Source organism: Gymnogyps californianus, chromosome 1, assembly GCF_018139145.2.
Source record: "Gymnogyps californianus isolate 813 chromosome 1, ASM1813914v2, whole genome shotgun sequence".
NCBI lineage: Eukaryota > Metazoa > Chordata > Aves > Accipitriformes > Cathartidae > Gymnogyps > Gymnogyps californianus.
Genome location: NC_059471.1, coordinates 24,229,213 through 24,290,216, shown reverse-complemented (window position 1 = coordinate 24,290,216; position 61,004 = coordinate 24,229,213). Strand labels below are relative to the sequence as shown.

Here is a 61,004-nt window from a genome sequence, read left to right as displayed (position 1 = left end):
ATACATCATCTTCTGGACATGATTTAGTATCACTGCAGCCAGTCCAGTCTGATCCATTTTATCTTTTCTTTCGAGTAGGGAGATAATATAAAAGATTACTATTTAAAAGATCTAGCTCTGACTTAGAGTATCTCTTGTTAGGATTTCCAAGGCTGAAGTGTTTGTTGATTGGTCATTCACTGATAAAATGTACAGGGGAATGTTCTCTGCTGCCATCAGGCTCATAATAACCTTAAAAAACTTCCCTGCATTGCACAGAATTGAACTGCACTTGGGATTTTCACTATTTGCTTTCAGTTCCTGCTCCTGTGTTTCATTTGTCGTTGATCACATACTAGCTCTAGAGGGACAAGAAATTATTTTATTCCTCATTGTGTTCTGTCAAAAAATTATGTTGTAAAGCCAGCTGTTAGTTTTTTCTTGTTAAACAGATCCCAGTAAAAACAGAGTAAAAATGTTTAAAGCAGTACTCTCCTTTTTGTTCTTCATGGTGGGTGATTATATGAGCAATATTTGTTCAGGCACAGCTGTTTGTTCTGACCTTATTCTTTTTTTTTAAATTAAAAATTAGGCAAATAGCCATGGAAATGTTTCTAAAGAATTACAATCATAAGAGGGAAAAAAAAATTGCACAAATCTCTTTAATCTTTTGTCATGGTTTAACCCCAGCCAGCAACTAAGCACCACGCAGCCGCTCACTCACTCCCCCCACCCAGTGGGATGGGGGAGCGAATCGAAAAAACCCAACTCGTGGGTTGAGATAAAGACAGTTTAATAGGACAGAAAGGAAGACAATAATAACAACAATAACAATAATAATAATAAAAATAAAAGAATTAGAACAAAGAAAACAAGTGATGCACAATGCAATCACTCATCACTTGCCGACCAATGTCCAGTTAGTTCCCAAGCAGCGATCCGCCCCCCCTGGCCAACTCCCCCCTGTTTATATACTGGGCATGACGTCATATGGTATGGAACAGCTCTTTGGCCAGTTTGGGTCAGCTGTCCTGGTGGTGTCCCCTCCCAGCTTCTTGTGCCCCTCCAGCCTTCTTGCTGGCTGGGCACGAGAAGCTGAAAAATCCTTGACTTAGTATAAACACTACTTGGCAAGAACTCAAAACATCAGTGTGTTATCAACATTATTTTCCTATTAAATCCAAAACACTGCACTATACCAGCTACTAGGAAGAAAATTAACTCTATCCCAGCTGAAAACAGGACACCTCCCCAATATTGTATATGCTAAGAAACTGTGTAAGGTCATATAAGGGGATGTTCCTGAGGACTGGAAGAAAGAAAATGTCACTCCTATATTCAGGAAGGTCAAGAAAGAGGATCCAGGGAACCACAGGTCAGTCAGCTTCACTTTGATCCTTGGGAAGGTGATGGAGCAAATAATCCTGGAAACCATTTCCAAACGTATGTGAAGGACAAATAGATGATTGGGAGCAGTCAGCATGTTTGTATGAAAGGGAAGTCATACTTGACCAACTTGATAGCCTTCTACAATGAGATGACTGCCTTGGTGGATGAAGGGAGAGCCGTGGATGCTGTTTATCTCAACTTTATTAAGTCTTTTGACACTGTCTCCCATAACGTCCCATAGACAAACTGATGAAATGTGAACTAGATAAATGGACAGTAAAGTGGATAGAAAAGTGAGCTGCCAGGCTGAGAGGCACACAGTCCAGCTGGAGGCCAGTCACTAGTGAAGTACTCCAGGGGTCGATACTGGAGCCAACACTGTTTAACAACTTCATTAATGACCTGGACAATGGGACAGAGTTTGCAGAGGATACAAAACAGGGAGGAGGGGTTGATGCACCAGCTGGTTGTGCTGCCATTCAGAGGGACCTCAACAGGCTGGAGAGATGGGCTGACAGGGATTTCACAAGGTTCAACAAAGGGAAAAGCCAAGCCCTGCCCGTGGAGAGGAATCGCCCCGTGCACCAGTACACACTGGGGACCCACCAGCTGGAAGGCAGCTCTGAAGGACTTGGGAGTCCTGGTGGAGAACAAGTGGATCATGAGCCAGCAGTGTGCCTTTGTAGTAAAAAAGACCAAAGCCTCCTGGGCTGCATTACGAAGAGTGTTTCCAGCAGGTCAAGGGAGGTGACCATTCCTCTCTGTGCAGCCCTGGTGAGACACATCTGGAGTGCTGGGTCCACATCTGGGTTCCCCAGCAGAAGAGAGACATGTACATACTGAATTGTGACCAAGGAAGATGTCCATGAAGATCATTCAGGGACTGGAGCATCTGACATATCAGAAGAGGCTGAGAGAGCTGGGACTGTTCAGCCTGGAGAAGAGAAGGCTCAGGGAGGATCTTACCAACACGTGTAAATACCTGTTGGGAGGGAGTAAAGAAGACAGAGCCAGACTTTTATCTGTGGTGCCCGATGACAGGACAGGAGACCATGGGCACAAATTTAAATACAGAAAATTCTGTTTAAATGTAAGAAAAAAAAATCTTTACTGTACAGTGATCGAACACTGGAAGAGGCAACCCAGATGTTGTGGAGTCTGCATCTTTGGGAGATATTCAAAATCAAGATGGACATGATCCTGGAAGACCTGCTCTAGCTGATCCAGTTTGAGCTCGGATGTTGGACTAGATGATCTCCAGAGATGCCTTCCAACCTCAATTTTTCTGTGGTTCTGTGATTCTGTAATCTCTGATTCTGTGTATAATTCCTCCTTTTTTGCTTTTTAACAATTTATCTGTCATTTTTTTACATCTTATCAGAGGAGGACAGGGCCATCAAGGTTTACAACTTATAGAAAAAAGAGTAGCAGTGTTGCAAAAAGCAAATAGCTTTTAAGGATTAACAATGAGACTTAGATGTTTGAGACATTTTAGTCAGAATAAGCAAAGCTTTTTTCTTCTTTCATATTCTTAGTCAATTCAAGTACTGCAAGTGGAAACCCAGAAAAGACAAATTTGAATTCATTTGTTTATTTTAATAAATTATATACTTTAAATAATAATGTGTTGGAACAGATTACCAATGAATGTGGAAAAGTATCCTGTCTTTTTAAATCTGTCCTGGTTTTGGCTAGGACAGAGTTAATTTTCTTCCTAGTAGCTGGTATAGTGCTGTGTTTTGGATTTAATAGGAAAATAATGTTGATAACACACTGATGTTTTGAGTTCTTGCCAAGTAGTGTTTATACTAAGTCAAGGATTTTTCAGCTTCTCATGGCCAGCCAGCAAGAAGGCTGGAGGGGCACAAGAAGCTGGGAGGGGACACCACCAGGACAGCTGACCCAAACTGGCCAAAGAGCTGTTCCATACCATATGACATCATGCCCAGTATATAAACTGGGGGAGCTGGCTGGGAGGGCGGATCGCTGCTCAGGAACTAACTGGGCATCGGTCAACAAGTGGTGAGCAATTGCATTGTGCACCACTTGCTTTGTATAGTTTAATTCTTTTAGTATTACTATTGTCACATTATTATTATCATTATCATTGTTTTTCCTTCCTTTCTGTCCTATTAAACTGTCTTTATCTCAACTCACGAGGTTTTTTTCCTGATTCTCTCCCCCATCCCAGGGGTGGGGGGGCAGTGAGCGAGCGGCTGCGTGGTGCTTAGCTGCCGGCTGGGGTTAAACCACGACAAAATCAAATTTGGGTGGACAGTCAAGGCTGGATGAGGATCAAGTTCTACTTCATCCCAAAGTTCAAGAGGAACAACCACTTCAAGTAAAGATTTTGTCAAGGAGAGGAAAACATGACAAATTGTGTCTACATTATCCTAGGGAAGTGCCCAGAGAGGTGTATTCAAGACCAATTTCCCTTCCCATCCCCACTATTTAGCTGGTGCAGTGCACATTGGTTGCTACAGGGATGCAGCAGTTGGTATGTCAGGAGAGAGTGCAGGGGAGGAAATTGCCTCTCCAGGGCTCTCCAGGGCAGCCACATGAAATCTGGACTGTGGGTAGCTGGCAGCACCTCTGTTTGCAGAGGCAACATGTATTTTAGGTGACAGAGCAGCCTCACTGGGGTGCTGCCCTCTGACTTCTGCCCCAGCATGCGACTGCCCCTTCTGCAGTACCAACAGTGGGGCTGCTTTGCTCCTTCCCTGGCATCCCCATCCATCATAATAGCCTGGGTGTATCCGAAGTCCTGCTGTGTCTGAGGATGGGCACTTCCTGTAGCACCTACAACAGCCAGAACCTACTTCACCTCCACAACTACGAGCAGAGAAAACACCGATATGAACCAGCAAGCTGCTATAGCTCCTCTGCCCCTGGACTCTTGCTCTGCCGTCACCAGGCACATGCTGAACCCAGGAGGCTCCAGGCACCATTCAGGCCAAGCAGGACAGTGTCTATCAAATTAAGGCACCCAGTGGGTTGGTCAGTACTGGAAAGTAGGTTGACTGAGTCACTAACTGAGAGCATCTTCTGATACCTAAATGGCAGTTTAGATTTCTTCAGACAGAATCCCATGCTGAAGTGTGTGCTGTGTGAATACTTGGGTCAAAACCTCACAGCTGGGCTCATTGCCACAGTACAATGACCGTATTTTTGGACTTGACTTCCTGCCTTCATGGTGGTTCAAATATATCCATCATATTTCACAGTCTGGGTGGGCCTGAAGCACATACTCAGTCTCGTCATCTCAGCTGAGAAATGTTAACTCTTCAGGCTCCTCCTTATTTTCAGTGGTGTGCCCATACACTTGGAGGTTTTCCTCCCTTTCCGGATCTTCCTCATTGCTCCAAACTCCTTTCATTTGATGGCACTTCAGAACGATTTATGAACTGGAGCTTCTGAAACATTTTCTGGAGCTTTCTTTATTAAATATTAAAAAAAAGTAAAAGTTTGCTAAAAGTTGTACTTTTTTTCTAAGAGCTTGATTCTTCTATTTATAACAGGTAGGCAGCTCATATGCAATAAAGTCAAAATATAGCTAAGGTGGTTATGAAAACATAACTAATAACGGGGACTTGTTCTTCCTTGCAAGTGCCTCAGTCCCATAAATGCTCCCCCAAGCATGTGCTTACCCATGCTGCCCAGATGCCTATGCTTCATAAAAACTGATGCAATGAAAACTGAATTGACTGCTTTCAAGGGTCGTTCTGAGAGCTTCATTATTTAATTTTTATTTCGGTCTGGGCTCTGTTGCTTACACAGGAAGTTTCACTTGACTTTTAGTACCTTAAAAATACCATAATAACACTGCTCGGGTCTTGCAGTTCTGAGTAGTGACTTCATGTGCACAAAGAGACATTCACCATTCTGCAGAGCTCACATATTACTTAAATCTTAGATTTATATAGATTAATATAGATTTACATGTTGCACAGAATGTTCTGGCCTTCTCCCACCAAGGACTTCCAACCCTGGGAGAAACACCTCTCTACAAGGATATATCCTGAAATTGGTAGCACAGACCAAATGAGACAAAGCTCCTTTCCCTTAATCTATATATATTATATGAAGACTATAGCTAGCAAGTACAGACACACTGACTCTCTGGGGAAGGGGGATGAATAGTAGAAAAGTATTGCTGTTTTTAGCCCCAGTGCACAGTCTGCCTGTGTTTCAATCTGCAATACAAATCTCCCCTGATGAATGCAACAGTTGTGGTTTTGTTTTTCAGGAAGATAAATACAGAGATGGTAATGGCCAAAAAGAGTCTGCATATGAATCTCAAATAGATTAATGCAGCTGTAAGGCAGTTAAGTCCTGTTTCTGTTGTCTTGCTGAGAAACAACCACTTGTGGATTGGTAAATAAAAGTTAGTACTGTCCTCAGGAGTAATTTTTTAAAAATTCAAGCCTAAATGAAGAGCTATGGGTGAGGGGATCGTCTGTCCACATGATTGAAGTGGCTGAAGTTTTTTCATCATTTTTTGAAAATTGCCCTCCTTCAATGACTGTCCAGTGACTGCTTCAACTTCTCCTTAAAGACACTAGTTGTGAGAGTATAGAGAATGGGGTTCAAGGCACTGTGTATTGGCAGAACAGATATCACTATCCAGGAAGGGACAGTGTCTAGGAAAAAAGGTAAGATACTTCATACGCTCTGTTGTGGGAATGCTAAAGAAGCAAACATGTCTTTATGTCATTTTTACTTTATGTATGTCCTTTATTTTACTTTATGTCACGCCACTTTATATAATTTTTTGCGGAACGCTACCATAGTATTGTTTTTACAAGAACGGGATTTGAATTCAACATTGCTCATTGTGGTTTTCATTGAGTTCACCATGGGTTTTCATGAGAAGGGGGGAAAAAAGAGCTTTTCACCAGAGAGTGTCTTTCTCTCTATCTACTGGACTTTAATAAAAGCACTAAACATGAGCTAAAGTCCATCTCTCTTTAGGATAGTATTTAATATAAATCCAAATCCCATACCTATTTTTTACATGGCAATTTTCATCAGTAGGTTTCAAAATGCCTTACAAAAGCTATCATCATTATTGTTTTACAGGGGGAACCTGGAGTACAGAGGGGTGAAGTGACTTGCTCAGAGGGCCATTAGCTGGGCTGTGTATAGAGCCTCACCATCATGAACTCCATGCCAGCCACAGTCGTACATCTTCTGAACACCCTCATGATGGCCATGTTTTATTTTTAACAACCTACATGTAATCACTTTTCTCCTGGTTTTGCAAATGGAATTCAGTGCTCCCAATGAGGCTAAATAAGTTTTATGATAAAACCATTGACCATTTACTACATTTCTTTAATACCTTTCATATTATGGAGAATAATTTACCCAATTTTCTACAAACATGAAGTATCAATTTTCTAGAATTATAATGGGAAAGCAGGATGCCTTTATTACCCTGTTATCTGTTAGCAGCTGCAAGGTCAGCAGGGGTGCATATAACCGGTGCGGTGACGGAGAACTGTGATATTGTACAGCTCCTCCGCGGGCTGGCAGGGGAGAGTGTGTGCTGCCCTGCGGGAGCAGGGACGGCCTGTAGCCTCCTCAGGACCCCCTGGAAATCAATGCCTGCACTTATAAATGTGGTGTCTGGGTTGCTTAGAGACTCTCCTGTTGTAGTTTTGTTTTCCCGATGATCAAACTAATGGACCTACTCATACATATTACCATGGGGTTTTGCAGGTGTAGCAGAGGAGAACCTCTTCACTGGATAGCCTGTTCTGGTTCTCACCTACATACGTGGATTGAAGTTTGTATGTATGTACTTTAAAGCTCAATTTCTGAATGTAGAAAAAGTCAAATATTTTGGGCAATACTTACTCTTCACCAATGGTTAACTAGAATTCCCCTGGCAGAATTGGTTTGGTTTAAATTGCATCTTTAACAAAAGAAATCACACACACACAGCATTACCTGGAATTTCGACCTGGAATAAGGAGAGGATTTCAATGACAAAGACAGGAATCCAGCGGATGGCATCAGTGAATACTATTAAAAAATACTGATTGGCAACAGCAACATCCCTGTGTATGTGACTCCTTACCTCTGATGTCTGAAGGGCAGTTTTTTGCATGGAACACAACATGCTGACCTATGAAGACTCGATGATGATGGAGGCTAGTGGGTTCACACCTGTGGAGAAACAAGATTGGAAACAAATGGCATTGAAATGGTCTTTCCTCTCTTCCCTTTCTCCCAACCTCTCTCTGTCCTCTCTGTTTCATTCTCTTCCATTACTTTGTTATAATTTTTACATTAATGTATCTGTAGTACATAGATACCAATTTTATGTTAGAAACAGCTCCTCAATATTGTCTAGTGTCAAACAGCCTGCTCACATATCACGTGTTCCCATCTGTTACACAGCGAAATGTGAATAAGTTGTAAGAAGTTACTATAGAAACAGAGTTAATGCACAATATGGGTGGGCTCGTGATTCCACAGAGATCTGGTCTCCTGACTAGAAATGCTGCAGTAAATCTGAAGCAGAAACCACCTGCAGGACTCTCACATAGTATGGAAAGAACGACATATTCCCCAGAAAAGTGACAAACCAATCTGAGGTGTATGTTCATTTCAGACTGGCTTCCTCGGTTCTGTATAAATATCCATCCCAAATTACTGATGGAAGAACAGTGCAGAGCAGGCTGTGCAACTTGGATTTTAATCGCACTGCGCTGTGTTGCAGAGCAAGGCTTTTAACAGTTCATCAGATGGCAACTCCATGGACTGGAGTACTCCAATAAGTAGCTGAGAGCCATTGAAGGAGCCATTTATGTCAAGATCCCAGCACCTGTGTATTGGGTTTGTGTGGCAAGGTTTTGGGGGGGGGGGGGGGCTACAGGGGTGGCTTCTGTGAGAAGCTGCTAGAAGCTTCCCCTATGTCCGTTAGAGCCAATGCCAGACAGCTCCAAGACAGACCCGCGGCTGGCCAAGGCCGAGCCCATCAGCGACGGTGGTAGCGCCTCTGGGATAACATAGTTAGGAAGGAGAAAAAAAAAAACTGCGCAAGACCAGCAGCAGTCAGAAGAAAGGAGTGAGAAGATGTGAGAGAAACAACTTTGCAGACACCAAGGTCAGGGAAGAAGGAGGGGGAGGAGGTGCTCCAGGCACCGGAGCAGAGATTCCCCTGCAGCCCGTGGTGAAGACCATGGTGAGGCAGGCTGTCCCCCTGCAGCCCATGGAGGTCCACGGTGGAGCAGATATCCACCTGCAGCCCGTGGAGGACCCCACGTCAGAGCAGGGGGATGCCTGAAGGAGGCTGTGACCCCATGGGAAGCCCGCGCTGGAGCAGGCTCCTGGCATGACCTGTGGACCCATGGAGAGAGAGGAGCCCACGCTGGAGCAGGTTTGCTGGCAGGATTTGTCTCATGGTTTAACACCAGCTGACAACTAAGCACCACACAGCCACTTGCTCACTCTCCCCACGTCGGGATGGGGGAGAGAATCGGAAGAGTAAAAGTGAGAAAACTCATGGGTTGAGATAAAGACAGTTTAATAGGTAAAGCAAAAGCCACGCACGCAAGCAAAGCAAAACCAGGAATTCATTCACCACTTCCCATCGGCTTGCAGATGTTCAGCCATCTCCAGGAAAGCAGGGCTCCATCACGCATAACAGTTACTTGGGAAGACAAACACCACCACTCCAAATGTCCCCCGCTTCCTTCTTCTTCCTCCAGCTTTATATGCTGAGCATGACGTCATATGGTATGGAATATCCCTTTGATCAGTTGGGGTCAGCTGTCCTGGCTGTGTCCCCTCCCAACTTCTTGTGCACCCCCAGCCTACTCACTGGTGGGGTGGGGTGAGAAGCAATAACGAAAACATCTGTATTATCACTGTGCTGATAATACACAGCATTGTGTATTATCTGTGTGAAACAGAAAAACACTGTTTTCAGCGCGAAGCCAAAACATAGCCCCATACCAGCTACTATGAAGAAAGTTAACTCTATCCCAGCCAAACCCAGCACATTCTCCACCCCTTATTCCATACCATTTACATCATGTGCAGGTACTATACTATCCAAGACATCCTCATTAACCACTACCACCCTTCCCATCCTTTGATATAATACACAGATATCATTCCCTTAGTCTGTGGACCACCCCTATAAAATGTCTTTAAAATGTCCACAAATGTCCACAAAACATCCATTGAGTTAATTTAGTCCATGACTTTGGACTCCATCTGTTATGGTGGTCACTCAGGACAGGAGAGGGAGTGTGTTCTGTGGAGTTATTGGGCACCAAAGCCAGCTCAGGTCAGGTCAACGCTGCACCTGCACTGCTTCTTATAAGGCTTGTCCTCCATTGGTTCAGGTGGTTCCTGCTATAGCAATTCCTATAACATGCAACTCAAATCATGGGTTACAACAGTTTAAAGGTATTTCCATTACAATCCCTACCCCTGTCCCTTTGGACCAGACCATCGGGTTTAACATTGCAATGAACTCCTCCCCTTGCTCATAGCCTGGCTAGCAACAAGGGGTTCCTGCTGTAGTAATTTCTGTAACATGCAAACCAAATCCCGGGTTACAACAATTTAAAGATATTTCCATTACAATCTCCACCCCTGGTCCCTTTGGACTAGACCATGTGGTTTAACATTGCAGTGAACTCCTCTCCTTGCCCCTTCTCCGGCTTGGACTTATCCACAGACTGCAGTCCATTAGGGTTGTACCTGCTCCAAGTGGAGCCTTATCTATGCGCCCCTGTCTCATCAGGGGTATACCTGCTGCAGCATAGACTTATCCACAGCCACAGTCGCTTTGAGGTGCACCTGTTCCAGCATGGCCTTCTCCATGGGCCACAATGCCTTCAGAGATATACCCGCTCCAGCGTGGCCTTACCCACAGCCACAGTCCCTTCAGAAGTAAACCTGCTCCAACATGGCCTTACCTATGGCTGCAGTCCCTCCAGGGGTGTACCTGCTCTGTCGCAGGCTTATCCATGGCCACACGCTTTGAGATGCTCCATCATGACCTCATGCACAGCCACTGATGCTTCGAGGTGTACCTTCTCCAGTGTGGACTTATTCTTGGGCCACAATCCTTTCAGAGGTATACCTGCTGCAGCACAGACATAGCCACGGCCACAGATGCTTCGAGATGTACCTGCTTTGGTGTGGACTTATTCACGGCCACAGACACTTTGGGGTATCCTGCTCCCACAGGGACTCAGCCACAGGTCACAGTCCCTTCGACGAGTTCACACTGGAGTTCCAACCTGTCCAGTACAGCAGCACAGAAGCAGCAGCAATGCCCTGGCCATCTGCCAGCCCAGGCACATAGCCATTGCTGTTATCAAAATGTTCCCAGGCACAGTAGAGTAAGATGATAAGCAGTACAGCACTACAGCAAGCAACGAAATCAAAAAGCAGCCACTAAAGAGCACTAGACTAATATACAGTAAGGCCAGCAAGCCCCATGGCAAGCACAGAAGCCTGTCAATTAATAGCTAAACAGCAATAACAGCTATAAATTTGATCTGCCACATTCCAATCAAATCTGTCGTTATCTTGAACCCTTCGAGCCCCACGTTATGTGCCAAAAAGGACTGTCGTGGTTTAACACCAGCTGACAGCTAAGCACCACACAGCCACTTGCTCACTCTCCCCACGTCGGGATGGGGGAGAGAATCGGAAGAGTAAAAGTGAGAATGCTCATGGGTTGAGATAAAGACAGTTTAATAGGTAAAGCAAAAGCCACGCACGCAAGCAAAGCAAAACCAGGAATTCATTCACCACTTCCCATTGGCAGGCAGGTGCTCAGCCATCTCCAGGAAAGCAGGGCTCCATCACGTGTAATGGTTACTTGGGAAGACAAACACCATCACTCCAAACATCCCCCTCTTCCTTCTTCTTCCCCCAGCTTTCTATGCTGAGCATGACGTCATATGGTATGGAATGTCCCTTTGGTCAGTTGGGGTCAGCTGTCCCAGCTGTGTCCCCTCCCAACTTCTTGTGCACCCCCAGCCTGCTCAGTGGTGGGGTGGGGTGAGAAGCAGAAAAGGCCTTGACTCTGTGTAAGCACTGCTCAGCAGTAACTAAAACATCCCGGTATTATCAACGCTGTTTTCAGCACAAATCCAAAAGATAGCCCCATAGTAGCTATTATGAAGAAAATCAACTCTATCCCAGCCAAAACCAGCACAACTTGTGACCCCACGGGGGACCCACGCTGGAGCAGTCTGTTCCTGAAGGACTGCACCCCATGGATGGGACCCACGCTGGAGCAGTTTGTGAAGAACTGCAGCCCGTGGGAAGGACTCACGTTGGAGAAGTTCGTGGAGGACTGTCTCCTGTGGGAGGGACCCCACGCTGGAGCAGGGGAAGAGTGTGAGGAGTCCTCCCCCTGAGGAGGAAGGAGCGGCAGAAACAACGTGTGATGAACTGACCCAAACCCCCATTCCCCATCCCCCTGCGCCGCTGGAGGGAGGAGGTAGAGAAAATCAGGAGTAAAGTTAAGCCCGGGAGGAAGGGAGGGTGGGGGGAAGGTGTTTTTAAGATTTGGTTTTATTTCTCATTACCTTATTCTGATTTGGTTGGTAATAAATTAAATTAATTTTCCCCAAGTCAAGTCTGTTTTGCCCGTGACGGTAATTGGTGAGTGATCTCCCTGTCCTTATCTCGACCCACGAGCCTTTCATTTTATTTTCTCTCCCCTGTCTAATTGAGGAGGGGGAGTGACAGAGCGGCTTTGGTGGGCACCTGGCATCCAGCCAGGGTCAACCCACCACAACCTGAAAACAGGCTCTTGCTCAGAAACATGGGTTGAAACAAACTAAAAGAATTGGAAAGCATAACATAATAATTTTATTGATGGAAAGTCACTACATGAATCTGATTTGACATGTGTATTGCCTTTTTTACTTTCTACTCAGTATAATTTTAAAAAACTAGCTTTGTCTTTTGATATGTAGCTTTTTCATCTTTTTGATATCAAGATATAAAATGAGGAATAACTGTTAAATGTATATGTACTGGCAAAATAATCCTCATGGCTCTGCAAATGCAGGTCAGGGAGAAGATCGTTTGGTAGCAGTTTGAATAATTCTCAGTCTTTGCTGTGAGTGAGTGCTCTGAGGATGAGCATGACCATCTCATACATATTTCAGGCTGAAGTTTCTGGGTTTTATTCTGTTAATTTCCAGTTTATTTTATATGTATATGTTTAATCATTATTCCCTGCCAGTATAATGCACATAAAGCTACACGTTTTAAAGTTTCATCCCATATTATTTATATTATCACCGTTTTATGCAATCCAGACTACACTGAGTAGTAGTGGAAGGTTTATGATTTTACTGATTTATAAAAACGAAAAGGTTTCAAACCATTCAGTTGTACACACAGTATAGCTAAGTAATTGCATTATCTCATTGTTATTCAAATTACTATTTCCTTCTACGTCTTCTCCTCTTCTTTTTTACACTCACTTGTGTTTTGTTAAAATTAGATGCTAAACTCTTCAGGTGACACAAAGAAAAAATATAGAAAAAGCCCAGAAAGCCGACCATATCCTGGGCTGCATGAAAAGAAGCGTGGCCAGCAGGTCGAGGGAGGTGATTCTGCCCCTCTGCTCTGCTCTGGTGGGACCCCACCTGGAGTACTGCATCCAGCTCTGGAGTCCTCAGCACAGGAACGACATGGATCTGTTGGAGCGAGTCCAGAGGAGGGCCACAAAAATGATCAGAGGGATGGAACACCTCTCCCATGAGGAAAGGCTGAGAGAGTTGGGGCTGTTCAGCCTGGAGAAGAGAAGGCTCCGAGGAGACCTTATTGTGGCCTTCCAATACTTAAAGGGGGCTTATAAGGAAGATGGGGACAGACTTTTTAGCAGGGCCTGTAGCGATAGGACAAGGGGTAATGGTTTTAAATGAAAAGAGGGTAGATTCAGACTAAATAGAAGGAAGAAATTTTTTACGATGAGGGTGGTGCAACACTGGAACAGGTTGCCCAGAGTGGTGGTAGATGCCCCATCCCTGGAAACATTCAAGGTCAGGGTGGATGGGGCTCTGAGCAACCTGATCTAGTGGAATATGTCCCTGCTTATTGCAGGGGGGTTGGACTAGATCACCTTTAAAGGTCCCTTCCAACCCAAACCATTCTATGAGTCTATGATTCTATGATTCTGTGAGTCTATGATTCTATGATTCTATAAGTGTGCAGCCAGCACACAGCACATGAGGCTCTGGTCCTTTTGTGGGCCTTTGGGAAGTATTACAACATGAACATTAATATTGTAGTGAAAAGTGCATCTATCAGTGAATGTTCTGTAGACTGTCAGTTTTTCTAGTGAAATAATAATAATCAGTAATTGTAACAGTAAAAATTAAACTTACCAAGAAATATATCAAGAGAATACATGTTGCCTCCAATTTCTTCTATTTGATCAGAATTCAATGGGACACAAACTCCATTTTCCCTGTTATAATTTCCAAGAAAATCCTCATCCCAGAATAGGATTATTGCTATGGCAAATCCAGCAATCTATACGGATGTAAGAATCACTACTGTCTGCTGCTTTCCAGGACGGATATTACTGAAGGGAAAGACAATCACTAAATACTTTTCCAAGGTCAGATATGTCAACAACAGGACTGACACCTCTGTAGATAGCATGGCAATGAACCCCATGATATGGCATGGTAAACTTTCCATCCACAGCACAGCATATTTTTTATGCTGTCCACAGTATTTAAAATCAAAAGCTCCAATGAAGAACAAATACACCGCCATTAGACAATCAGCACCTATGTAAGAAATAGATTTTATGGTTTACTGAAAAATAGCAATGAAATGCTTTATATATAGTATACTTACATGTTTGGGCAAACCCTGGCTGGCATTCAAAAATAATTTAACCTTATGTTTGTGACATCAGAATTCATGTGCTATGGGGCTATGAGCCCCCTGGTCACCAATGGGAGAGTGGAAGCTGGTGTCAGGATGTAAGAATGGAGGTGTTGCCAAACAGGGCTCCCGTGAGCATGCAACGATCCGGGGTTGAGCTCCCTGGCTGTGGCCAGCATGGTGGCTTTTGCAGACAGCAGAATATTGAATCACTGCAATATTTGGTACACAGGCAGCCAGCCCTGGAGAGAGGCTCCAGCAGTGTCTGGGCACTGCTCGGGGTACAGATACTGCAGTGGCAGAGTTTCAGCCAGGAGCAAGCTGAAAGAATCTCAGGCAGAGTGTGTGAGACTTGGCAGGGCTATGGCACTATGTAGTATATACATGGCACTACATCCACTAAATACACAGAAGATCTCTGATATCTTGCCTGGGATTCACCTCTTCTAATTTTACACATCCACAATATGTATCTATTAACAAGGTAAATTCATTTTACCTAACTTCAGCCATTTACAAAGCTGAAGTACTGAGAAAGTTGTGCCTTGGCTGTCTTTACAGTCAATGAAGTCAACAGATACTTTTGGGATATGATTCATTAGGCCTACTTTGGATGTCTTTTTTAGAATTAGGTAAATTTCACAATTCCTTGACTATAAAGAGAGCGCAAAGTGACTAGTTCATAGACATCTGCACTGTAAGCGTCTGAAGTCATGCAAGATAAAATCTTTCCTGTCTGAAGTTGACAGGCGCTGAGAAAGCAGAGTTTGTAGGTTTGGCTAACTTGAACAAAGAGAGGGGAAGTAATAATAGGTCTCATGTTTTTAAAGGGTTGATCACCCGAAAACAGTGTCACCGTATTGTACCATAAGCTTGCAAGGAAGTAGGATTTGGCCACAGCAAGTATGAATTTGGTCCCACATTTCTATTGGCTCGAGGATTCTTAATTTGGGAACAAATGCTGGACAGGATATGGTGCGATCATTTGGAAGTATGCACATTTTGAAATACACAATTCAAAAATAGCAGAAGCACTTACTAGTTCCTGTGCCAAAAAAAGGAGATAGAACAGAACAGAACAGAACAGAATAGAATAGAATAGAATAATTTCAGTTGGAAGGGACCTACAATGATCATCTAGTCCAACTGCCTGACCACTTCAGGTGATGATGATTTGACACATCACAGAATAAATTCAGACAGCAAATAGTCTAACACTATCTAGCTTGTCCATAATCTTTAATGCAGAATGAACAGTAGTAATTAATAAAGTAAAATGTTTAAGTTTCATAGGTTCTTTCTACACATCTTGACTACCTAAAGTCAAGGAATTGAAGGACCTTGGTTATTTTTTTACACTCACTTTCATTTAGAATATCAGAAAATAGTGCAAAAATAGATAATGCATGATATTTTTAAGTGTTTTGAAACTAGCATGTGTCTAGAATGCAAACTGAGATTATTGGAACATACATAATGTTATGTATTATATATAGTATAATGTCATAATGTAGTATACAATACTATATTAATATATTAATTTTACTAATGTACTAATCAAATCAATGTATTATGAATACCTTTAATATGTACTTATAAAATTTTTATAGACATGGTGTGCGTCTCATTTTCTGCTTTGATAAATGATCTCATTCTGATGACAAGATTTCCGAAATGCGTAACACAAGCTATGACCCACACGAATACTCTCAGAACATTGTTAGCCAAGAGATCTTCAAATGATGAAATCCCGTCTGTTAATGATGTGCATATTCACACGTGGAGTGCATAGAAGCAATAAGTGAAACTTTTTGAAGTAGCTGAAAGTAAAGAAATGAACATGTAATGCTGCTGGTTAAACACAAGCCAATGTCACAGTTATGTACTAGTTATGCAATTACGTGCAAGGAGCTGAAAGAGAAGAAATTTTAACAAAATAATTCCTAGTGCATATAAGGGGCATGTTGTGAGAGGTATTAAATCAAGGGAGGATTTACTTAGAAGGTTGGTAGCAGCTCATATCCTTTTGGTTCCCAGTAACAATGCTGGTGGCAGTGGCTGCAATCACCTGTGATTTCCTTCAAGTCACTGTAATGTGCAATTAGGGCATCGCCCTTTCTTCATGTATGACTTGAGAGGAATGGTCAGAGCTGGTATATTTCTTGTTTTCACAAACCTTGTAAGGACCTTGCTTTGCTACTTCTAGTTTGTTGTCAGTGTGCAGGTGGATGTTCCTCATGCTAAGGTGCTTCAAAAGCAGATCTTTTATTGTCCTTGGCAGAAGGATTTTGCCTGCCTTAACAGATTGTGGAATGTCTGTGGAATGACTTAAATTTGGTAATGAATATTATCACATATTAAATGTTTCAATTCTTTGACCATTATTCAAATAAATAGTTCTCTGTTTCAGTGGCAGTGATCTCTGTATTGGGTTTGCGTGGCAAGGTTTTGGTAGTGGGGGGGCTACAGGGGTGGCTTCTGTGAGAAGCTGCTAGAAGCTTCCCCTGTGTCCGACAAAGTTAATGCCAGCGGGTTCCAGGATGGACCCGCCGCTGGCCAAGGCCGAGCCCATCAGCAACAGTGGTAGCACCTCTGGGATAGCATATTTAAGAAAGGGAAAAGAAGTTACAGGGGAGTAGCAGTTGCAGCCAGAGACAGAGGAGTGAGAATATGTGAGAGGAACAACTCTGCAGACACCAAGGTCAGTGAACAAGGAGGGGCAGGAGGTGCTCCAGGCGCCGGAGCAGAGATTCCCCTGCAGCCCGTGGTGAAGACCATGGTGAGGCAGGCTGTCCCCCTGCAGCCCATGGAGGTGAATGGTGGAGCAGATATCCACCTGCAGCCCATGGAGGACCCCACGCTGGAGCCGGTGGATGCCCGAAGGATGCTGTGACCCCATGGGAAGCCCGCGCTGGAGCAGGCTCCTGACAGGAACTGTGGACCCGTGGAGAGAGGAGGAGCCCACGCTGGAGCAGGTTTGCTGGCAGGACTTGTGACCCCACGGGGGACCCACGCTGGAGCAGTCTGTTCCTGAGGGACTGCACCCCGTGGAAGAAGGGACCCACGCTGGAGCAGTTCGTGAAGAACTGCAGCCCGTGGGAAGGACTCACATTGGAGAAGTTCGTGGAGGACTGTCTCCCATGGGAGGGACCCCACGCTGGAGCAGGGGAAGAGTGTGAGGAGTCCTCCCCCTGAGGAGGAAGGAGCGGCAGAAACAACGTGTGATGAACTGACCCAAACCCCCATTCCCCGTCCCCCTGCGCCGCTCAGGGGGGAGGAGGTAGAGAAAATCGGGAGTACAGTTAAGCCCAGGAAGAAGGGAGGGGTGGGGGGAAGGTGTTTTAAGATTTGGTTTTATTTCTCATTATCCTGCTCTGATTTGACTAGCAATAAATTAAACTAATTTTTCCCCAAGTCGAGTCTGTTTTGCCCGTGACGGTAATTGGTGAGTGATCTCCCTGTCCTTATCTCAACCCATGAGCCTTTAGTTTTATTTTCTCTCCCCTGTCTAATTGAGGAGGGGAGTGATAGAGCGGCTTTGGTGGGCGCCTGGCATCCAGCCAGGGTCAACCCACCACAATCTCATAAAGAAGGCTTGTGGGACAGGTCATGAAGGCTCTAATACAGTAAGGCCTGCAAAAGCAGGGTTGTTTTGAAATGTATCCTTACTTCCCATTGACTTCTACAAGATTTAAAAATATGTTCTGGTATATAAAAAAAATAAAACATGAAGGACAGATCTGCAAATAAAATTCTGATGTGATATAATTATAGCTGTGAAATATATGAACAATAATACATCAGATTTTGCATGTTGATGTGGTCCTATTGATTGCATCCACCATCTGCTGGTAAGTAAGTGGACAGTAGCTGATTTGAGTTTTATTTTTCAAGAAGTAGTAAAGAGTGGAGGAAAAAATATAATATGAGCTCTTTAGAAACAAAGTCAGAAAGAACATTGCACAGCTGAAGAAGATGCTTCCATTCATGGCACAGAATAAACAAATATAGATATTTGGGAGCGATTCTAGACTGAAAAACCAAAATCAGAAGGAAAAAATAAGTCTGAAGATTTCTCATCAAGAATGACATTTTAATTATTTAGAGAGGCAAGAGACATTTGAGTATATATCCTGGCTGGCATTAAGTGTGAAAGTGTGACACTCCTAAAGCCCTTTGCCTTGGCTCAGGGATTGTAGTTCAGAGGCACCTGGTGTTACCGGCATGTAGCTGTGACATACTGTGAAGGAAAAAGGTGTGCTTTATGACAGTGAATTAAGATGTCTATACAGCACACGTTCTGTCTTCTCTATGAATATATATGGCTTTTATTCATGTCCAAAATATAATTACTTTTCTGTTTCTTAACTCACTTCCCAATTTTGGTGCACATGAATGAGGTATTCTACTTCTGCCTGTGAAGCTTAAGGCTACAGTAACTCCCAAGTAAGCAAACAATTTTTTTTATTCCGCTTCAGCCAGGAAAAGAAGTGTGAAGGGCAGAAAAAGGAGTGATGTGATATAATCTAGAAATGAGGGAACAAAATGAGGAGCGTGTTTCCTTTCTCTGTTTAAAATAGTGAAACATTTAATCTATTTTTGCAGAAATTGGGCTACCAGTGGAATTAATATGGAAAAGCAACACCCTGGGATGGTTTTGGACATTTTTATATGGACCTCCCACCCCCTTAATTATCCCTTCTTTTATTTTGCATACATACATGTGGGAGAGGTTCCTCATATGTTCAAACATTCTTCCGTTTATATTTAGAATCTCAATCCTTTCCAGGTATCTGTAAAATATGTAAATGTTATGATCTGTAAATAAATCATATGAAATAGGGCTTTCTGTAGTTATCAAATTTTGAATTACACAAACAAGCCTTTTCTTAAATCATAGGTCTTAAAGAAACTATGTTATGGAAAAATCCTGACTATAGTCAGTAGGAATGTTCCTACGACTGTTCATCACATCGAGCTTTTTACTGGAAGATTGTGTCGTAGGGATGTGCATTTAGCCTGAACTCCTTGTGTAGTTACGCCATTCGACAACCGATGCAATATCCATTAAGGGAAGCACAAGAAGTGATTGCACAGGTTTTTGTCTCTTTCCCTGAGTGCCGAGCTCAGCTGCTCACAGTGGTGTGATTTAAAATATTATTATTATAAACCTTGGCCAGAGGGCCTTCGGACTAACAAAGGAGTCACAGAACTGAAAGCACTAATAAGCCCAGAACAGGCAGAGATAAAAGACGGCTTCTGCTATGAGAATCAGAAGAAGAGAGGAAGAAATAAGACAAGAAGGCAAAATGTATAATTCTCTTAGCTTTTCCTTGGGGAAGCGAGAATTCCCCTCCGTTGTTCAAGGTCAGATTGACCTGCAAGCTTTTGATGAGAAATCCAAAGTACTGGGAGGTAGCTGCGGGCCAGCTGAGGAGTGACAAGGACACTGAAGATCTTTTGGGTTTGAATTACTGGAAGCAGATGCTATGGACAATACAGACAGACCTCCCTTTGGAAGGACAGACAAACATACAGACAGTCTAGTAGGCTGAGGGAGGCTGAATATTTTGCCACGTTTCTGGAGTCTGCACAAACCATAGGTACTAGCTGCCCAGCAGCAGAAGCTGCAGCAGTGAATGATTCAGCAGTGGCGTGTACAACTAGAAGTACAAATCACTGAAGAGTGTGTGTTTGCAGGTGAGGACCTGGGCCTTCCTCCATTAGCCACCCAAAGCACTAAGATGATTTTTTTTTTTAATTTTATTTTTTAATTTTGTAGATTCAGGCATCTGCGTTGGGTTTTGTTTCACCTGACATCAGACCTCCTCACTGCAGTTGAGTTTCCTGCAGTCAGTGGAGAGAAGCATCTCCTTGGACACGGCTTGGTCAGATGACTCTTATCCTCCAAGGTTTCTTGTTGCCTGCTGACTGTAGAGGGAGCCTCACAGAGAAGAAATCTTTAGAAAAGTAGACTAAAATATATCAGAAAATTTAACATGAGAAAATATTAGTTTGAATAACCAGACCACAAAACATTCAGTAAGAGTTATATTTACTAGCATAAATGGAGCCTAGGGACCAAAGACACCTACTAGGACCAGGCATGACATGCACATGATGAGACAGAGGGATGTTTAGTATGCAGGTAGGTTCCTCCCTCCCACTCCAAGAGTGACAGAGGAGCACAGAACTGAAGGAGAAGGGTATAGGCGAGGGCAGATACGGTGTGCTTGCAGCAGATGTAGACTGCCTTACACGAGGCAAGAGAGATGCAGAGCATTGAAAAATGTTCATATGGAGTGCCATGGGGCAACCCGCTTTGCTCACGTCACGTGCCAAGAAGAAAGCACAAAGTGTAGAGGTATGAGGCAGGCAACTGGGGACACCTGTAAGCAGAAACATTGTACAAAATTTTGACTTCTGTTCTGCTGTAATACAAACAAGAACACAACAACAATGGGTGTATGTGACTATCCAAAGAGATCCTGAGGAAATGCCAATAACAATTAAAATGAACCCTGAAAACAAACTAATGGAGAAATATAGTCCTTCCCCTGTCCGTAACATGGCATGATTCAATGGGACTTGCTGGCTGGACAGGACATATACTCCACACATCAGGAAAATGTGATATTAAATATCAGTAAAAGGAAAAGGTATGTATAATATTACATGCATGCCAGCAAAACCAGTACTGGCACTGAGAGCCTTAGAAGCATTCAACTTGATAAAAATCCTAATGGTGATAGAGCCATGAAAGGACACTTTGTGTACTGAATATATTCAGTAAGCATTTCCTGAAGTGTCTGAAAGCAGAGCTTCATTCTGCAGCATCCCAATAGACCTTCAGTCTACAAATTCAGTGTCAGAAGTGCATGTGCTGGAGGATTAGCAAACCCAATAAGGCCAGAAACAGTGACAGAACTTCATTATTTTGCACATTTGGCTATAATGCAAAAAGAAAAGAAGCCACGGGAATAGGTTTTCTTAGCTGTGACCCAAACAGGAGGAGAAGCTCCTGGCATAATCAAAGCCAACTGTAGCCACCTGACAGAGGCAAAAACGCTAACAGAAACCAGTGATATTGAGTGAGCCCATTGCAGTAGACACTCAGGGCAGGTACTGGCATACTTGGACTGCAGTGTGTTGTTTTCACCTCAGCCGTTGGGCAATAGCATTTCAAGGGATTTGATACAATATCTGCACAGATGATGTTTTAGGGTAAGGTGCGTGAAATACTGGAAGAGTGACAGGAACTGAAATCTTGTCAATGATGCTCTAGTAACATGAAAAACAAACCCCATTCTATTCATATAATGCAGCTGGCATAACCTGAAACTGGTTCACAGCAATGGCAAGACAGTGTACAAAAGATATATTTTGATGATGTTTTAGAAAAGGGAAACATCACAACTGAACCAAAAAGAAAAATAACAAAAGTACCAAGTCAGGTGATCTGCTTAGATAAAAGGCACTTGGGTTGTTGTTTCCCTTTGAAAGGACTTCGATGAAAGGAGAAAAATAACTGGTCCCAAGGATTCAAAATATGGTTTAGGAAGAACATATTAATCTGGTAAGATGGGAAAGGAAGAGGTGCATAATGACTTCTGCATTTGTGAAGAGTACCAGAAACAGAACTGCAGGAAACCTCTGACAGATGTGACAATGTGTGTGCAGCATCTACCCAGGCCTTACGACCAACACAAACAGTGTTATCGCTATGGCTGTATCAAGATTGCCCAGAGGTGGTGGATGCCCCATCCCTGGAAACATTCAAGGTCAGGGTGGATGGGGCTCTGAGCAACCTGATCTAGTTGAAGATGTCCCTGCTTATTGCAGGGGGGTTGGACTAGATGACCTTTAAAGGTCCCTTCCAACCCAAACCATTCTATGATTCTATGATTCTATGAATAAGGCTATGACAGTGCTCATGTCCGTTATAGGAAAAGATTAAATCCCAAATTGTAAACTCCAGAGCTTTGGTCCTAGGGCAGACATGCCTTTGAATCCTAATCCGGGATCAGGGATTCCTGTATTTTGAAAGAACCTAGTAGATGTTCCTGCCTCAGCTATTCCCAGCTGTATTGTCTGTTTCACTTCTAGGAAGACACAGGGGAGATTCTTTTTGACAAGAATTTCAAATTTTATTTGAGGATTTGGTTTGGCTCTTGTCCTGGCCCAAGCCAAGAGGCATTTTTTTTCCCTGAGATTTTAAACTTTAAAAACTCTTTTTTGGATTATATACTGTCTATCCAATGAAATAAAATGCCTGTCATCCTGTCAGCAAGGCTTCCGGAAAAATGAATGATTACTGAAATCACTTTGTTCTGGTTAATTCTAGCCCAGTTAGATTTTGGGGGGGTGACATTATGTCTGTCTTACATTCTTTGTTCCTGTACTGCCTGTTGTCAGTTGGAAACGTAGATCAGACAATCATTTTGACAGGCAGGCAGGTGGTGCTATTACATTGGCAGTACCGTATCTATGCTTAATGTGCTCCCAGATTGAAATAACTACACTTTGCCTCTCTGGTCAAGGTTTATATAGCAGCAAAGCACGTCTCCATCCATATTTCAAAACAATGTCCTGTCTTATGATTACTGTCTTGTTCCTGTGGTGGCTCATGGACTAGAATACTGATACTTGGTGCATTTAGTTCTGTGAATAATAATGAAACAAAGAGCTGTAATGCAACTTCAAAAAGAATCTAAAAGGAAGTTCTTCCGGCACAGCTGCTGCATGATTGACTCAGTTATCCATCAAAAACCATTTGAGGTGCCCTGGAGACACCCATTTGAGATGCCCATGTAGAGCTAGCTGTCTGATAAGACACAAGACCTACAAGAGACCTGTGGCCTTATAGATTAGCAGGTGACAGCCAGGTGGGATAGATACCTAAAGGCATCTCCAATGGCACCAGACTCATGTGTATGGGCAACTGAATAAGCCAGTGGTAAACACAGTCCCTGGGATCTGGAGAAAGGCTTATCTCAACCTAGACTAGCTTTTGGTTTGCTGAATGGCTCTCCAGACTAATACTCCATCTAATATTATTTGGCACATCCTGTGGTATCTGAGACATCCATGTGGGCAGGCAGACACAACACAGGACCCATGAGAGATCAAAGACTTTCTGGAGTGGGGATGCCGTACGGATGTCAAACAGCACTAGACACCTGACCTGTGGGCAACTGAACCAATCACCTAAATTTTGCCCTTCCTGTAATGACTTAAGACACACTGATCACCTGGTTACCCTTGGACACTTAGGGGGGTCTACAAAAAGGAACTGAATATTACCCTGTGTGTTGACTTCCTCACTGTGTTTTTCACTGTGTAGCACAGGAGAAAAATATCAAACTATCAAGTTGCAGGAAAGCTGTTCAGATTAATCATTCAGATTAATTCAGGATGTTTTCCTTTTGCTTAACAAAAAATAGCGTGAATTTAAAAATAACATTTGGTTCTTCTTTTGGGCAGCTTTTTAAGAAAAAGCCATACGGCACAGTGACAATTTTAAAAAAGATGTTGTAGTCTTGCTTTTCAACCTTGAATCCAATGAAATTATAAGATATACTTTTAGATGAAGGTGAATCTTTGCAAATTAAATAAGAAATAAGAAAACTTCTGAGTTCAAGCTCTGTATAAAATACTTAATTAAAAAAAAATGTGGCTGAATCCTCAGCCCTGTGAAGTGAGTATTTTATAAACCACTCCAAAGAAGAGATTATAAAAGTTCTAAAATACATGTTACCATTTATTTATGTCCTTATCTGCCCAGGTGCCCTAGCTGTACTTGTTGTGTAATTTGTTCTTAATTTATGTGTTTTGATTGCTCCTAGGCTTGTCATTTGTGAATAGCAGTAAAACTGAGCAAACTGTATGGCTGCAATTTGTGTATTTTGGCGTGTTACCTTAGGGTGTCGAAGGAATAGAACTTAGAAGTACATTCAACATCTTATAGAATGGCAGTCAATACTTCACACGCCTTTTGTAATTGATGAATATTTCTCCTGGAAAGAAAGGATATTATTTAGTGTACTATGTTAGTAAAATGTTTCAGGTTTTATTCACAATGACTGAAGCTGCTGAAGACTGTCATTGTGATCCTCAGAGAGGTGAGAAAGTGGATTGAAAGACAGATTGCTAAAAGAAAGAAAAACTGTTTCTTATTTTATTTCAGGAAACAGACAAGCTAAATTAGTACATTTTTAAATTCAGTTGGGAATTCTCATTTATAACTTACAGCTTTTGTAAATACTTCATGTCTTTAAAAAGATAACATGGTAATTCTGTAATCATGTTGCTGGAGAGATCCCTTCAAGAAATACAGAGAACAAAAGCAATCAGATTCATCCTTAATATTCCACCCATCTCTTTCAATACGCAAACTTTAAGAACTCTTAAGACTTCGATTTTCTCCTTTTTATAGGTGAGGAGGCATGCTATCTTACTTAAAATTTTAATAGCAGCAAAGTTAGCTTTTATCGTTACTTCAGTTCATCCTATACTTTCTTGCTCTGATTTTATCCATAAGTCACTTTGAAGTCAATCGGTACAGACACTGATGTTTGGTGATTGCTAAACATGGATCGTTTTAGCTCTGATTCATCATAACTAATTCAGCTGAGGTATCTGTGAAGCTGGTTGCCTGAGGGTTTCTCTATAATTTATGAACTTAATAATTGCTGAGAGGTGAGATGAATCAAAGCCTAATTACATAGATGTGAAGCTTTCACATTTAATATAGGTAGAACATGGAAAAATAAAGAAAAAAAAAATTTAAAAAAATGCCACAGTAAATTCAACGCTGAAGATCGGTATCAGTGAATCAGTTTCATCATGCCAGCAAATCAGTGTCTTTAACAAATAACATCAGTTGCTACTCTCCTTCCACAGCCAGTAGCAGCCTGTTTCAATCACTCATGTCACTCCAGTCACTGACAGCTCCCCTTCTCCTTCAAGCTTTCCTTTCTCTTTTCCGCTTCTACACCTTCTGCGGCTGTTCTATGTTTCTGCCTAAACATGTCATGCCAGGTAATGAGGCAACCAAAACCCAGATGCAGTGTGACTACTTTATATGCAGATGAGCCTAATGCATACTCGTTTGTCCCCAGGGGAAGTGGCAGTCTCAAATCTTAAAGTAGGTGCCTAGACAGCTCTCCCCAGACAGCTACTTGGAGAGGCTGGTTCACCTCCAAAGCACAGAGATGCTACCCTAGCTATCTTTCTATAGACTGTACAGGGAACATAGATACCCTCAGTGTGTGAGCCGAAGCAACTGAAAAATGCAGTATTGGCTCCAGAGGACCCAGATGAAGCTGGGCACTGGTATGCCCAGAAGGGAGGGAGCCCAACCTTCACTGGGACAGAGGGAGACCTTGTTTTTCAGCCTATAGAACTATGTCTGTTGTAAAACCCGGAAATTCTTGGAATAAGTTTCCCCCCTCCCCGTGATGCTGCCCTAAGCACTACCTGCAGCTCCCTCTTGCCAAGTGTCTTTCTGTCCTTTGGCCTTTGATTCTGCATGGCCTCCTGCCTCACCTTTGGCAGGAAAGGTGCAGTACACTCACAGATTACAGGCATGTAATAGCTCACACTCTATAATTTAAAACTAGATTTTAGAAAGCTCATAATTCCCCCAAATCTTTTAATGAGGAAAATATATTTGCAGGCAGCAAGCAGATTTGATTTCCATGAAGAAAACTGTAAAGTAAAATATATATTAGAATAAGTACTTAATGATTCAATTTAATATGGAATGCTAATTTCATGTTCCAGTATGACTACTTGGCTTCTTATTTTTCTAGTTGTGTTAGAAGTTACACAGGAGCCTGGTTAATTTTTCCAAGCTGTAACGAGGTACGTTATTGTAGTCAATGCAAAAGAAACCTACACAAGACTAAGTAGTTAGTTAAGTAAAACTTTCCTTAGTTTTAATTAAAAACAAGCAAATTACAAAGTAAAAGAGAAATATGGAATTTTGTTTGATTAAAGGCTCTGGGATTTGCTATCCAGACAGAAAGTTTACGTGTTCAAATTTAGGTTTTCTTGCTTTTGCTCTCACTGTAATTGATAGAGTCCCACTGCAGGGAATTCCTGTTCCTCACTGGTAAGACACCACATGTGTAACACCAAGGAGCATTTTATATTTCTTAACCTGTAGGATTTCTATTCATGAACACGATCCCCCTTCAGATTCTGCTTTTCTTGTCCTGTGTATTATAGGAGATATAGCTGAATACAAAAAAAATAGAAATGTGAGTTATTACTTTATACCAATATATTTAATTTTAGCAGCAACAAAATGTTTTGTTCAGGTTTCCTGCAAAGGGTAAACCCAGTCTGAAGGAGGAATGGATTCAACAAGAAAAAATATGTGCAGGTTGAGAAACAGGCATACTGTATTGTTTCTGCTTCGTGATCAGATTGCAAGTCCCAGGATTTAGTGGAGTTTAAAAAGCACCCTGGTGCTCATGATCTGATCACAAGGCAGAAGTAATACAGTATGCCTGTTTCTTGTTCTGTTTGTTGAAACAAGTGATCGTGACAGTTGCCAAAATGTGCCATGTGACTGCACATACAATAATTCAATTAATTGTAACGAATACCTCCTTGACAATAGCACAACTGATGAGGCTTTATACATTGAGACACATCCTGTGTTGAGGACTGAGAGTCATGCATATTCAAAAGGTTTTTGTTGCCTTGTTTTCATATTTCTTTTACTTACAATACAGTGAGCGCATCGCATTCCAGGAAGGTGGTATTAGTTAAAGCCTTCATATGATTGCCTTCAAAATCCCTGAATAACAATAAGGAAAGTGGTTTTATTCATGTGTTGTGTAACAGTTTTGCAGGAAGGAGTTTAAGCTCTGGGCTAGTCTTTTTTTTGACCTTCCTTTACTTCTTACAAAATTAGCCCAAATTTATTACCTAGTTTTGAATATAAATGTAAATATCAAATAAAGCAAATTATATCCTTTTCTTTGTTGCAATTTTGTCTCTATTTATGGCCCAGCCCACCAGCCAGTTCAGCAATAATAGGCTAATACATTGGCATTTCTTATGTGTAATCTGCATACCAGAATAAACAGAGACCACTAGGTGGAGATTTTACATTTAATTGCAACGTATATCTGTATATTCTAAGTTGTACTTAGGATAAACATGCATTCACAATAACCGATTTCATTTTCATTGGGAAACTAAAGTGAAAGACAGAATTTTGCTAAACTCATCAGAGTCATGAGAACAAGAAGCAGCTCTAAAGATTTATGTTGGCAGAGGACCGTGGTATTTTTTAGATAGTCATCTGAAACACTGTGAGGTTCAACTTCGGCAAGGTTATACTTTTTTAGAATGTCACACCTTTAAAAGTGGCTTGGTCTAACAGAGTAAACACATGATGAATTTTTATCTTCACAGAAAAAGATATATTCATTTATCAAATGAAACTTTTGCATAATTTACTTACATCCAGTTAATAAAAGGCATTTGAGTACAGATCTTCTTGGGAAGAGTCTCAAGTGAATTGTTTATCATTGATCTTCATAAATTAAAACATAGTTAGAAAACAAGAGGTTTTATCATACTTCATAACACCATATAGAAGTGTAAGAAAGATATGCAAATGTAAACTTTTGAGAGAAGAATCCAAGATTAGATTTACATTGCTTTGAAATTGAAAGTAAATTTAGATTTTACAGAAACTACACAAGAAAAACGATTTTTTAAGTTACCAGTAGCAAAACATAGCACAAATAGTTACTTCTGATACTAGCTTATTACTGTATTTTATTTATAGGCAATGGATACATTGAATGACCAAGAAGTATGCTAAATCGTACAAGTCAGAAAAAAAATGTGTTTATTAAATAATTTACATTTTCAGTATGGTTACTGTAGGTTTCCCACACATGCTATGACCTTCCTCAAACCCTTTCCCATGGAAGCTGGTAAGAGTGGAAAGGTATTTCAGCTCCTGCTCCATCCATTGCTTCAGCGCTCACTGTGTGCAGCCTGGTCCAAAGGCTACTGGTGCCAGCTCTGATGCCAGCAGCTGCCTGCCATGAGCTTGGCTGAAACAGCTGAGTCAATGAATCATTAAAGACACAAAGTTCTTAATCTTCTTTGCCCTGAGCCAAGGGACTAGCAGCAAAAGCTTAATCTTCTGCTAGCAAAACCAAATAATTTATTTCCCTGGATACTATTAAAACCAGCTGCTAGCTTTTCTAAGAAACCAAGATTATACTTTTCAGGTGCTGGTTTACTTGATGAGAGTGATGGAAAATGCTTATAGGACTTCACGTTTCCCTCCTGCATACTGTAAGCTCTGCCTTATATGGAATTTTCTGTTATAGTCCTCACAGTGATATCTGCATGGGAAATTGTCCAAGTACCTAAGTTCTGTTTCAGTTTTCTAAAAGGAGATGCTAGGCGTCTACTGGTTGTATCCAAGGATTTCCAGTTTAGATCGTGGGGTCCCAGTAGGCATTCTGAGAAAAGAGACATGATTCTAAACAGTTTTACAACTTCAGGAATGTGCTTTAGTTTTAACAGAAACATAGTAAAGATAGTCCTAGCATGGAAGACGCCTATGAGAAATCCAAATCCAAAATTTGAATCCAGATGTGGTAAGCATGGGGAGTTGACAAGCATGATTCCTTCATGAAGAAGATATTTGAAAGTCTTAAAGAAAGAAAAGAACTTGGAGGAAAAACAAAAAGATAGAAAGGAAAGCTACTTGGATATGAACAATACCAATATGAAAATGCGCAAGAACAATACTTACTGAACAAACAAAGACTTTAGCCCAGTAAATAACTCCTGTGAAATTTTCACTATTGGGTTATAATCTAGAATTCTGGAAAGAAATAATAGTTTACTACATCACCAGTCCTTGTAAAGAAACAATGCAAAAATGGCTGAGATGAGCAAATCATGAGGGAGGTTTTCCTCTGCAAATCCAAAGTAACTAAACCTAGATATTATCTCCAGAAATTGAAACATAACCTGTGTGATAAGGAGTTGCAAGCTTCAGCAGTCATTCCAAATTTTTTGTGCAGAATGCCATTGGCAGACGTAGCTTTACTGCCTTGTTCCTTTCTTTTTAGACCAATGCCATAAACACACGCACTGCTAGTGATGAATGGTGCTTTTACAGACAGGGAGAAAATGGGCACTCACAGCCATTTCAATTTGTGTAGATCTCTGAGTACCTCAGGTTTCAAACTAGTAATACACTTATGACTGAGATACCTGTTGACAAAAACATATAACATGGAAACTAAAATAATACTATCTAAAAACTGATAGACTGCATTTACAGAGAGGAAACAGAAACCTTCCAGTCAATTGATGAGAACAACCAGAAAGATAAAGAACTGTGACAAGCAATATTTGATTTTAAAATGCCGAGTGAAAGTATTTAAGGTTTCTATCTCATAAAAGGCTGACTGTTACTGCAAGGGCAGCATTTGACTTAATCTTTTTTAATATTTTATGGTTGGAATGATGCTGGGTAAAGCATTAAAAATGTGCTTTTGTGAATAGTTTTGCACTGCACTGGGGTGGATATGTTTTGCTATGATGCAATGGACAACTTTTGCCTATGTCTTATACATATGCTTTTTAGACCAAGACAGACATAGTAAAAATGCTTTGCATTTATATACACTCATCTGTCAAAATGTCAATACGTGTATTTTATTATTCAAAACTTGATAAGGAACTGGAAAGATTAGCCTAATTTTCAAAGGCACTGAGCTTGTATCAGCTGTTGGAAGTGGCAGGGATACCTGGGTGCCTAATAATGCTGTAAACACTGACATTTGAAAAATTTGGCCAATATGGTTTGTGAACATCAACTAATGAAGCAGTGTCAGGTACACATAGTAAATGAAGTTTATAATGGGTGGATAAGGATACAAAAATAAGTTCAGTGATTTGTCTTTGCCCCAGTGTACAATTAGAGTCACAGCAGGAGTTAAAATTAATGAAGTGCTCGCATCTTTCTCGAGCTACTGGAATATGTGGAATAGTGGTTGGATGAGACTTTGAAGGGCTGAAGTTTAGATGCCATTTCCTGTATTGTGGAAGGCTGGTTGCTCTGTGATACCCAGGAGGCAATCAGTTATTTAAAAAGGCAAAATAGGGCAATAACGTACTCACAATTTCTGAAGTTTGCATAGTCCAAAAAATGCTTTCCTTGATATTGTCTGAATGCAATTGTGTTGTAGAAATCTGGTACAGGTAAGGTAAGAAAGCCAGGATAATCATGATTCATTAACTTCTTAGAAATGCAAATGTTTTATAATCCCATATTTATCCCCTTCTGCCATATGGGATAAATCCCATATTTATCCCCTTCTGCACACTACTAAATTAATGCCTGGTGTAACACCACTGAAGTCAGATTCAATATTTTCCACCAGAACAGAACTTTCTAATGACTTCTTTGAGGCTATTCTGGGTGTGTCATGTCCCATTTCTTCATTATGTGTTTGGAATAGAAGATCATAGGGTATAAAAAATAAGATACAAAATAGAAAGCACTGGAGGCTGGGGAGAAAAGCCAATTCTGTTCTAGGCTACAGGTATATTATTTTGAATTTTATTAAATGTGAACCATCAGTAGCCATCCTTCTTGGCACACTTATGCTAACATACATTGTACCTGCTAACGTGACTCACCTGAAAATTAGTGGCATGTATATTTTGTTTATGTAAAATTGGTTCTGGCGCTCTGCCCACTCGTCAAATGATACAGTCCTTTCACATGACTGTTGTTCTTCCAGGCTGCTAACCACTTCTGAATGGAAGGCAGTGTGAGCTGTCATTAGGAAATGTCGAATAAAAGGCATACATCATCCAGTCAGAAGCAAGAGCTAAAATCAAATACTGTGTACTTAGGGGTTTTATGAGGATTTATCTTAAGTCTGGTATATGAATTCTTACCCTTGGAGCTGTCCCTGTTTTCTTATGTAGACTTCATACATGCTAGCTTCATATGTATGCCTTAATCCTATAAGAATTTGTCTGAGGTATAGGGCTGATTGATTTGTTTGTTATTAACAGCAGCCATATTTAAAAAGGACACAAGTCATTCTACCTGACAATGTAATATATATGAACGCCTTCCTTCTTCATAACTCGATGAAGGTCAAACTAGTTCCTACAGGATCTTGGAGGAAGCTGTACTGAAAGCTCTCCCAGTCAAATTCCAATAAAAAGGCCATCCTACTATATAAAGAACATGGAAGACACCACCCAGCTTGAAAAAAAAATGTACTAGTGGTCTGTGAGAGGACTGACTACACTGGAGAACTTGCCGTGTGTACAGCTACTTGCATAATTTTGCAATTGGTTTCCATGGTAGCTTAGCATCAAAAAAAGAAAGAAAAAAGGGAAAAAATTAAAAAGATGCTTTATTTAACCTTTTAAAACAGTAACGTGCAGTTTCATGACAAAATGGTGGTATTTCTTATTAGACAGACTTATTTTCTGCTTACTTATTTTTCTGTGACAGGGAGCAAGACTAGATCTCTGTGTATTGCATACAAAACTGCTTGCATCTGTGCACATCTGGCTGCACTGGAAGACCAACGTGATCAAAACATTAATTTCAAAGGCAAATGCCGTGCTATACTGTTAAAAAAGTGATCACACAAGTGACCGTATATTGATTTTTTTCATTCAGTATACTCCAGGACTCATGTAATAATTTAATAAACTGTCAAGATACTCACATTTTCTTCACCTTTGTACACTTGCTGAAACCTTCATCTGGAAGAGAATGGATTTGGTTGTGTGTGAGTGACGTAAAAGTAATTGATAACTGATGTTTAAATTAGGTTTTAACTCATCAGTTTTGCAACTGTCAAAAATCAGACCTTACATCTCGGTGCAGCTGACACAGCATCAGAGCCCGGAAAGGACTTTGGGCACATTCCATTACATTACACCGGGTGCAGTACATTGGGTGCATTACCTTGCCTGTGAAGCCTGGGTAACCTCAGCTTCTTTATCATCTGTCCTTATTGTTTAAATTCTGAGCTGAAGCTTGAGTGCCCTCCTGGGATTAGCTGGGAGAAGACAGGCCTCCCTTTGGTCTGTTTGGAAAGTAAATGTGCTTGACTGCTTGAACAAGCTAGCTGAAGGACAGCAAACTTCATTGCCGAGTTTTAAGACTGGCCTCTTTTAAATATTTTCCTTCGGTGATCCAGACAGATCTTTGAGAATTTCTCTATATTAACAAGTATTCAGCCATATATCAAGTTTGACAACCTGTAGGACTGGAGGTGGCAAAATAAAATAGGGAGCTGTCAGTCATCATTAAGAACCAATAATCCTGAAATTCCTGCTTTGGTAACTTCAGCAATATTTGGTGGGTGCTCATTACCCCAATGCTGGCTGCACAACCAGTGATCTTTAGTGAGTGGCCTGAGGCTGACAGGCTTTAAGCAATAGGAATGACGAACCCAAGTAGCATTCAACTCACCTAATTGTAAACATCTACAATGCAAAATGCACATCTCAGCTAACACCCCAAGCTCTCTTTAGAGGAGAGAAGTAAACATGTTCTCTGTGCAGTTCATATGACCTGTATTAGATGACTGGTTTACAGTGTTGACACATTTTGTCAGATGAAGTCCACAATGAAGTGGGCCTTGCAGGAAAATGCTCACAGCATTCACCACATACTAGTAAATCACCTAGTAAATATCTATAGTGGGTCAACCTTTTCTGCAGTCTCTGAATGCAGAGGGCCCATACTTGGTAGTATAGCACTACGCAAAGTGTGTTTAGGCATCTCTTTGTTTGCAAAACAGCTTTATGCTGGAGAGCAAAGGGAACTCTACTTACAGGAGGGTTACGTTACTTGAAACAAGTGGCACAGATTTTAAATTAACCGCAGCACATTCTAGTTCTGTTTCCATGCACCTGCAACCTACTGGGTATTGGTGGAGACCTGGGAGAAGGGATTCTTGAGTGAATGTCTTACATATGACCCACCAAGTATGTCTGATCAGAGGCAGCGTCATTCTGAGACCCCTTTTTAGAAAGGGATTGGACATCTAGATGCAACACCTCCAAATTACCTTAGTAAGGTTCACTTATCAGGAAGGCTATAAAACACTGATGCTGCACTTCCTAGGACTGCAGTGCTTTACATGTAATGAAAGCAAAGGTAAGAAAAACATAAATCAAGTTTAATATCCTACTGTCCATAAGCTACAATAAGGGTAACTGAAAAACAACATGTACTTGATGTATGTATAAATTTATATATACATACAAATGAGAACATCTGAGAAACTGCTGATGGAACAGTTTCCACTGGAGAACACAGATTTGTTTAAGTCACTGCACTTCACTGAGAAATTGGATGCTTTGATTTTAGTGCAGACCAGAGGGAACACAGCATCTAAACTTGCCTCTTGCTTGCCAAGACACTGTCCTTCCTTTCTGGGGTTTCAGGGAAGGGCTTTTTGGGTACCCCAACTTGGCAGTCCATCTGAAGAGCTGTCCCAGAGCTGTAATACTTTGACTGAGCTGAGCCTTTTGGGTTTATGACTCTTCATTAGTAGGCAGGAAGAAATATTTTAGAAGGGATCAACGTAAAACATTTCAGGATTTTAATGGGTTTTTTTAAATGTTCAATAGAGAAGCCTTTCTTTTTTTTTTTGCTCCTGAGTGAGTTGAAAACAAATACTGACATTCCAAAAGTTTCCAGAAATGTAATTACCATTTTCATGCAACTTTATAAAGCTGCAACCTGGCACTAACAAGTAAGTTCCACATTGCATTACTCTGCTCTGCTCTGTTATGCATGCAAAAAGCTCTGGGAAAGTAAAGGAGTTCCCTGAGCGCATCTAAAATTCCAGCTATCTCTATAATTATAGTAAATATATGTATGCAGTGAAAAGCCTTAGAAGTGTAAAATAGTTTAAGAATATTAATAAGGGCATTAGGGCTAAGTTAGAATTCTTCTGATAAATCCAGATGAATTTATCAGATGAATTTCCATGAACCATATCAAAGATACTTGCCCATCCACTATTATCTCCTATGAAAAGTGTTAATGTTTGTCAGCTGTACTTTAAATTGTCTGTCAGCTTCTAATGAAAACCAGAACATTAATGCCAGTTTGTCTGTGGGGTACATGTGTTTTCTTATATGGGATGGAACCAAAAGTAAATCTTCAAATGGATTGTTTTTATTGTCTTTTCTGCTGATTATGAGTAGCAATTATAAGCCCAAATTAAGAAATCTTATGTAAATTGAATATCAGAAGTGTACCAGACTATAAGCATGGCAGAGAGAGAGAGAGAGAAATAGAGAGAGAAATCTAATGTTGATGCAAAATATTATTAGAAGATGTATTCATAAAAAGAACTGAATGCTAAAGTAGAATGATTAATGTAGTGGAGAAACTCATACTGCAGCACATGGTGTAGCATGGAGAGTTACAAATTATTTACAGTGAAAATCTACACATGATAATGGAAGTGTTCTAGGACAAGACTGCAAGTCAGAAAGTGACTCAGTAAAAATCAGAAAGTTTACACCAGTTTCAGTAAATGAATATGTTTGGTGATCTCAAATTTTAGGCAAAACCATGGAAAATGATGAGAACAGATCTTTACTGGACCAGCTAAATGTATAGGCGATTGTACAAGTTATATGAGATTTGAAAGAAAATCAGTTAAAATTTATAAAGCTTGGACTTTTTTTTTTTTTTAATAGATTGGCAGAAGGTAGGAATCTCTGTTACATATGGAGAATATGAGTCTTGGGGGCAATCAGTGTTAGTACACCAGAGTGCAGTTTGGAGCTAGTAATGGCACTGGTACGTAGGTGAATGGTAAACAGGAAAGGTGCAATATGGAAAGTCATAAACACAAATGACCACATCCAAAGATGGTAGCTGAGGGGTGATGGTAATGAAACAGAAAAGAGGCACAGGAGGATGATTTGAAATACCTAGAAAGAAGAAAAGGAAGTGAAAGAGATGTAAGAACTTCACTAGGAGGCAGATGGGGAGGGAGGATACAAAGCAGGAGATGATAGTGGAGTTGACACATTATCTTCTGACCCAACATGCTTCCGAGTCACAGAAGAAGTCAAATGTGATGTAGAGGGAATCATGCTCCAAAATAGGGATCATTTATTAGCCAAAACCAAGAGATTGGTCTCATCAATCTGACTTCCTCATTGCTCTTTTGGATTGAGAGTGGGCGTGGAGATCAATAAGACAGAGAGGAATGGTAGTGTGATCACCACCAAGTGCGTATGTGCTTCTGCAAATACACCAACATATGTGTATATCTAAGACTCTTACAACACTTGAAATCATCATAGAATAAGAATTCTTCTACTGGTAAAAACCCTTACTGAGTATAAGTACCCCTACTTACGTGCAGGAGTTTGTGCACCACTTTGAAGGACTCCCCACACAGATATGCAGTGATTACCCACTGTCCACAGCAGAGGATAATATAATAGGGATTCTACAGGAATCTCACCACTGGAGTCTGCCTGGGGCATGCCTTTAGACACCCTGTCAGTTTTCTTTGCTGACCAGCATGGTGTAATGCCCTTATTCATTTCATATTCTTTTGAATATATTCTTTTGAAAATATTCAATTACATTGAAAACCCCAGACTTGTCAGGCTTGTGGATCATCTGCCGACTATTAGTGATTCAGTGTGCATTAGCTGGAGGAGCACATCCCACAAACAGATTTTGTTTCTGTATACTTACAGATGTTGCAGTACTCACCACAGTTCTCTTAATCCGCACCATTCTCACGGTCATTTATGCTATCACAATGAAATGTCCGCAGGAGGCACGTTGTATGATTTCTGCATGGAAAATAACCCTTTTGGCAGACAACACCAACTGAAATGTCTTCCATCAGCCAGGATTCTGAGAAAATATGGGAAGACTTTTCCTCTATAGCAGAGTAAGTTTCAAATTAGAAAGACCTGATAAAACTACAACCACTGCATGCGACAGAATATTTTCATTTTTCACTTTAAAGTGCATTGTATGTCATTTTAATTCTGCCTCTTGCATTAGTGTCAGCTACAAATGGATTACCACCACTGAAATCTAGAAGAGACAGCTTAACGTTTCTGTTTGTTTTTCTTCTCTCTTTCCCATAATTTTCAGAACACATTGCTGGCCAGAAAGAAACTTATCAATGTACTTTCCTGGTAGACTGATTCCTCGAAGGTGTGAGCATTAAGTAGCAGAACCCTGCAGCATGGCTGGGAATGGACAGGGAAGTGGTACTTGGGTGCTCCTGGCTGGGGGAAACGGAAGTCTCATGTGAAGAGAGAACTTCCAGCTGGAGCATGTGGAAAGCCACTTCCCATAACGAAGGCAGCTGGGCAACAGGGAAGTGTCCACTTACACATCAGAGAGGTACAACTACTAAGAACACTTATTGCACACAATTACAGTAAAATCTTTGAGCAATTGGCAAGTCAAATCTTGGTACGAGTCTGCAAAGTTGGTCTCAGGTTTATGGCTTTTCTTTTGGGATTTTTTTTCCAATAATGCAATTACATTTATAGTCTTGTAAATCACTCATTTAGACAAGATGTTCAAAGCAAGAGGATAGTTTTTATTTCCTCTATTGGCGCACATCACAAATGACTGGTTTTCTGCAGAACATTTGCAGGAAATCTGCTGTATTGTTTCATTACAGGTATGGAGCATATGTCCATTTGCAAAAACACTTTTTCCCTTTCACAAAGTTTACAGGAGCTTTTATGGCCAAAAACAATTAATGAAAGAATGCTAAAACTGCAAAAAAGCAAACCAAACAAAACAGGAAAGTTCTTTGTATCATACAGAGCTGATTCTGTTTTTACTCATTAGCAACATCTTTGAAAAGTGAAGTTCAAATTTGACAAAGCCAATTTGATTATAATCTTAGTTGAACAGGTAGAAATGTCTATGGACCCCCCTTGCAACGGCAGACATGCTGACTGTAGACACATGAGACTCCTATGGGACTATATACAAGATTAAAATGAAACATATGGGATAAAATTATAGGGAGGAATGACAGAAACAAAGTGAAGTAATCCAATTCCTATGAGGCCAATGGACAAGTAGGGGCTATATAGTATCAGCAAGGATGGAAAGAGCAGAAATTCAGCTAAACGGTAATCTTTAAAAACTGAGTATGTTTTAGTTTTATCGCCTTACTAACACTGTCCTAGTTAGACTGCTTTTTGTATGATGCAAAGAATTGAGGTTGAGACACAACAATAGGAGATGAAATACATAGTTGATTCCAAATTCAGGCTTGAGATCCAAATTCAATTACTTTTGGAAATCTCATCAAGATATGCCTTACCTTTTAAGTGAGATACCTCTAATGTTCTCTTGCTACAAAACTTAAAAGTTGGACGAAGAGGTTTAGACTGGCTTTTCTGAAGGCTTTTGTTGGGATCCAGTATGTGGAAAAAATAGGTAGTTTAGACTGGTTAAACTATAGATCTTTGTATATCGGTATTTTGAATAATGTTACAATTAGATTCTGATAGTTTGCTGTTTTCATCAAAGTCCTTATGGTAGTGCCACTATTTTTAGTTCTCACTCATTTTTTCATGTATCATATATTGCACAAAGGTTGGACTGGAAAAAGCTTTCTTTCTGTATTCATTCATGGACAGAAAAAGCATTTTTTCAAAGTACATGTATATGTTCAGTATGGCCTGACAGTCACTTTTAAAGAACTTAGTGTGTCCATGACCTCTCAAGAGAAGCAAAGCTACAACAGAACGCATGTGGGGTAGCAGAGCTGAAAATGAATCCCAAGTCTCTCTTCACTCTCAGCATTCAGTTAATTGCCCTTGCAGACAAGAAACCAGCTATTATTCAAACAGAAAGGGCTTGCTCTTTTAGTTTTCTCTTTGAGTCTCTAAATTCATTTTAACTTGTCTTAGCTTGCTCTTTTATCAAGCATAGTGCATTTACTGCTCTGATGGCTGCAGTTGTTCCTGACACACTTTCCAGTAATGCTGACACACAAACAACGGTGTCGTCTGCTGGGTATCCACATCCATTCTCATTAACGTCTGCAGTATTATGTGGAGCAGCTCCATAAGACTCGTGATTTACTAGTCCACGGACAGCACTTTGGCTGATGAATAGATGCAGATAAAAGTGGAACCTTCTCTTTCAAAGCAATAATGCCATAAAAGCAGTTCTTTATTCACCATGTGATAAAATTCAATCTTCAAATTTCTGCCTATGATGGAGTTGCTCCTTCTCTACTTACTACTAAACTTCCCCTGTTTCTCACCATGAATTTCTGAGTGGCAAAAATTGACCAAACCATATCATGTATTACTGAGGATCAGCTAGGTTCACGCAACATGCACAGTTCTCGAACATGTCACTGTTATTCAATGTGCTTTAATGAAACAAGTCTGTAAATTGATTGCAAACTTGGTAGTGCAAGCAAGGAATGTTGTCTCTTTCAGTGACTGTAGTTATAAGAACAGTGTTGTTTAAAGCAGAAAAACTGAAACATTCTCTGCAAATGTCCAAGTTGCGCAAGAGCTGTCCTTATGCAATAAGACAGACCCAGAGATTTCAGCACTGGTTAAAACTGGTTTAGTGAAAGCCCCTTGTTGAATCAATACTGCTTGGAGCTGTTGTAACACATGTAATTAAGGCACATTTCAGATGACAACAGAATATATTTTTTTGATCCTATTATTACTGCTCCCAGGTCACTGTGAGAGCAGACAGGCCAGTTTGCTTTGCTTAGCTTCAAAATCACTGAAATATTATTGACTGAGAGCTCAGTGGGAGCACAACTGTTGCTAAGTTCACATATCGCTTAAGAAGGAAAAGATGAAAAGAAAGAAAAGAACCAAGTCAGTCAAATGAATCATAAGCACTTAGAATTAGTAAAAATTTTGGAAAATTGAAAGAGAAATCTTTACATTTCTGGATCCTGTTTCAATGAAGACACACACTAAAACATACACAAAATTATTTACTTGTGCACAGATCTAAGTTTTCATAATCATTCTTTTCCACTAATATGTTTTTTCTAGCTGGGAAAAGAAAGACTTGGTTTTATATCAAATTTTCCATGGAAAAAACCCAACCTGATAGATTCAAACTACAGGTTGAAGAGATGTTTGATGAACTGCAAGAACTGTTGTCATAAAATTTTGAAAATGCTGTGGATTATCCACATGAAACATCCATGTACTGGCCTGAACGGTGAGCAGGATTAAAGCACCAATGCAAATTAGATACTGTTTCTTTGTGAAATCTATAAAATGTACAAAAAATGGCACTAGTCATCAGGTTTTCACATTAATCTAAAATGTGCTTGCTTTAGGGTTCCTGCATTTACTATGGTGACAGACTCTTCATCTACGGCGCTCCACAGGAAAACAACATCCCTGAACTCTCTTTTTGAAATGAACGGATCCTTTACCAGTTATTCTTTTCCCTGGTTGAAAAGTGAGTCACACTATAATTTATGCTCAGTAGTTGTATAACACTTAAATATGATTGATTGTCACATTTATAATAGCTGGGTTTTTTTATTGTCAGAACTGAACAAGTCAACTCATCACTAGCCTGCATTGGTATCACTGAGGTCTGGACTGTAAATCCCTTCCTGACACTGAGAAGCAGTTACTCACTGAAGAGATCCTATAGCTGCTGTGAACAGCAGTTCATCATAAAAAGAAAAGGCTTAAAAGTCGGGATTTAAATATTTTATCCTTAAATTTGTCACGCATAGAATCTCAAGGCAGTGATATAAAAAGTCTGGAACTGCTGTTAAAGATACCTATTCTCTCAGCTACATCAGAAGATCCTCCTGGGCTTATCAATTCAGACTGATAAGACTTATTCAAGTGTTGACATTTCAGTCACTAATGTTTCAGACAGAGTTTGGCTAACTAGCATCAATTACAAAGTTACAGCTCTGATTTGAATAACCTTCTTTCCCCTCAGTGGCATGCCAATTTTGTTTCTCCAACATGCCCAGGATGCTGTATAATTACTTTCCAAAGGTCTTGGCATGTGAGGATAATTGTGTGAGGTTTCCTTCTGGCTGGAAGACTTTGTGTCTCAGTGGCCTGTTGGGGAGAGCTTTTTGGGGAATAAAAGCAAAAAAGGGAGCTGTTTATCGCCAGCCGTTAGAGGGCAGTGAAATACCATCTTTTTATACAGTATCAGTTAATTCACACTAAATACTAAGGGCACTTTTTGAAGGTTAACCAGCCATTCAGATATCAACAGTATTTATAATCAGCTGATGTTTTCCGCTGTTTTGGAGTGGACTTATATATCTGTTCTAGGAATTGTAGAGTACATACCTAGTGAAGCCTAAACAGCCTGTAATCAATACCCATTTTACATTACAGATGTTTTCCCTGGAAACATGCTGCAGATGTGGGTTTCCTGGACATAACTGTGCCCTATGACATTCCTGAAGCTGCTATACTGAACATGTACACTTGTAGACACATTTAAGAGGAGAGGGCAAGGTGGGAGCTGATCAGTCATTCTCTTCATATTTCTGTACTGCTTGGAATGCAGTTATGTGAGGGCTGTGAGGACTTGTCCACACAGGAAAAATCTCTCTGATACATGTCTCCTTCCCCACGATTTTTCTTTGTACCTGTGGGTATCCAGGGCTTTTGAGCTGGAACCTGTTTAGGATGGAGGCTGCACTGCCTTGGAGTGCCCAGTCGTCTGGATTCAATCCCTCTCTGGAGTAGTCTGAACTAGTCTGGTTTGGCTAAAGGGAACAAAGAGTTTGCTGTTAAACCAAGATAATTTATGGTAAAATTGGTTCAAGCCTTATTGTCTACTATTGATGGGGAGTATATGGAAAAAACAATTTGAAAGAATTGTAAGGTGGATATTTATATTTTTTTCTAAAAGTTCAAAATAAATAAAGATACATTTCATGGTGTGTAAATAGGAAGCATAGTAAGGGTTGCTTTGGTAATAAACTATTTCCAACTTTTGTTTCTGCTAATCAAATTTGTGACAATGAAAGCAATATATTAATCTATGTAATGAAAAGGTGAGTCATTGTATGGTTTTTATTAACCACATTATCTTAAACCAAATGTTGGAAACATAATAAAATAAAGTTTATGTTGAAATAAAAACTTTACATGAGTAACATTTCCTTCAGCGATAACAAAACATAGTGATTTAAAAATAGTTATTTTTAAATAGAGTATTTAGTAAAATTCAAGACATTAAAATCCTGCATATTCCACTCCTTTGTAACAGGGTGTCTACAGAACAAATAATATATTCTCTAATACTTATTTTCTGCCTCTAACAGGCTGGCAATTTTAAAAATTTCTTTTCTTCGCATTAATGTATTTTCTGTTTCAGTTTCTTATTTTGATTACACTATAACCTGCTCTTTATGCATTATTAGAAAAAAATGCTATTTCATTAAAGAACTTTTCACAAGCTGAGAAATTACCATTCATGAGCTAATTACAGTGAAAACCATTTATTCACTTTGCTGTAATGTTTCAGGAATTACTAAGCATAAGAAAACTATTCATTATTAAAAAAGAAATTGTGCAGGAACTGAAAAGTCTTAATTTTGGAAAATTTGTATAAATGACATACTGTAGCTTCTACTTGTGTATTGTTATATGCAGTGTTTCTATGGAAGAGAACTTTTCTCATAGAAGCAATCTTTTAGGCAATAATTTCTGAGATTCGAAGTGCTCTATCAAATGTATAATTCTAATTTAAATGTGCTGATACTGAAAGAATTTTCTTGGCCAAATTACCACAAATTTTGTTGCAATAGAGAAATATTTATGAAAACTCAGTTGCTAAGTTAAATGGTTATTTTTTTCACCCAATATGTGGAAAATGTGTTATGACACTGGTGTGAAGCTTGCTGTTTACAACAATGTTTTATTACATTAAGTACTTTTTCAAAAAGCATCAGTTTATCCTTCATTCTTGCATTTGATGAATTTAATTTCATCAAAATTTAGAGTAACCTGGTTGGACACTTCTGTCATTTTATGAAATCCTCATGTGCTGTAAACATTTGTCCCAAAGGGCAATCAGTTTTATAAAGAATTAAGAAAGAAGTGGTCTTACATTGGATTTCTAGCAGAGGAACAAAATGGAGCAGAAATAGCATTGCTGACAGTCTGAAGTCAGTAAGATTAAGAGAAGGGCAATAGTATGTTTATGGCCATCGAGCAGTACTTATGCTCTGGACACCTTAGTAGCTGCTCTCATAAAGAAATCTCCAGTTGAGCTACGTGTGGCCTTGAGCGTGCTCACAGCCTGCTGCTTCCCAGCTCTAAAGGAGAAATCTCTTGTCACCTATCAGGTTGTTTGCAATTATTTAAACTATAGTAACAGTTTTGTTTGGCTTCTGGATTACGACTGCTTTCGTCTGAGAAAGAGTGTAAGGATTTTTAACTTTACCAGATTCATGAGTGACTTCTAACAAGGTAATTTTGGGTTATAGGAGAGGTTTCTTTTCTAAAAATAGTAAGTTACCTTTGTAAGGGAGGTGAAAATCTCTACAGTTTGCTGTTATTGTATTGCAACTGCAATTACAAAGATGTCAGTTTGATTTTTTAGTTACAATGCCATCTAAGTACGAACATCCAAATACTTAAACATATAATCAAACACTGTGTAGAGCTGGCCCACTGAACTCAGTTGCTTAGTTGTCTCCAAGAGTAATTTCTGAAATGGCAGTTTCTCAAAGAAAGATCATTACCCCTTTGCCCTAATTATTATTCTGGAAAGTTAATATTTTTCTGCCCCGTGTTATGGCAGCCTTATATGTGTCCCTCACTTAATGAAAACTTTTTTTTCCCCCAAAAGAGGATACCACAGATATGTAGAGGATCTTTAGCTACACCACTATCTGCATTTAAAATTATGCAGGACAGACACATTGCTCTAACATTAATACATCATTTGGTGTAAGTTTTCCATGCATTTAACTAATACGTGTGACTAGTGGCACTGTGTTCTTCCATGGTATATTTTGATTTAAATGGGGAAAACAAATGCAAAAAGACCACAATGCATTTGTATAAAATCTCACCAGAAACTATTGATAACTTTTTTCTAGAATACTTCAGAATACGTAAGACTGATGAAATCACTAGGAGACTTTTATGCCTCTGCTTACCTGTCATCGCATCAGTGATGACAATGACAACTACCTATTACCAGAAGGTCATGGCTGATTTTGCTGTCCTGATGTAGGAGTCTGGCTTACAGGTCAGTGTAGAAGATCCTGACTATAACTGGTTTGAGCCATGTACTTACTTAGTTGCATTTTTAAGCACTGCATAGTACCAGGTAGATAATACATTCAGGCTAAATGCTGATCTCTGCATTGAAGGTGAAATGAGTAGTCTGTGTACAGCGGACTTCTGTAGAGACCTCAGACCTTTCAGGTGTTTTTTGTGTGGCCAGATTCTCATGGCTACCAACATTTCTCTTGATCCCATGTAATCTCCCTTTTCAAAGCCACATGTGGGCAGGGAACGAGGTAAAAAAGATACTGAAGACTGAAAAGACCTCTACCTTTGCATCCTAAGAGCTGGTGTTCAGAGGGGGATGAAAAATAGCAATGTAGGACTGTGTCCAGGAACACAGAGACATGACTTTTGAGGTCAGTAGTTCTTAAACTAAATGCTGGATATGAGGGAGAGGTGTAAGAGAGTGCTCTGGAGGATAAGAGGAGATGTTGGGGAAGACCCTTGGTAAAACAGAAGGGAGGATGTCCGCTGTGAATGTTAGGCATTTCATATTGAATCCCTGAAGCAAACATGAGATTCCTTTTGAGGAAATGAACCTCCAAGATGCGATTTAAAAAAAATGAAAATGGAAACTTATGACTTTAAGCCAGTCCCCTAACATTTTGGCATCCATTTAGTGATGTTTGAATGTTGCTGGATTGGGGCCACTGCTGTTTCTCATCAGGCTGTGAGGAACAGCTCTATGTTTCTAATGATATTCTGTTTGTTGGCTAATTAAAACTGGCATTAGGAAAGTGGCTGAACCATCACAGGGAGAAATTGTTTCTATTCCTGTTTCAGTCTTTTAAAAATAGAAAACAGATGTTTCCTTCATTCTCTACTGCCAAGCTGTAGGAAACCCCACACAAGGAAAGCATCTGTGATGCAGGCAGCACTGTAGAGCCTATAACCATGGCAGGAATAGCGGTGTGGACAGGACATTGTCTTGTGCAGGGTTTCTAGGTTACCAGAGCCAGCTGATTTTAGTCTCTTTTTTTCTCATTTAACTCTGTTTTCTCAGGGTGTTTTCTCACATAACGTTGTTTGTTGTGTTCTTGTGATGTGACTAGAACTGGTTAGAGGTTTTAAAGCAAAAGCATCAAAAATGTTGATTTGCAACTGGTGACTTTTTTTCTCAAATTTGTATCAGCTACACATTAATTCAACTTAACCCCCTCCAACAGTTTCAATATGCTAGCAGACTTGCAGGCAATGCCTCGTGATTGTTTTCCAAGAGAACTCTAACCTTTCGGAAGAAAACATGTTTTACATGTAGTTAAAATCCTACCTCTCAACATTCACACTATGGAGTTTTCAGAGTTAATGAGTGCACTATCAGGTCAGCACTCCTTACAAAAGACGCATTCCAGAGAGCTGTCATCAGGTACTTTTCCTGCTCAGATAGTACAAGACTGGCCTAAGGCATGCTATGACATTATGTTGTCTGCAGTGTCGTGGTTTACCATTTTAATAACTCTTTCCATGTGCAGGGAGAGTGACTTGTTTTCATGTTTCACTATAGCCTGAGCAATGTCCCCTTAAAACTATGTTTGTTTGCTCCATTCAGTTGTAGTTGTATTTGTCTAGTATAAGTTGTTTGAAACCCAAAATATAGCACTGCTTTAAGTAAATGGGAAAGTAGAATAAAACAGTGCTGAAAATGACACACACATGAGTGATTTCTGAGGAAGAAAAATTTAATTCTCATTCATTGTTTTCAGGAGTTTCATGTGGGGAATGCTTTTCTTCTGAGATGTCAAGAATACACTCAAATAACTGCTCACCAGCCACAGAAGGCCAGATTACCAAGTCACTGTTTCCATGAAAGCCAATACAAAATTCTAGCTAAAGCCTTTGTAACATCAGGGAAGGGAACAAGTGAACCCCCTGACTCCCCTCAGTGCTGAAGTGGCTAACTTCATTGATTGTCCTGTCAAAGGATTTTGAAACCTCAATTCATGGAAATAAGAAAAAAACCCAAACTGGTTTTGCCTTCAGTTAAAAATGAAAGTAACAGGATATAAAAGTGAGTTTGTTGCATGTTCAAGATGCATATTCATTTTTGGTATATCCAAGAAAGCTGTAAGAGACACGATGCCATTGGGACTTTTATGATGTAGTCCTCTGTAACTGACAACAGATGTTGTCTGAGAAAACTGAAGTCTCTGTTGAAATTGTTGCTTGTTTATGTGCTGCATTTTATCTTAATACAAATATGACATTGCTTCACAGCCTGAGTCATTCCAGGCTGAACTGCTGCTTGACCCCTCAACTACAATTCCTATGTGCAATTGATCCTTTAACTACAACTCCCATGTGCAACTCCTGCAATTTCAAGTATCGGTATCAGTGTTTGAAGCTGTGTTTTAGTGTATCACTGTTTCAGAAATAATGCTTGAGAAATGTTCCTCCTGTCTTCTTCAGCTGCTTATTCCTTCCTTCATTTCAGTGTGCAACTGCAGCAGCTGTCTGGAGGTGACAACGTACCAGTGAATTGTTCCAGCACCGCTGTGCTGTGCTGGTGGAAGCCTCCATCAGTGAAGCAATGGTAAGCTCCAAAGCTTCACACTGCACACTTGAACTTGCTAGGTGATGTGCAGAGTGGCACGCGCTCAGTACAAAGGGAATTCTCTAGAATTCATATACATGACTATACAAGACCACTGCTTATAATGGCATAGCAAATTGGACAGAACTACTCATCAGCAGACTGTTAATTTGACCCACAGTTCAGTGCTGTGTTACTTCCAGCCTCGTTCTTATAGTTGACCGAAAAAATAGCATGTGGGGATGAGGGGTAACTTGCATAAGAAACTGGAAGGAAACATCAGTCTGAGAAGGTTGTTAATATAAACAATAAGCTCTGTCGGTGAGACACAGAGGCCTGCCGGGGCTTTGGGACTTGGATGGGCAGAGCCATTCAGCTGCTACCGGCTGCCTGAGCTTTCCCTCCACTTCCCTCAGGGCAAGGCATCTCCTCAGGATGGGCTCCGGGGGAATCAAGCAGGAGGTCTGACAGCAGCCTCCTCGGTGGGTTGCAGGGCACTGAGCTGGAGAGGACAGCTTGTCGCTGTCGGTGAAACACAAATCCAAGGCAAGCTCCTTTTAAACCTCTGGTTAATTAATCTAATCAAACTAAATTTGAACACTGGCTTGTTAAAAAGTTGAATTATCTGGCGTTAATGCACCTGTATGGCTGAAAATGCATAAAATGCCATCCCTGTCAAGAACGAGAGACAGGCCCACACGGTTTTTATGATACTCCCGACCTGAATTTTCAATATTAAATATAGATCTTTCCAGTAATGTTTGTGACAGCTATATGCATAAAAATTCACCAGGATCGCGGAACAATAGAGCTTGAGGAATTAGAGCTGTCACCTAGCCTGAAAGGAGGAATGAAAGCAGCGCTCGTGCTTTTTGTGATGAATGATTCATGCGGCTGTTGTCAGCCCTTTCCTCGTCCCCACAGGTAAACATTTCAAAGCTGCTGCCTAGCAAAAGTGCAGCTGACTACAGACGCTGCCCGCAAAGGCAGTGGAAATGGCAGCGGTTTCATCTGTGAGGGGCTGAAGACCCTTTCCACTGGCTGTGAGAGACTCCCACCCAGCATGGTCCAGGCTGGCAACGCTGCCCGTTCCAGCTCACAGGGGTCACCTTATTCGACTGCTGCAATGGCAAGTGAGAGTGGTATCCATGGCCAGGGATCATAGCCAGGAGTGGGGTGAGCTGGGCATGGGGACGTCCTCCGGGTGAGAGACATGTGAAAACCCACAGAGCTTTTCAGTGCAGCAGATACATGGAGGAATCCATCAATACTCACAAGTGTTCCTATGTCTCACTGAAAGAAGGCATTTGTCATGTTGTATTTTTAGTGTGATAAAGCACTAACTGTGTGCAGGGAAACATCTTGCTGTGAAAGGCACCTGCATGGAGATGGCATGTTTGTAAGTCTCCTTGGTTTCCTGGTACACAGAGAGGGTCAGCAATTTTGCTTTGTTATTGTGGTGCTTTCATAATTCTATAGGGTATCAGTCAGCTAATTTATAAATGCTCCTTTTGCTCTGCTATTTTATTTATGAGTATTGTCTGCACATTTTATTGCTTTGGACCATCTCTTGTTTCTGAGGTGCTTCTTAGGGATAATCAACTATCCATCCATTTACTCATCTGTTAAAATAACCAGTGATTCACCTCTGTTTCAGGCTGTGTTAAAAACTAAACATTCTCATAATCTTTAATGTGACTTTCTAATCCATGTAGCATTGCAAGCTCCCTGTTCTCCTTTATGGCTTTACAGGAGATGACAGTGTCTCTCCAGTGTCCCTTTGCTTCACTGCGAGATGGGCTAGACCAGGAGCACAGCCCAGGATGACATTGGCCTCAGAGCTCCTGCTGACTTGCTTTATCCCACACTCAGCCAGAACAGAGCTTGTAGCACCTGACCTGCCTGGATGCTCAGTAGCTTTAGGGTGGCAACTCCTAACCCAGGCTGTAAGTACAGGGATGTCTGTGAAGCACCGCGTTGTGAGAAAAAGTCCAGAAAAGTCCTGAAAGAATTAGTAAAATATGTCTTTGAAATAGATTAGTGAATGTGCTATGATTTCAGTGCCAATTTTCTCTGCAATTTTTCCTATTTATTTCATGACCTAGACTTTTGTTACCCTGCTCTCCATCAATTTCTTCATCTTTCTAGCCCCAAAAGAGCCTGCATATTCTTTAGTAAAAAGCAAGGCCAAAAAAACCTTGTCTGCAGCTGTCTTTGAACTCCTGTTTACATCTTTTCTCTGGTAGCATAGGACACTCACTGACTCACCTTCTAGATTACCGATTTTTATGCCTTCAGCTATTAGCTCATCGTATATCTACTGGACCAAGCCAAGTTAGTCATCTTAATGCCTGTATTTTATCCCATGCCAGTTCACTTTACCTAGATTTTGGAAGTCTTCTGATTTGTTTTTAAGACAGTGGCACAGATTATTCAGATATTGTTCTTGACTTGATTTATGTTGAGTACATCCAGCAGCTCCACGGAGAACTGGGATCTCACGGGAACAGAATTTTCATTTGCATAAAGACAGGGCTCTGTTGAAGAGTGACATCTGAAGCAGTTTTCTGTTGGTTATTTTCAAGGAAAAAGGATTCTACAACAGGTAGTCCTGGAGTAAGATGGTTTCTTCTGCTGTTTGTTTTGTAGGTTTTTCCAAGTTTTCTGTAGATAAATGCTATATAGTGTGTAAGAGGAATGAAATTTGCTTACATATAGCACTGTGTGCTGTGAAATTGTTGTCTTGAACATGGCACATCTACCAAACTGGTGCAATGCTGTGTATTCCTTTAGGAGATTTTTTTCCAGGCAGTGATTCTGGGAGGTTGGAGAATTGAAAGGGAGGTCTGCTAATGTTTCCTCATCTTTCTCATGGCAGTATATGCTGCCTGTTCTTTCACAGGCTCTAGTATGTATATTGTTCAAATCCAAAATTACTGAGGTAAGATGCCAGCTTCATTACCCTTCAGCCAAAAGCTGAATTCTGATAAAAAGCCCTGGTATAGCCCATTCATTTGGTTGTTTCCAGAATGATCACACATCAAAGCTCAGAGACAAATTGTTACTGGCTGGGAATACTCAATACCTGTATTGCAAAAGCATCGCGTATGAAATGTGGCTGCACCAGCACCTGCACACAATGTGCTGTCAGGAAAAAACCACCCTACCCTCAGTTTTTATTTATGTGTGCTTCTGTTGTGTTCTTGGTGTTGGAGAGCATTTTTGTGCTTCATGCTCATGCTCGCAGGGCCTGGAGCACTTGGTCAGATCAGAGTGTGGCTGGAGCAGACGGAAACCCCCTCTCTGTGCCTGCTTTTTCCTGCCCCTCTGGCTGCCTCTGCTGTTGGGCCTGCACCAGTATTTGCAGTGAACCAAGCTGAGGCACGGCTCCAGCTGAAAAATAACCTGGCAAAGAAGGAGCGGGCACATTCCCTATTGCAAATGGCCACACAACCCACAGATTGCTTTGCCAGTGCAATGGGAGGGCATTGTAAGGGTGAGCTGGCCCTCACCAGCTGGCCCTGACAGCAAGAAACAGGAGCTGCCTGGCTCACCTGTAACAAAAAAATGGGTCCTGGCAGGGTGAGCCTGTGCTGTACCAACACCTAAGTAGCCTCTGCATCCTGCTCAAGGCATTTTCCTGTGTCTGGCCATGCAGTATGTGAGATACGTGGGCTGAAGCTGCAGGAGATAGAGGCTTTTGTGTTCCAAGTTGCGCTGTTAGTTTGGCTTGTCTAGAGACTTTAAGGCAGGAAGCAAAACTCTTAATTAATTAGGAGTATGTGCAGGCCCCCAATAGATGTTTTATTCTTTAATTAATTGCTGTGTTACCAGGCCGCTCAGTGAAGGTAAGGTTTCTCCTAAAGGCCAAACTGACCTGATGGCGAGCTGCCACCAGATAAACAGGTCTGGCCCCTCTTCTCCAATTCCACAGTCACATGTGTGCTGGTTTTGGCTGGGATAGAGTTAATTTTCTTCATAGTAGCTGGTATGGGGCTATGTTTTGGATTTGTGCTGAAAACAGTGTTGATAATACAGAGATGTTTTTGTTATTGCTGAGCAGTGCTTACACAGAGTCAAGGCCTCTTCTGCTCCTCACCCCACCCCACCAGCGAGTAGGCTGGGGGTGCACAAGAAGCTGGGAGGGGACACAGCCGGGACAGCTGACCCCAACTGACCAAAGGGATATTCCATACCATAGGACATCATGCTCAGCATATAAAGCTGGGGGAAGAAGAAGGAAGAGGGGGACGTTTGGAGTGATGGTGTTTGTCTTCCCAAGTAACCATTACATGTGATGGAGCCCTGCTTTCCTGGAGATGGCTGAGCACCTGCCTGCCAATGGGAAGTGGTGAATGAATTCCTTGTTTTGCTTTGCTTGTGTGTGTGGCTTTTGCTTTACCTATTAAACTGCCTTTATCTCAACCCACGAGTTTTCTCACTTTTACCGTTCTCATTCTCTCCCGCATCCCACCAGGGAGGAGTGAGCGAGTGGCTGTGTGGTGCTTAGTTGCTGACTGGGGTTAAACCAAGACAACATCCCCTTTGTCATGCTAGCTCTGGCATAGGATAGTCAGTCTCTGTGAGAGTAGTTTTCTGCCAGTTTAGTTTCCTTCCTGAGCTCAGTGCTGGTCTGCCAAGCACCAGGGAAGTGAGAGAGGTGGTAAGAACATGCAGTCAGGAGCAGCTAGGGGTAGACAGGACAGGCTGTTTCTGCCAGAAGTCACCATAAGATCTTCCTCAAGGATTATCGAACAAGAAGGGGAGCAAGACCTCTCACACACTTCTTTAGCCAGTCTTTGTTGACGATGAGTTAATAAAAAAAGAAAAAAAAAATTCTGTATAGTGAAAGACAGAATGTGACAACCTGTAAAGCAGCAGAGGAATGCTGGCAAAGTTGTGAATTGCCTGTTTTCTGAGTGAAATTTGGGCTTGCCCAGGTATTGCAGGGTGGATGATGACTGTCCCCAGGTGTGCCACTGACTTTACTCCATTGTACAAATAACAAGTATAGATGAGGGATGGCTTTTATGGGAAGCTGACTGGTCAGCCAGGCTGGCGGGAAAGCAGATGGGGTGGCAGTGGCACATCCTGAGATTACGTAGTAAATTCAGAGCTGCAGGTAGTAAGCTCCCTCCTACTCCTCCAGGAATGGGTCAGCTGGCAGGAGGAACTGATCTTAGAGCTACCCTGTTGTTAGTATTTTCACAGGCCAGGCAAAGCAGAAATAGTTTAGGCCCATAAAAACTTGTTTCTTTCATAGCATTATTGATAGTGTCTAGCTTGTAGCTTCGTCTTCAGTTTGCTACACTGAAGTGTGAAGCCCAGCCAGAGAGGTGACATGCTGGTGGACAGCCAAAGCCCAGGAAGTGTAAGCCGGTTGTGGGATGTGAGCTGGGATTATTTGCAAAATAACTGGGGGATCCAGAGCCTTGAAAAGTCATTGGAGATGTACAGATTCTGCTGACCCCCATTTGGGAGTTCCTAGTTAGGTGGTGATGCCCAATATCCGAGACTGATTTGTTTGGGTTTTTTTTAAATTTTACATAGTATATAAGCAAGTAAAGCTGCAGCCTGCTCTATCAATCCCATGCTGAGTGCCACGTCATCCTTCACTTCTAGTCAGAGCTGATTAGGTAGAGTCTTGTAGAAGTGTTTTTGTAAAAGTCACTACAAATGCCTCCTTCCCTCACGTAAGGATGCATTGGCTGGAAACCAGCCAGGCTTGCAGTGCCTCTTCCAGTAACCAGTACGTTACGTAGCACGCAAAGCTCGCTCCCCTGTGCTGAGCCAGAGGGGGGCCGGTGGGCGGCTTTCGGGGCCTGCCATAGATGGTGCTGCAGCTCCAGTTTGGGAATTTGTTTGTGTACCTGCTTTGCCTGGCAGAACCTGTAAAGTAGTATCCAGTGAATGCTTCAATATACACAAGCATAGGTTTACTGACAACCAGAGAGCTAGCAGGTCAGAAGAAGTTACTTGCTGGATAACACAAAAGAGGACTGCTAGATAGTGTAGAAATATTCGAGACATGCTGGTGTTACGATAGGTTTGTTTGAAAGCTGGTCTGTGACTGTTAAGGGAGAAAAATGCCTCGTTAGTACCTGCTGCTGAGCAAAAAGGTTTATGCCTTATTCAGTGCATTATACTGTGCCAATGGCATGCAAGAAGCCAGAAGCAAAACACAAAGAGTCAGAGAATGGGGCAAACCCAGTGCTACAGTACTTACAGTAAATTAAAAGAGGCTTTAAACTACTGGGCTAAGGTTAGGTACAGTGAATTCAAAACCAAATGTAAGGAAAATGGTGTTCACTGCACAGAGAAAAATGAACTTTTATCCTCTGGCTGAACTGCTTCAACAAAAGTTGCTCTTTTTTTTAGAATTGCTGTGTTCAGGTTAAAAACATGCAATATGAATCACAGTAACGCTTCTCCAAATATTGTATAAGCTATTTGGTTTACTGCCAAGAAGGCATGTAATGAAAATTAAAAACAGAGATATTATTTAAAAAAAAAAGAAGTCCACATGCATTACTGCTGACATTTGTTGAAATAAGAAGGGACATGAAAAATTATATATAGATTTTGTGAGTTAGAGCAGGAAGTGAAATACAATCAAAATGACACTTGGGGGAATATTTTTATGGAATATGGTAATAAGTGAAAAGATTTGTGACATTAACTCAAAGATAAGAAATATTCAAAGAATTATTGAAGGATTTAACACAATAGAACCATATGCTTAGATTTAAAATGTAATTGTCTACGAATGTAACACATTTAAATGTTTTAAAAATATATTCATCTGAAAACAGCCGAAGTTGCTGAGAAACTGCATAACTCACAAAGCCCCCAGGCACTACAAAATGGAATTAAAAAATTGACAAAAAATATTTTACACTGTCTCTACGGTAATAAGAGTCGTTTAACAAGTACAAAGAAACTCTTGGGAACTTACATTTGATTTGGAAACAGAACCTAGTGGGCAGGATTTTTTTCATCAGAGGTTACCTGTGTCTTTAGAGTTTATGATCCATGTTGTGACTTGACTAAAGCAGCACAAGCTGGGTTGACTTAGTTTTTCCTGGATTTTAATAAAAAGAGTGAGCAAATTAATAGACTCCTGAAGAAGACAAATTAGACATAACACTGCAAGGACCAAATTGAGTTTAGAATTAAAATTTAATCAATAGGCTAAACTGATTACCAAATTAACACAACAGGTAATCAACACAAACTTTGTGGTTGACTCTAGTGGGGATTGTATTATTTTGCTTTTAGATTTCAACTTCTTCCGCCTACATGCCTACCCAGAACTCTAGCTGATATATTATATTTATATACCTGATGAAGGATGTTGGTATGTGTTGGATATACAAACTTTACAGAATCTAAGTATCAGTGCTGGTCTTAGACATTTGTCAAGGAAATTTTTCTGGTTCTTTTCAAGGAAGCACAGATTTATGAGGGCCTTAAATGACAATGCTTTAACACTTAGGGCTAGAAATTATATAGTATGGCACTTAACATGTAAGTCTTGTCCTTCCAGAGTGAGATACAGGCAACTATAATTAATGCTTTATATGAGTTTTATGGAAATTTGGACTCCCTCAGATAACAATTCCCAGCTCCTAATACATTGAGCTCACTAATTCAAACTCAACGTCAATGTGATTAACACGCAGCTTCCAAAAAGATATGCAGAGATCAGAAGATTTCAACCCCTGGGCCTTCTAGTGTGCAAGTACCTTATTTCAGATGCATTGAAGCATCTCCATTTATCAAGCTTCTGATATCCTGCAGAGACATACTTGCAAACTATCCTGCACTGAACTGCACAAGGCTTTGCCTTTCAAAACCCATCTAAAGGAGGAAGAGGAGGAGTGACATTGTTTTATGTGATGGCCAATTTGTCATGTGGGAAGGAGAAGGCCTCCACTCTGTTTGTTCCTCAGCTTGCAGAGATTGACATCTGTTGCCCTCGCAAGCATGTTGAATCACAAGGCTATTGATCTTAGTAGGCCAAGTGGAAAGCAGTTTCCAGCCATGTCTTTACTAGCAAATCAAACAGCCCTCAGCCATGTTCTTGAATGCTGAGACCAAGTAATACAGAATGGCCTACACCTATGCTAGTAAAACATTACTCAGTAAACCCTGTTTTAACAGGGTGATGGTGTCCAAGCTGTGTGCCTGGAATGATTCCTGGACTGTTAGGTGCTTGAACACCTTAGCTGCGTCTGAGAATCAGCTAGCTAGCACAGGCTAAACTTGTGCCTGGGAAGAGTATAGACCATTGCATTCTTCCATAACCGTTTAATTTACTTTGCAAAGGGTAACCTCCATGTCTGCTAGAAAGCTTTGCTTCTCTGCATGGAGAAATTCAAAGTCTACTTGGTAGTGAAATGAAAGCAAAGAGAGAAGTAGCAGGGACATGTATCTAACACTGGGGGCAATCAGTGTTGTTGTCAACCTTGTTCTCAGAACTTTGTGCTACAAGAGGCATTGGATAAAGTATATAAACAACCCTGGGAGAAAAAAACTGGTTTATTTGCTTTCATTAGCATTCAAATCACCTGTACTTCAAGAATTGTGTTCCTTCTACCCAAAAACTAGCAAAAACTTCACGACTCTAACCCAAATGGAGAATGCTTCACCCAGCAAAGTCTACTCCTCAAGCGTTAAGCTGAGAAAGAGAAGATTCAAGAGGAGATGTGACTGAAAGTAAAGTCCTTGCAGAGGAGGAATGAGGTGAACGTATGAGATATGGAAAGAGACTGGGAGGTGAGAAGGTATATTCTGCACTCACAAGGTTGGCAGTCACTTACTGGATAAAGTAGATTCATTGCACATTACATTCTTGTAATATTATTTTTATTTTTATTTTCCATTTCCTCAGTAACAACTGCCTTATAATGAATGTAAGGAATAGTTATTTGTTCTGACATTAAGTACGTTGAAACTGTGTGTCTGGCTTGAAAATAGATGAATTCATAGATGAGATCTTTCAGGTCTTTGGAAGGCCTCAGAGTCAAGCCTGTCAAGGTGGGCAGTTACCCAGAATACCCTGTGTAGAGTCTTTGGTTTGACTTTTAGAAGCATAGCTAGTAAAGCTCAGTCCCCTACCCCTTATATGTAAATTGTCCTCTTGTCCTTCTCTTCATTTTTCCTTTACAGTATAGGAAATAAGTCCAGAAGGTAATTTGTAGCTGTTCTGTTTTGATAGAAACAAAATGTGAATGTTTCAGTGAAAAGATTACCAGTGGCGTTTGTTTAGATGGTTTGCAGGAAAAGCTGTGGCAATTCCCTAGCTCCCAGCAAGTCTTTGGCTGTTTTCGAAGTTGTTCTATTTGAGCCTCAGAAAAGCAGTAATTCAAAATCACTGTACCTAAAATCCTCCCCTTGTCATTCCTCCCAGGAAAACACTTTCCCTCTTCATGTATCATGTTGTTTTCCTAACTGCACAAGCCTTTGACAAACATTTACATAGCAAGCAAATCATTAAACATGTTTTTTCTTGTAAAACTGGATTTGATGGCAGCTAAAAATTGTGTTAATAATCCACATTCTAATGTTTGTATTTTCCTCTCACTTCCTTTAGAAGAATGTTCTATTTGCCACAGTAAATGGCTGATGTGTAGGAGCAGTTGTATAATTTGTCTAACTTAACATTGACAGACACTGAAATTTCTTTGGATGTGTCAGTTTGCTAGCCTAAATTCTCTTTGTCTCTTCCTGTGTGCTCATGTAAAACAAATCTTGCATTGTCTGCTTTCATTAAAGTCTCAAAAGTTTTATGATTTCTTTCTCCTCCATTCTGAACTAGTTTAGTAATTTTATCAACTACTAAAAGTCTGGTGGCACTTTGGAGTGCTGTCTTTGTTGGCTTAAGAATGCCACATCGTACTCATTAAAGTTATCAAGGCTACTCATTTCCATTTTATATCTAAAATCAGTCACCTTCTACAAAGAAATCCCTGGTTGCACATCCCAGTATGTATTAAATTGGTAAAAAGATGATCTCAAAAGCTTCAAACTAACAACCCAAATAAGTAAAGGAAGGCTGCCAAAGTGATGCAGCACTAACATTTTTCTCCTTCAGAAATTGCTGAAAGGTAACACCCAGTACAATGACATGTGGCACTTTTATGGGTGCTTTCTCATGGTGCAGTAGGAAAACATATGCATGCAACCCTTTTCAACAGAGACTCTGTAGTTAGTATTTTTTGTAGTGAAAAGGGGGATAAAAATTATAATAGAAAAGGAGAAAGATTACCTGTGGCAAACAATACTTGCAATAAAAGGGAAACCCTGAAGCGTGTTTATTTATGACAGCAAAATCTGAAGGTGAATGAGCTTTCTGCTTTCCTAGTCAAGTTCTCTATTTTAGTTCTAGCCCCACCCCTGCTCCTTGGATGTAAATGTGCTTTCTGCTGTCAGATAAAAAAAGCACACTTTGTTTAAAACAAATAATTGCTAGGCCATTGTTTTGTCGTGTTCAGACACTTATTTGCCTTGGCCTGTGGTGGTACAGCTGTCAGCTGTACTTGCCTCTGGTCTCCTGCAATTTTGCTTGGTGAAGAGGTTCAGAGCCACTCCATTCGAGAGCTAGCTGGCCTGTAGGAAAGAGGATGCAGAACTTTAATAACACACTGAAACACATACATAAATGCTGAAAACATACTGAGCTTCTAGAAGGAGAACATACTACCTTCTGAAAGAAGTCCAGGACCAAAACCAGTTTCCCATGCAGGATTGGGAACTATGCAGCAGAAACAGGGAATGGTCTGCCTGAAAAATTCTGCTAGAATTAGTAGATGCTCACCATCTTCCTGCAATCAGTATATGTCTCCTGTCAGCCTATCTGTGTGTCAGATCTTATTACACCCTGCACATTGTCTACATTGAGCTGAGGCTTGTGTGGGAGCAGACTGCAAGAGGCCATCACGATAAGCCCAGTCTGGGATGCTCTCCAGTGCTTACCTCAAACCTCCACCTTGAGTTCTTCTGACAGTGACTCAGATTGAATCCCTGGCTGTATTTCCAGAGCTACTGGAAATTTCTGTTACTTGAATGTGCCTATTACGGTAGAAAAAGCAATACATATGTTTTGGGTTCTTTAATTATTACAGAGACATGGATGACTCCATAGCCAAACTTAAGAGACTGGGAAACATGAATAGATGTAAATGCAATCCTAATTAAGAAGTTTTATTTAACCTTTCTCCCCTAACATATGGTGAAGATTACTGGAAAAGAAGATGTTGAAACCTGTTAGAAGAAATGATGAAAAGCATGTTAGAGGAATCTAACAACTGGCTTAAAGTAAACAGGAGATGCCTAAAGACAATAAGCAAGTTAATATTTGAGACTGTGGCATTGTCAGAGCCAGTGTGTGTGGTCAGGAAGTTTTCATACCTTTCCCATAAAAATATATTCTAAACTGTTATCCCTTATTCTCTTTTTCCTCAATTTGCTCGTATACTTAGGATGACTCTCAGTTCAGTTCATTACAGTTCACCTTCAAATCCCAAAGCTGCATTGTTCAACGAGTAGTCTCATAAAAGAGAGAGAAAAAAAGAAAAGTACTCTGTGATTTATCAGGGACATCAAAATATGGCACATTTTGTAGATATAATATCAGAGTACGTATTTTGTCAAGCTGTCCACAATGTCTGTAGCATGATCTCTACATTTCAAGAATCTTGAAAGAAAAATTGACTCATTCCCCAGCATAAAGTCATCTTACATCCAAAATGGTGTTGTGTTGGAGGAATATGGCATGGTCATAAAATATGTGACAAGTAATAAAATTGTTTTCTGAAATGTACATAAGTTTAAATGCAGAAGAGAAGGCCACCACACAGCTAGCTAAATCAATTGTCATTTTGCACATCGCTCACTGCACTATGTGTATGCACTATGTGTATAAATCCCGATGCAGTGAAATGTGAATGTAAACCTTAATGCATAATTTATTGCAATGAATGGTTTCACTGGCAATCGATAAACTGAACTAAATGCTAGATTTAAAATTAGCTGGGAACTGAGAAAAGAGAACCTCTAGGAACCACTTTTTGGGGAAAAAAATAAATGCAAGAGAATAAATTGCCACTGTTAGCTAGCACACTGTTTTGCTAGTGTCTAAAGCAATGGCTGAATGTTACTGCTCCGTAAGCTGCACTTCTAGTGCAAGTAACTCCTTCTCCCACCAAAGCTATCTGTGTCTGCTCCTTCCTGGCAGTGCTAATTTTCTTTGCATAGCTATTTTCTAAACACAATATTAAAAATGATCAAGTTTTAGCAAACAAGATACAGTAATAAAGCACCTGGCAGCTGAGGAGGCATAAATCTCTCATGGCAGAGATGAGTGACTGGGGATGGTAGGGAGAAAGAGAGAGAGAGAGGAGAGAAACATCAGCAATCACTGTGAAACAGTACATGTACTCATAGCCTTTAGGATCAACCAGGACCTCATTTTACTAATGCCAGAGGTATCGTGAAAATGTTCCTGCTTTGGAGATTAACGTCAGTGATGTTAAAAATACTAATAAAAATATTATCCTTATTTAAACTGAGCAGTTGGAATTATGTTGGCAGAATTTAATAGCAAATTATTAGAAACAGATTCACCTTTAAAAAAGGCAAAAGCACACCATGCTGAATATGTAAACTAGGTCAGCACTCGTGTAAATTCTGTATTGCTGAGAAAAGGACACCAAAGGGAATGTGATTTAGCACTTGATCCATCTGGCAGATCATAGCAAAAAGCTAGTGTTTTAATTACCATTGCTTTATCAAATCACAAAAATCACAGAAATGTGGAGTGAAAAGGATCTAAAATGAACCTTTTATATGCTCTGATAATCAAGTAAGATTACACCTCTTCTGAGAGATACTTGGCTAAGCCAAAATCATCCAGGGCTGGGGATTTTACTCTCTTTTTTAAAGCCTGGTAAAGCCTTTTAGCCCTTTCTTCTCTGTTAGCCTTAAAAAAAAGCAAGGTTTTTCTCATATCTGTCCGATACCTCCATTTCTGAAAATTAAGCTCATTATTTTTTCTTCTAGCTTTGGTAGACATGGAGAACAACCACAATACTCTTTTTTTTACTGCAGCCTATACAAAAATTTGTTTACTCCATTCTTTTCTAGGCTACATGATCGCAGTTCTTTGGATTTTTTTCATATAGGCCATAGTTTCTAGGCTTTAGACTACTTACTGTGTTTTGTGTTTTCTTCAAATGCCCCATATTTGCCCCAAGTGTGGTGACCTGAACTGACCAGTGCTTTCCAACTGATATGCGATCAGTGCCATATGATACTCTTACTAATGCATTCTGGAAATCCAGAACTTCATTTCCCATTTTTTGCAGCAACAGCACACTTAAGATTTTTGTGATCTGCTAAAACATCTAAAGCTTTTTTTCTGCAGTGTTCATGCTTTGCCAGCTCTTGTCTATTTAGCATTTCTGCATTTGATATTTTTCATCCTTCTTGATTTCAGACCACTTCTTCAATCAATTCAGACAATTCACATGTGTGTACACTATTATTTCAACCACGTAGAATATTAATATATGAATACTATTGATGATAATACTGATTATAGTGTTTTATGTAGTGTTTTATAGGAGATCCACTGGCCCCCAAATGTTACCTCCATAACATGCCAGCAATTAAATGAATTGTGTTAACTACAGAAATCTGCAAAAGGTTATAGCACCAACTTGCCACGTTGAGTACCTCGTCCAGCATTTACCCACCATAAAGATGTGAACAATCAAAACTTTCAACATAGTCATGCTTATGATTCTCCAGATAAGCATATAAAAAAACTGCCTGAGCTGGCAGTGTTGCCCAAACCTGCCTGCTGACAGTGGGCTCCGTAAAGAAAAGAGACTTTTCCATGTCGAACAGACATAGACTGAAAAACATCCAATTCTATATATGTAAGCAGCAAATGAAAAAAACAGGCTTGGAAATAACTCATACATGATGTACATTTACCAAGACAAAACAGTTTTCAAAAGATCTGCTCTGATGCTGCACTTTCTTTGCAAAACAAATTCCAAAGAGTCTTGTTTCTTTTGATGTAATTTATGACATTGTTTATGACGTGTAATTGTACCTGAATCAACACTACTAGGTATTTCATAACACAGTCATTGCAAAGTCTCCAGAATTTAAAGATCATAATTTAGGAGAGTTACCTTCCACATGTACTCCACAACATCAGGATTATTGTTTGCCACCTGCCACCGTGGTCTATACACTAGAAAGGTTATGGGCACCTGGCAATTAAGCATCATAGTAATCTGGTCCCCTCGCCACAGAATCCCAAATCCTGTGGGAGGTGCGGAGGCTTACCGTACTGTCACGACAAGGTTGAAATTTATCTGAATGAGATCCAGAACAGCCGGCGCCCTGCACTGAGTTGCCAAAAATGAGTATATACATCAGGGAACCACTTTGAGTTAGTCAGTGGGAAAGTTGAGGACTCGGGTGCTGAGAACTACCTCCAAGCACCTTTGCCTGAGGCTAGTCACACTGTGGAGTACTGTGGTGAGACACCCAGACTAGCTCTGAATGGTTACCTCTGCATTAGCAAGGAATTTGGGGCATCAGTATGTTGAAGGATTGGGGCAGAGGCTCCATAATCTCTACTGAGTGAATTGTAGGGTTTTATTCTGGACCAGATTTAGTCTGGTCCCCTGGATTAATCATTCCCACTACACATATGTTTCAAAGTGGTCTGAAGGGCCAGTCACTGGCTCAGAGACCCTTGTGCCTCCTTCAGGAACAGGTGCATATGAGGAGTAAAGAGATTTGTGTCTGACAAATGAAATCGACCTACTGTGTACCAGAACTACTCTGC

General features: G+C 40.7%; 1 protein-coding gene across 1 annotated transcript; it reads right to left on the bottom strand.

The window, feature by feature from the left end:
- Positions 1-5,765: 5,765 nt before the first annotated feature.
- RXFP2 (relaxin family peptide receptor 2) lies at positions 5,766-36,188 on the bottom strand. The gene is given in 19 exon segments (XM_050915094.1): positions 5,766-5,867; positions 5,869-6,008; positions 7,321-7,539; positions 13,752-14,162; positions 15,864-16,082; positions 18,976-19,055; positions 24,340-24,411; positions 24,512-24,583; positions 25,900-25,971; positions 26,999-27,070; positions 27,743-27,814; positions 29,060-29,131; positions 29,455-29,526; positions 30,439-30,510; positions 32,016-32,104; positions 32,669-32,723; positions 33,133-33,321; positions 34,237-34,336; positions 36,053-36,188. Coding segments are annotated over 19 exon segments (2,316 nt in total).
- Positions 36,189-61,004: the final 24,816 nt, after the last annotated feature.